The sequence below is a fragment of the Xyrauchen texanus genome, chromosome 25, assembly GCF_025860055.1.
Source record: "Xyrauchen texanus isolate HMW12.3.18 chromosome 25, RBS_HiC_50CHRs, whole genome shotgun sequence".
NCBI classification, from domain to species: domain Eukaryota; kingdom Metazoa; phylum Chordata; class Actinopteri; order Cypriniformes; family Catostomidae; genus Xyrauchen; species Xyrauchen texanus.
In genome coordinates, this window is record NC_068300.1 from 26141229 (window position 1) to 26202147 (window position 60919).

At 39.8% G+C, this 60919-nt stretch overlaps 2 protein-coding genes across 3 annotated transcripts in view; both read left to right on the forward strand.

Moving 5' to 3' along the window:
* Positions 1-2574, forward strand: part of zgc:103759 (U8 snoRNA-decapping enzyme) — a 2824-nt gene extending 250 nt beyond the window's left edge. Inside the window, exons 2-4 of one of the 2 annotated variants that reach the window (XM_052092123.1) lie at positions 129-169; positions 1065-1290; positions 1489-2574. In XM_052092123.1, coding sequence (XP_051948083.1) covers positions 129-169; positions 1065-1290; positions 1489-1683 — 462 coding nt within the window. In that variant the 3' untranslated portion in view covers positions 1684-2574. Of the gene's footprint in view, positions 1-128; positions 170-1064; positions 1310-1488 lie in introns of both variants that reach the window. The other variant, XM_052092124.1, reaches the window with a different exon arrangement.
* Positions 2575-11176: 8602 nt separating this feature from the next.
* Positions 11177-59291, forward strand: arhgap4b (Rho GTPase activating protein 4b). The gene is made up of 25 exons (XM_052091364.1): positions 11177-11487; positions 11830-11966; positions 20635-21142; positions 22598-22769; positions 32529-32691; positions 32828-32890; positions 34737-34910; positions 35049-35177; positions 36240-36461; positions 37951-38052; positions 38185-38370; positions 38525-38609; positions 43937-43964; positions 44402-44498; positions 49059-49119; positions 49220-49297; positions 49834-49962; positions 50269-50374; positions 50479-50709; positions 54178-54233; positions 54481-54652; positions 55338-55427; positions 55520-55687; positions 56306-56387; positions 57222-59291. Exons 3-25 carry the CDS (start codon positions 21076-21078, stop codon positions 57426-57428), a joined length of 2868 nt encoding a protein of 955 aa, XP_051947324.1. The 5' UTR covers positions 11177-11487; positions 11830-11966; positions 20635-21075; the 3' UTR covers positions 57429-59291.
* Positions 59292-60919: the final 1628 nt, after the last annotated feature.

Below are 60919 nucleotides of genomic sequence, written 5' to 3' on the forward strand. Positions count from 1 at the left end.
TTTTAGTTTTATTTGAAGAGTGCAACTACGACAGGTGCACTAGTGAAGCGTGGCAGGAAGTTAAAAATAGACTATGCAAATAAATGCCCTGAACAAATGAATCTGAATCCACGATTACTGTCATTCAGATGCAGATGCGCTTTGATGGGTTGCTGGGTTTCCCAGGGGGGTGAGTCCATTTTTGTGTACGAACGAATCAAAACTTTAAGGGTGAAGAGTGTAATTTTTTTTTTTTTTTTAAAGTTTTGCTAGAATTATGGTGCTAAATAAGATTGGAACGTGAAAAGTGAATTTTTTTTGTGCATCCCAACTAGAGTGAACAGTTGGGATGTATGAGCACTCCCCGAAAAAAATAATAATAACTTGATAGGAACATTATGAATATTTAGGCCTAGGAGTATAACAAATTATTATCTATTATTTCTAAACCTTTATACTGCTTATATGTTGGCTAGAATAAACAATTCAATTAAATGATCAACTACAAAATAAAAAAATGAAGACATGCTGCATGCTGCAATTACATAACTAAGAAAATGTAATGGACATCACTTGGCTCATTCAAGTGTGTGTGAATTTTGCAACAAGGGACAAAAACTTTGAACATGAATCTCAGCCATGTCAATTTAAAACTTTTATTTTAAGTAAACTATAACTAAGACTAATTATCAACTAATATCATACTATAAATAAGACTAATTATTGGGAAAAATGGCATCCTAAATGTAACTCCGTCGGACACGGGACACAGCTTGTAAAATCGGGACTGTTCCTTTTATAGGGACACTGGTCACCCTAATCTCAACCTGCTAGACAAAAATATTGGCTCAACCAATGGCGTGAGGTTTGGGTGGGACTATCTTTTTGATCGACCAATGGAAGACAGTATGTGTTGGCTGAAAACTTATTTGAAAATGATGATTATTCTAGTAGTGTCTCAAGAGGCCCAGAAATGACACTCTTCACCTTTAAATTACACGTTGTTTGTTTATTAAACAGTATTTGTATAGCTGTTGGTATTAAGCTCACATATGTTTTGTTGAGTACTATTGTGTTATCTGTAGATTGGTGAACCCCTCTGAGGAGACTTTGGAGGTGGGGCTAAGTAGAGAGCTTAATGAGGAGGTGGGTGTGGCTGTAACGGTGGGCATGGAAGATCACATCTCCTCCTGCCTTTCCACATCCTGCCCTCAGCTATTCACACACTTCTACATCAAGAAGATGACCGAGTCAGAGCTCAGAGACATAGAGAGAGCAGCTGTTGCTACTGCCAAAGATCATGGTTTAGAGGTAGAACCAGAGCTCAGTTGTAAGAATTTACAATTTACATTTAATTTTTAGCTTTTATCCAAACTGACTTACTAATTAACGGACTGTGAAATCCACATTAAAAAAATCTGGGATTCAAAATCTAATTTATACCTGGAAACAAACTGCTCCCTGAAATCAGTGCTCCCTGCTTTTATTCTCTTTCGTGTCTCTTTCCAGGTGTTGGGTATGGTCAGAGTACCACTCTACTTTCTGAGGAACGGAGGTGGTCTTCCTTATTTCCTGTCTCACTCATTCATCAGTAATTCTCGGGCCCAGCTGCTCTCTGCCCTACAGCACTGTGGACTGCTGTCCCAGGGGGAGCTGGAGAAGGCTGTGAGACAGGCTGAGCAGATGAGACACACACAGCGCTGATCCGCACTGACATTAGTTTACACAGCGGTGCCTTTTCACCCCAGGGCCCTTACAGCTATCACAGTAGCCCAGCCCCCAATGCTAAGAGGAACACACCCATGTCTTTACCTTAAACTCAGCTTAATTTCTAATTCAGCCTTGTACAGTGTGTTGCAAAGTATCACACCTGGTTAATATGGCATCATATGTTTATCGTCATTTCACTAATAACCCCTTACTCCATGTTCACTTAAAGGGATAGTTCACCCAACTCAACCTCATGTTGTTCCAAAGTCGCCAGGCTGTTTGTCTTCTGTGGAGCACAAAAGGGGATGTTAGGCTTAATGTTCAGTCACCATTTGCTTTTATTCTATGTAAAAAAAAATAATAATAAAAAAAAGATGTAATAAAAGTGAATGGCAACTGAGGCTATCAGTCCCTAACATTCTGCCAAACATCTTCTTTTGTACTTTACAGAAGAAAGTCAAGAGGAGTTACAGAAGAAAGTCAAGAGGAGTTCAAAACAGCACAAGGGTCATGAAGGAATTCTAATTTTTAGGTGAACTATTCCTTTAATAGGATCACTGCTGGTCTTTACAGTTTAATTATATTTTCTCACAACATATTTGTCATGTTCTACGGCACTTGGGCATGAATGCAGCAAATAAATATGACTAAAACATTGTCATAATCATAAGCCTTATTAAAATAATTTCAAAATAATTTATATAAAGGGATATAAGTTAATGTGCAAATGTATAATTTATTTTTATGTATGTATGTGGCATACGCGAGATGTCTTATGCCAGTGGCACCATTTATGAAAATTCATTATTTGCAAGAGAACAGTTTATTTTCTTTTTAAGTCTTTTAAGTGCACGCAGGTTATAAAAATAAACAGCAGACAGCTTATGAGGCATTGAATCTGTTTTATTGTGTAAAATCTGTTAAAGAGACAGTGCACCCAAAAATGCACTCATCATTTACTCGCCCTCATTTCATTCCAGATGTGTATGACTTTCTTCTGCCGAACACATTTTTAGAAGATTATTTCAGGCTCTGTAGGTCCATATAATGCAGGTGAATGGTGACCAAGACTTTGAAGGTCCAAAAAGCATACAAAGGCAGCATAAAAGTAATCCATAAGACTCCCTTGGTTAAGTCAATATATTCAGAAGTGATATGATATGTGTGGGTGAGAAACAGATCAATATTTAAGTAATGTTTTACTATAAATTCTCCTCCCTGCCAGTAGGTGGGGATGTTGCATGAAGAATGTGAATTGCCAAAACAAAAGAAGTTAATTTTAATTGTAAAAAAATAAATTTAAAAAATCATTAAATATTGATCTGAGGTCTTAAAATCACATCCAATTTGTAGTACTTAGAATGGCCACAGTGTTGTGCAATCAGGCTGCCTTACTTGAATTTTGCAAGCAAGTATTTTATCTCTGGCTGTAGTTTAAAACTGCATTGAGTCCATAGCATCATCAAATAGCCCTGTCACAAATACATTCCATTGTTTAAGACAGGATGCTCAAACAAGCAGAGTAATGTTTTGATAGTGCAACTGTGTATACACTTTTCAGGGAAATGAATAGCTTGCTGAATAGTTGTGTCAGCTTATTAAACTGGGAAAACAAAGTATAAAACACTGGAAAAAATTACACACCTCACCTTTAAATAACTGTTCAATTGTGTTATTAAGAATATTTTGTTGAACACATTATTTACTGCAATGAGAGTGCAATTCATTTTAACACAACCCTTTTAGCTTTTTATAGAAAACAGTTCCACAGAATTCCTCATTCTCATTACATTTGAGTCAGAAACTTTTGACCTCTATTACTCAAATGTATTTGACAGTTAGGCCGGAGGTCTCCTGACCTGAATATGGTGGTGGAGGAGTGCGATGATGAGTGGGATGTGGCCGGGCCGTGATGACGCACACCTGGCGGTGAGTTGAGAAATCAGCCGGAGAGAGGGGGCGGAGACTGCAGTTCGAGAGAGATGCGCAAAGCTGTGTGTGTGCGCACGTGTGTCTTTGTTTGTTTTGCAGTTTATGTTATGTTTGAGTTCAATTTGTTATTAAAGTTTTACGCTGACTGTTCTGCCATTTCCCGCCTCCTATTTGCCCATCTTAAGGAACTCTTTACACAGGTGCTGAAACCCGGGAAGGAGGAGGGATGCGCTGTCGTGGAGTCCTCGCCGCTGCCATCCGCTGGGAAGCGGAAGTGATGCCACCTTCCACCAGGAGCCGGAGGAGTGGCTGAGGACCAGGCGACAGCGTGTCCGGGGACCGGCGAGCCACTTTGTCTCACTCGCTCTCTTGTTCTGTCTCTCCTGCTTGCTCTTTCTCTCTTCCCTCGTCCTCCCCTCGTCTCTCTCAGTTTACCAGGAGGTGGGGAGGGCCAGCCGGTGGAATGACAGCTGAAAGGGCAATTCAAAAATCAGTAAATCAGGCCTGAGGTCTTTCTGGCCTGAATCTTGTGGTGTAGGAGTGTGACAAGGAGGGGGGCATGGCCGGGCTGTGATGAAGCACGCCTAGCGGAGATGCCAGTTCGAGAGAGAGAGCCTTATGAAGCTGTGTGTGTGCGTATTTGTTCATTTTGCAGATTGTTATGTTTGATTTCAGTTCGTTATTTAAGTTTTACGTTGACTGTTCAGCTGGTTCCCTCCTCCTCCTCGTTACACAGATCATGCAAGAACTTTTTTTTTTTAAACATGACACATCTGTGTAGTCTTGCATTATCACCATCTGCTATCGATCACGATTCAAACTCCATTTGGATAAAAGCATTTGCTAAAAATGTACATTTAGATGATTATGTCTGATCATATTATGTTGCCTGAAAACGGTTTGATGAGCATCACAGTTCTGCACACCATCAGCATCTCTGAACAAGAGCTTTGTTGATGTGTTCAGCAGTACACTGTCGAAGAGAACAGCATTGTTGTCACCACTCAGCATTCATTTGCATCACTGTGCAGTCTCAAGTGTTTGAAGCAAGAGAGATGAAGTAGATCAGAGCTGTGAGGACTGACGGACCAAGTGGAAACTGAACCGTCCCTAGGGAGGACAGTTTAGGGTAGTAAGTGTTGAAATAGGATGAGGAGCAAGTGAAGAGGCAAGTGAAGAACCAATGACAGCGTTAGCATATTGGAGTTAGCGCCCCAATGTTAAAACGTGTATGTTGTTACCTGCCGGAACTTGTTAATCACATCACGTATCACACAAATGTGACAACCTGTTGTGCTTTTAGTGTCTCAATGATCTCAGAGTCACTTACTGGCTTCCCCCAGCCATCCTTCGCTGTGGAATTGCCTTTTCAAGCACACATGGGTGGGGTGATGATTCCTGTATAGGCCATTCGTTTGGCACAAGGGAATTGGAACATGTGCAACAATCCTTGTTCTCACTGCTATTGCGTCTATGACCATTATAAGCCATGATCACCTGACCAATCTCGTTTTCAAATCAAAATATCTGAACATCCTTTCTTTACTTGAACAGCAAAATTGCATAATATATAAGACTTGTTTTCAGAGACAATATTTTGAATTTTGAAGTTTATTTTTCTTACCCCATTGGCAAGTAATTTTTTCTTATTTTATACAGAAACCAGGTTTATGCACTGATCATGTTAGTGAAGTGTTTTTTATCATAATTTATTAATAAATTATCATTTTCCACCTTGTCTCTAGTCCTTTGTCTGAAACGCTCGGTTTTGGTCTAAGTGCATCCTTAAAACTCCAACGTAAATGCCCACTATTATAATTGGCTAACATCGTGCAGCCCCCGAAAATACAGTCTTTTGTTTCAATGGGGAATTAAGTTTTGAATTGAAATTTACAGTATGTTTTTATAGAATGAACTCTAATATTCCTCATGACATGCCCCTTTTAAAGGGTTACTGGTTTCTGTGACCCGGAGAACACGTGGCTGGCCCTGAATCAGGCTAATCTGTCAGGAAGGGGATAAAGACTAGCTGGAGGCGCAAGTGCGAGAGCGAGAGAGAGAGAGAAAGACACATGCGGCCGCGTTGAATAGGTGTCTGTGTTTGTTTATGTTTGTTTAAACGTTGAGTTTTTTAAACTTTATGTTGACTGTTAGGCGGTTCCTGCCTCCTACCTCCTGGGTTACAGTTACGTAACCCAAAAATGTGAATTCATTTATTCACCCTCATGTGGTTCCAACCCCATAGGACTTTCTTACATGGAACACAAAAGATGTTATTCAGATGTTTGTCAATATGTCTTCTGCCTATCTCCATTTGTGAAGAAAATTGTCATATGGTTTTTAAACAACAAGAGGGTGAGTAAATTATTACGTTTCTAGATGAACTATCTCTTTAAAACGAGGATACATTTACATTTTAATATACAGTACTGTGCGGAAGTCTTTGTAACAAATTTTTTTTTATCTTAAGATGATTATTTATAACTTCAGATTTAGTGTGCCAATAGGAAATATACATTTTAGACTCCCAAACATTCCTTTTGCAAATAGAATAGAATGGAAGAACAGGGAGCCCTGCAACAGATGACATGACCCTCACATAGCCCCAAATTGAGACTAAATAGAGATCTGTGGTGAATTCTCCCTAGAAGCTTGGAATATCCTATCTGCCAACAAACAAAAAAACTATATCTACATATAATACAACATTTGTATCATGTAGTATATATATATATATATATATATATATATATATATATATATATATATATATGCACTTGAATTTTTAACCGTTACAGTGTAGTAAAAGTAGACATTAGACATTTTTTTTTTTTATTTTGCAATGTACAGTTGAAGACAAAATGATTAGCCCCCTTTGAAATATTTTGTTATTTTTCAAATAATTCCCAAGTGCTGTTTAATGGAGCAAAGATTTTTTTCAACATAGCATTTCTAAACATAATAGTTTATTTAGGCAACCTAGAATTTTTATAATACAAATAGAAACAAAATTATAACCAAGAATAAAACAAATCTACAGGTCAAAATTATTAGCCCTCTGATGTTAATAGTCAATAGTGTATCCCTTTTGCTTGATAACAGCCTTTAGACTACCTGTTGAAGTTCTCAACAAGTTTTAGGCATTTCTCCTGAGGAGTCGCAGCCCATTCCTCCTTAGCAAATCTCTCAAGCTCCTCCAGATTTGTTGGTCTCCTGGCATGGACTCTTAGTCTTCTATGGGATTCAAGTCTGGGCTTTGTGCAGGCCAGTCAAGGACGTTCACTTTGCTTGTTTGGACGTAGCTCTTCACCAGAAGTGAGGTATGCTTTGGGACGTTATCATGCTGGAAGACGAAATGTTGACCCAAACCAAGTTTTGTTGCAGATTACCTGAGGTTGTCTTTCAAAATCTTCTCGTAGTCTTCCTTTTTCATGATTCCTTTGACCCTGAGGAGATTCCCAGTCCCAGACACACTGAACCATCCCCACAGCATTATATTCCCACCACCATGTTTCACTGTGGGAACGGTATTCTTTGGGTTGAGCGCCTCACTTCTTTCTCCAAACATAGGCAATATTTCTATGGCCAAAGAGCTCTAGTTTTGTCTCATCTGGCCAAAGGACACATTTCCAGTATGCATCATTTTTCTCTAGGTTGTCCTTGGCAAACTTCAGTCTAGCTTGGAGGTGTCTCTTCTTCAGAAGTGTAGTTTGTCTTGGTCTGTAACCTCGCAGTCCATTCCTGTGCAGGGCTCTAGTGACCGTCTTCGTTGAGACATCAATCCCACACTTGGCTAAATCATTCACTAGTGTCTTGGCAGTTGTTCTTGAGTCTTTAGAAACCTCTCTCACCAATACTCTTTCCACGGTTTTTGAAATGGGCTAATAATATTGACCTTATCAGTTTTTTTTTTATTTTTTATAATTATTTTATTCCAGGCTAATTGAAATAAATAAGGCTTTCTCCAGAGTAAAAATATAATAAGCCATTTTGCCACAATTCTGGAGGTATGATTGGTGTCTTTGTCCATGTGGAAGACCCATTTGTGTTTGAGCTTTAGCTTCCTGGCTGATGTCTTGAGATGTTGCTTCAATATATCCACATAATTTTCCTTCCTCTTGATGCCATCTATTTTGTGAAGTGCACCAGTCCCTCCTGCAGCAAACACCCCCACAACATGATGCTGCCACCCCCATGCTTCACAACTGTGATGGAGTTTTTTGGCCTGCAAACATAACAATGGTCATTATGGCCAAACAGTCAATGTCCCCATGTGCATTTGCAAACTGTAGTCTGGCTTTTTTTAAAGCGGTTTTGGAGTAGTGGCTTCTTCCTTGCTGAACAGCCTTCCAGGTTATGTCAATATAGGACTTGTTTCACTGTGGATAAATATGCTTGTCTAACTGTTTCCTGCAGCATCTTCACAAGGTCCTGTGCTGTTGTTCTGGGATTAGTTAGCACTTTTTGCCCCAAACTACATTCATCTCTAGAAGTCAGAATGCATCTCCTTCCTGAGCAGTATGATGGCTGCATGGTCCCATGGTGTTTATACTTGCAGACTATTGATTATACAGATGAACGTAGTACCTTCAGGCATTGAAAATTACTCCCAAGGATGAACTAAACTTGTGGAGGTCCAAATTTGAACCAAACTTGGCTGATTTCTTTTAATTTTCCCATGATGTCAAGCAAAGAGGCACTGAGTTTGAAGGTAGGTCTTAAAATTCATCCACAGGTACACCTCCAATTCAGTACACCTCCTATAATCTAATTGTCTAAAGGCTTGACATAATTTTCTGGAATTTTCCTAGCTGCTTAAAGGCACAGTTTTCTCAGTGAATGTAAACTTCTGACCCACTGGAATTGTGATATAATCAATTAAAAGAGAAAAAATCTGTCTGTAAACAAATGTTGGAAAAATGTCTTGTGTCATGCAGAGTATGTCCTAAACGACTTGCCAAAACTATAGTTCTAATATGAAATCTGTGGAGTGGTTAAATACAGGTGAAACTCGAAAAATTAGAATATCGTGCAAAAGTTCATTAATTTCAGTAATTCAACTTAAAAGGTGAAACTAATATATTATATAGACTCATTACAAGCAAAGTAAGATATTTCAAGCCTTTATTTGATATAATTTTGATGATTATGGCTTACAGCTTATGAAAACCCCAAATTCAGAATCTCAGAAAATTAGAATATTACATGAAATCAATAAAAAAAAAAGATTTTAAATACAGAAATGTCGGCCCTCTGAAAAGTATAATCATGCATATGTACTCAGTACTTGGTTTGGGCCCCTTTTGCATTAATTACTGCCTCAGTGCGGCGTGGCATGGATGCTATCAGCCTGTGGCACTGCTGAGGTGTTATGGAAGACCAAGATGCTTCAATAGCGGCCTTCAGCTCTTCTGCATTGTTTGGTCTCATGTCTCTCATCTTTCTCTTAGCAATGCCCCATAGATTCTCTATGGGGTTCAGGTCAGGCAAGTTTGCTGGCCAATCAAGCACAGTAATACCATGGTCATTGAACCAGGTTTTGGTACTTTTGGCAGTGTGGGCAGGTGCCAAGTCCTGCTGGAAAATGAAGTCAGCATCTCCATAAAGCTTGTCTGCTGAAGGAAGCATGAAGTGCTCTAAAATGTCCCGTAGACGGCTGCGTTGACTCTGGACTTAATAAAGCACAGTGGACCAACACCAGCCGATGACATGGCTCCCCAAACCAACACAGACTGTGGAAACTTCACACTCAACTTCAAGCATCTTGGATTGTGTGCCTCTCCATTCTTCCTCCAGACTCTGGGACCTTGGTTTCCAAATGAGATGCAAAATTTGCTCTTATCAGAAAAGAGGACTTTGGACCACTGAGCAACAGACCAGTTCTTTTTTTCTTTAGCCCAGGTAAGACGCTTGACATTTGAAGCCCATGTCCAGGACCCGTCTGTGTGTGGTGGCTCTTGATGCAGTAACTCCAGCCTCAGTCCACTCCTTGTGAAGCTCCCCACACATTTGAATGGCCTTTTCCTGACAATCCTCTCCAGGCTACGGTCATCCCTGCTGCTTGTGCACCTTTTTCTTCCACACTTTTCCCTTCCATTTAACTTTCTATTAATGTGCTTTGATACAGCACTTTGAGAACATCCAACTTCTTTTGCAATTACCTTTTGAGGCTTTCCCTCCTTGTGGAGGGTGTCAATGATGGTTTTCTGCACAACTGTCAGGTCAGCAGTCTTCCCCATGATTGTGAATTCAACTGAACCAGACTGAGAGACCATTTAAAGGCTCAGGAACCCTTTGCAGGTGTTTAGCTGATTAGAGTGTGACACTTTGAGCCTACAATACTGAACCTTTTCACAATATTCTAATTTTCTGAGATTCTGAATTTGGGGTTTTCATAAGCTGTAAGCCATAATCATCAAAATTATATCAAATAAAGGCTTGAAATATCTTACTTTGCTTGTAATGAGTCTATATAATATATTAGTTTCACCTTTTAAGTTGAATTACTGAAATTAATGAACTTTTGCACGATATTCTAATTTTTCGAGTTTCACCTGTAATTAGTTTTATTGACTTCAACCTAAGTGTATGTAAACTTCTGACTTCAACTGTATTTTTACTGAAAGGCGAAAATATATCATTCACTCTTATAAATTAATTAGCAAATCATAATTATGTTTCCACAGCGAATTTAATGATTCTGGCACATTGAACAACAAACTCCCCCTGACAAAAAAAAAAAAAAAAAAAGGAAACAAAACCCTCAAACATTTTAACAACCCACACACAAGCACATTTGACACACTACCAGCTCGCTTATAGCGTCTGAAGGTGTTGCTGTGATGTATTTTACTGCGAGTAAATTGGCGGTTATGTGGGTATCTTTAGCCTCGTTTCCTGTGAGGTGCGAACTCGTGCCCTTCTAATCGCAAAACAGACTGTTCTGTTGTTTTGCCCTGATCTTATATGTAGAATAACTAAGCATGTATCTAATGGACTATATAAATATGTACACATTCTGTGCGTTATAGATGTAACACATCGTCTTTAGCACACGACGACATGCGCGTGATCAGTTGTGCGCGGTTTTGTAGTTACAGTGCCAGCAAGTGCAAGTGTTTTCGTGTATAAACACATCACGTGCTGCCATTTTTGTGGCTGCTATTTGCGGATTTAATCTATCTCGGATTGGCTATATGGGGTTTACAGCCCATTATCTGCTAGGTCTGTTGTATTGAATAGATTCACTACTGTACATTAGTCCAGTGTGTAAGAGAGAGGAGAGAACGGGGTGGGTGGGCTGAGTCGTGAGCACAATGCAAGGTCATAAGAGAAGCATTTCATTGCCAGAGAGAGAGATTGAGAGAATATTAGGAATGAGAGATGTAGGAGAACGGGAGGGGAAGTCTAGGAGAACAAGCATATTCATATCCATCCCAGTATTTATAGGAAGCCTGCGGGGAGAGGGGTGAAAGGGGTGTGGCTTAGGTTATAACAGTCTTTCTGATTGCCTGAGAGAAGTGGGGAGAGAGAGAGAGAAAGAAAAAGAAACACTCACACAGACTGACTGTTCAGCATGCGTGCGTGTGTGCGCACAAGAGAAGCATGCTGCATTTGTGAGCTTGTGTGTGTGCTTGAGGGAGAGACAGGGCTGTTTTATTTGTAGGCACGTATCAGAGAGAGAGAGAGTCGTCTATGTAGAATGAAGCAGAGGGAAAGAAGTCAAACTGGCTCCATGAAATCTATGTGACTCATACAGTGTTCTCTGCCTGTATCCACAAGAAAGGGAGGGAAAGCAAGGGAGGAGGAAAGGAAGAGAGAGAGCGAGAGAGAGAGAGACAGACAGACAGAACTACGGAGAATGAGGTAAGACTGGGCTTTGTTTATTATTTATTAATGTACATTTGTATTTTCATTAAACTCACAGTATGTCTACGCATAGAGCATCACTGCTGCCCTACCAAACACAGACAGTGGATGCTCTGTTGCTCACTGACATGTTTGTGTGTGTGTATATTGACCGCAAGCATTAGATGCATGCATTTTCTGTTCAATGTGTATGTCTTGGAGTGTGTTTATTTGTGTATGACAGTGAGCATTTATATCATGTACTGTATTTATTCTCCCTGCAAACTTATGCCATGAAAATGTGTGTGTCTGTTTGTGTGAGTGGATATTTTTGGCTGATCCATCCACCACTTCCTGCAGAGGTTACATGCTTTTGCGTACACAACTGATTTGTCATCGGTGCGCATGAGTGCCACCCAGGGGGTGAAAGCCACTAACAACTGCACACCGACTGGCTGCTTCCTCTTTCAGTGTGTCTCAGCATTGATCCTTATCAGGTAGTCCTTCCCACCTCTGTGTTTCAATTCTCCACCTCAGCACATCCCCTTTCACCTCCTCTACCTTGGTTGCATTGTCAACCACTGAGGGGTTCCATGTCCTTCCTCTTTCTCCTTTTTTCTCTTGTGTATCACTATAAAAACATTTTCATTATCAGTATTTATGTCTTTATGTTTTCCAGTGAAAATATCTAAACATCCTTGAAATAAGTCATCAAAATATATTCTTGATTACTTTTTCAGATAGTATATCTTGAATTAAAGGGGCACTCAGTAATTTTTTGGTTGTGTTTCGCTGACCGATATGGCAGTCCTGGATGTATACTGACACTTGTCGGCCTGGATGCAGCATCACACAAAAACAGTTACTGATGCTGTAGAAATAGCATGTTTATCGTTATCCATGTGTAATTATTCTGTGAGCAAAAGTGTCCAAAACAGGGAAGTTACTAAGATAAAGTGAAGAGCATTTTGCTGGTCATGTGATCTGTAATACTGTATGGTTGCCCCCATGTGGCAACCGGCTCCATGTAATATAAAACAGCTTATATTAAGCTACTGATAGGTCTCATTTGAGTGTATGTGATTTTAAAGGAACATTCCAGGTTCAATACAAGTTATGCTACAGCATTTGTGGCATAATATTGATGAGGCACTTAAAACGGAATCAATGGGGACCATCTGTAAATGTTAAATTACTCACTTTCAAAAGTATAGCCACAAGATGTAAATAATATGCATGTTAACATGGTTTTAGTGTGAAAATTATTTTAACCATTTCTGTTTAAAGTAATAGCTAATTTCACAACTTTGTTTCCATGAAGGTGTAAATGTCAAAAAGCCCTAAAATGAGTAAAGAAAAATTATGACTTCAAATAATACATGAGTTTAAAGTGAAGAATTAATGTAAGTCGTTAATACAATTATAAACTTCACATTTCTGTTTTAAACCCTCCAAAGATTGTCCCCATTCACTTCCATTGTAAGTGCCTCATTGTAATAAAGATTTTTGCTTTGTTTATAAAGTGGGAGAGCGAATTATCCAGTCATTTCAAATCCTCCAATTAGAGGGACACACCTGTGTAAATGTGGAAGTTTTTAATTGCTGTTTGTTCAAGTTCTTTTTTATGTCTGATGAAGGCCCTGAGGGTGGCCAAAACATTATGTATTTTTAAACAAATAAAATAGTAGCACTAATTGTGCTTAAAGAGTGTTTTTTTTTTTTTTTTAAGAAAAGGATGGACAAGTGGAAAATAATTTTTGGTGGTAATCAACATTATGCTACAAATGCTGTTGATTGAGCTTAAAGGTGATAATTTTTTCCCATTTAAAAAGTTTTACTTCTAACAAAATTAATTTTCTTTTGAAACCAATGTCTAAAATCATGACCAATCACATGAGTTGAAGACTTCAGTTATATTAGTAACCTTATAAAAGCTGTTTTATTGTACATGGCGAGGGTCCCCTCATGGGGGCTGCTATGTTAGAATCACATGACCAGCCGAATACTACTCGCTTAATCTCAGTAAACATCCTGATATTGGGCACTTTAAATCAGGGATTTAATTAAGCCTGGCTGGCTGTGAATAGTGAATTTCTACAATGGCATCTGTAACTGAAAACTATTGTGTTTAAACGATGAGGCATCCACATCACTAGGTGTCAGTGTAAGTCCAAGACAACGTGAACAAAAATTACTGAGTGCACCTTTAACTTGTATTGAACCCAGAATATTCCTTTAAGCAGATTTCAGTTATGAAAACTCACAGAATAAATGTAACATGTAATAATGGATAAAATAAAATGGTAGGTTTGGTCTTGGCAGTCTAGATCAGCTTATGCTGCTGCTACTGAGGAAATACAAAGAGAAGCTGTGTTAAGTATGTAAGGCATGCTGCTGCACAATTAGACATGCATAAGTCATTCTGCATCAAGGATTTAGGACATGCTGCTGCGGCACAATTGCACATAGCTATTGCACACAAATACAATCCCTATGAAGCAGATCTAGAAGGGTGGTGCTGGGGAGGAGGAGGGTTTCAGAGTGAAAACTTGCATGGCACGCTCAAGTGAGACCAGCTAGCTGCAGACAACTGAATTAAATGTTAGATAATCATAATACCCTAATTGATTGGCTTCACAGAATACATGTCAAGGGCCCTCTGCATGCGCAATGGAGAGTTTCATGACTGAACTTAGAATCGTTTTTCAAAAGTACTATAACAAATTGCACTTAAAATTGCAATAGGTAAGTTGTTTTTTTTTAATCTTGTTTTAAGCTTAAACTTCACATAATTTTGCTGGATTTGTGCTTTAAAACAAGAAATATCTACTTGTCAAAAGGGTAAGAAAAGTAAACATAGTATAGGCATACTCTGAAAACAAGTCTTTATAACTTTACAGTAATTTTGTTCCTTAAGTCAGTGTGTTGATTCTTATGTTTTTCAACTCATAAATGCACCTTTTCTTTCTTTACCTTCAACTGATCTTGCTCTTGTATCAAATCAGTTGGGTAAAGCGTGTGCTTGTATGGCCACAAATCACCTTAGTGATGAATTAATCCTCCCTGGAAAGAGGAATTGAAAATGAGAGTTATGAGTACTTCGAAGCAAAACTGGGGTTAAAATGACTTGTTGGATAAGATCAGAGCAGAGAAAGGAGAGATGTGTTCGCTCTGCCCACAGAGCTCATCACAAAGTCAGACTTCAGGGGAAGTGCAAAAAACACTGGGGGGACTCAAGCTGCTTAATATGGTATTAGAGTGTGTAAGAGAATGTGTGTCTGAGTTTGTTTTTCTGTACACACTCTGAAAAGAAGAGACAGTGCAGTAAAGTGAATCGTGATTGTCAGATAAGCAGCCTCATCTCAGCATGACCTTTATTCAGTTCCACATTTACTGCTCTGAGCTGACACTCAAATCTTTCTCTATCACAAATGCCATATCTTTTACACTTACATCCATTTTACTCAGAGGAAAATATTTTTGATTGGAGGTTGTTCTTTCATTGTTCAGGTGACCTAATGGAGATCTCAATTATGTTTCATTTAAGTATTACATTTATTTTAGATTTGTTTCTTAACATTTTTTTTTTTTAAAAAACGTAAATAAATAAATAAAAATAGACACTAATGAGACAATTGAAGACATGAAGTAAGAGTACTGTAGAGCTATAAAATGAATGTGAATTGCTCAAATGTTTCAGAATTCATTTTTAAATCTGACTTTTGATATTCACTTTTTGAATATTGGTACCTTGAAATTTCTGAGAATATGTTTAGTGATAGCCGTATGTATCCAGGCTATCAGCCAGGATATATCATCCAGGCTGATAAATCGGACAATATGCTAGAAGATTATTAGCCGATTACTGTGCCTGATTGGTCGATTAACAGAAATGTTATTTCCCCCTTGTGTCAGTTGCTAAATCTACCAAAAGCCTTGCCAATGTACAATTTCTGTTTCAAACAGGCTATTTTTTAGTTAATTTCAAGTAAATATTGTGTGAAGAAATGTTTATTTCATTTTGTATGTATAACTTAATTGATACAATTAAATTGTATTAGCCTGTATCTCACAAATATCAGCATCTCGCTCTCTAGTAATATTCATTAACATGAATAACCCACTAGAACTCACCATGAGTTTACTGGGTCTCTTTTCTCAGGAGAAAAATCTGAAAAGCAGAATAGAAGCAGTTTCTATTTGCTTTCCCTTAATCTCATTGCTGTCTATTAGAAATAACTGAGATATTAAAAGATCTAATCTGTGATTTTTCTTTCCTATGGGCAGTCATCAGTGCAAGCCACATCTTAATGAGCTTTTTAGTCTCAAGCAAGTCTCATGGGCAGTCTAGAAATGCACTTTATTGTAGTCAATAACATGAATGTGTATCATTATGGTAGTCAGCCCACTTTATTGGATGGATGGATGGACGTATATATATAGAGAGAGAGAGAGGCAGGCATGTGTTCATGTCACAGGATGCCTTGTATCAGGATTAGGAAAATCAAGAGAGGAGTTCAGGCTGAAATGTTCGAATTGATACATATGCAAGCATTAGAAATATCTGAAAAAAATCAGATTATAAAATGTGGCAGTATATATCACATACGTTTGGTCTAATGATTATTTAGCACATCGCAAATTAGGGGTAGTGTTTTAACAGTACCCTGCATGAGTACAGTTGTGTGCTTAAATGCGCTCCTTGTCTTCCTGGTGCACTTCATACGAAATTGAAGAATGAATGGGTGTGACATCATTTAGAACAATCTGCAGCGAAAGCCATTCACGCATCTACCCAAAGTAAGAAATTCCTCTATTATCATCATTCTTCTGACTGCATTTTGCCTATTAACACACTTTTATACACCCATCTTTGTAGTAGTATCATTGTAATCATAAATTACAAATAGAGATTAAACTGTGCTTATTATAGCTGCGTATAGTGTGTTAAGTCAATAGCTCCATGAATTCAAAAAGGTTATCAAGACAAATTAAAAATGTTCTACTGCATATATATTACTTTACATCATCATCGAGTGGTTACTCATATACTGAAGCATAAAGTCATTGATTACACATTTTACTCTCACATTAGTAAAGGTTTTACTGAGTGTCCTCATATTTAAATGTACTTCTAAATGCCTCCCACAGCGATGTGGCGGGTGTCTGAATGTTCGCAAACAGTATACAGCTGCTCAGCTGTTTAGAACTCCTTTTTACCCCTAAACGGAGAATGAAGAAGAACTTCTCCAGAAGTATATCCTTTAATTGTGGAAAATAGGAACTTTGAATGTAGGTTTTAGATATTTATTTTGTTTGTATAGAGATAATGGCATCTAATGTAAATATATGGCATGTTTTTTCTGGACAGTATTTATAGCAAAAGCGTTACAGCTGTACAATGTCCACCCTATTTCAAAGAACAGAAAAGTACCAAAACATCTCAGTGTATGGACTGTACTTGGCAAAGTGCATGACTTTTTCAAAGAAAATAACTATATAACTTCTGTATACACTGATAGAGAATCTATGAAACATGTAATCTATGAAAGTAGGAGAACATGTCATGAGTGTGGTGATAATATCAAAGGTGAAAACCTGTCACGGATGTGGTTTGAAAGTTGTAATGCATTATCAAAGATCACAACAGTTTCTGTGTAGTTGTGCAGTTGCTAGTGGGAAGCTCACTAATGCAGTTTAATATTGTGTAATTAGTGTTAGACAGTTGGAGTGTTTCCATGGTAAATGTTAGTTGGTGTATAAATTATATGGGTATGTTCATTCAAAATGTGACTTTCAGTTTTGTATTAGCATACTGGCAGAAAACAGTGGTGTCAGCTCTTTGTGTGTGTATGTGGATGTGCCCTGCCACAGCTTTCTTTACTGTGATTATGTTATATAAAGTATAGGCTAGTTAACCCCAAAATGAAAAGTCATAATTCCATTCCATGGAACACAAAAGGAAATTTTAGGCAGAATATCAAAGAGACTGTGACGGTCAAGCTCCAAAAACGATATAAAAGCATAATAAAAGGAGGCCATTCAACTCATGTGCTAAGTCTTCTGAAGGCATACATTAGCTTCATGTGAGGAATAGTCCGAAATTTGTTATTCACTAAAAGTCTTGCTTGACAAATGTAGTCACCATTTGCCTCCATGCTGAATAACGTTTTCTATATTTCACAGAAAAAATAATACAGGTTTATTAGGTCATTATTGTAGCAAGATGTATTTGACTATGTTTAGTGCTTTTGTCTGTGTGGCTGCAGCATCAATGACACTGAAAGAGAACAGCAGAGGTTTCAGCAATGGCTCTAAGTGTGTGTGTGTGAGGAGGCCCTGTGGTCTAGAGATAAGACTAGAGCTCATCCTCATCCCTGCCTCCACTGGGAGCGTAAAACAGGATTGATCCCATGGATCTCAAATTCCCCTGGGTTTCTTTAACTCAATACAGCAGACAGATCAAGTTTAAACATGCACATTCACTCAGTCAGGACACTGGACCCGTCCTCAGACAGGCATTCCACTGCTGGATCAATACATGCCTACTTTTGTGAAGCCTATCTATAAAATAATGAAATCACCACCATTAATGTGCTGATTTGTGAATTCTAAATGCATTATGCAATTAAATGAGGAAAGGAGTGGAAAACCACTACTTTTCTATTCATATCATAGAAGGGTTTATTATTTCAAATGCTTTATCCTTTCTTACAAAATAGACCAAGTGTATCAAAAAACCATTGATATACAGCAGTGCTCGCATATACTATTGCATTACAATTAATCACCATTGTGCACAAATCTGTGTATGTGAATCAATAATAGCATTATCATAATGAAGTCTCTGCTGAGTTCTGATTGGCTTGCTGAGGTTTTGACCTCTAACCACTCTGAAGGAAGAGAGGGGCATGCTGCCACAGTGGCAGTGACAGAGCGCATGATGTGTCTGACATGTGTAAAAATACATGTTTATTTAACCCAAATGTGTAGTACAAATGTATTTATTTAGATTTTTTTCAAGGATTTTCAAAATATTACGATTTTAATCTCATAATGCTACGACTTTATTCTCGTAATATTTATTTTTATTCTCAAAATATTTCAACTTTAATCTCATAATGCTTCAACTTTAATGTCGTAATCTCATTACGAATATTGTCATCATTTTTACTTTATTCTCAAAATATTACGACTTCAATCTCATAATGCTATGACTTTGTAATTGTAACATTGACTTTATTTTCAAAATAATAAAATTTAATTCTCTAAATCTTAGATAAAAAAAAAAAATATCCTGACACTAAACTATACAACTTTTAAAGGTAGAAGAGAACTCTTCCCATATACTCTGCTGTTGGTGTCACAGGCAGTGCATTCATTCAAGCCAAACTATTTTGGTCCAAATGCATCTATCAATTAGCAATATGGCTAATGCTAATGTAGTATTTGGCCCAGTGTTTGTTCCATATTTTTGAGTGGTAAATAGGATAATATTAACAATTCTGGTACTGTGTTGCTTTGCCAAATGATGGCCAGTGTAAAATCTAGGCCCTGAAGCAAAACCTCTTGACAACCTCTGGCATTCTAGCCACTCGCAATGTGATTCAATTTATGTAAAAGTAATCATATATAAACGTATGTACACATAAACGTACATAACTCAACTGTGCCTTCATGAGGACGGCTACATCTGCCTCTTAATTCACAGAATATCACCTTACATTGTGTGATACCCAAAAGTCTTAATGCACCATGCTAGAGCAGCACTTTCCAGTATGACTATAACTGTGTGTGTGTGTGTGTGTGTGTGTGTGTGTTTGTGCTGAGAGCCATGATGATTCAGGTCCCTCCACCCTCTCACAAGACCAACGGCCATCACTGGCGCAATTCACAGGAACTCCAGCACACTTGAGGCAGCCATCCTGTGACAAACAATCAGTCACATACGTCTGTAAGAAAACAGAGCTTCTTATAACCCCCCACCCTCCACGTTTTGACGGTTATCAGCTCTTGCCTAGTTGTTTCTTTTTTTGAAAAGAGTGAGTGAATAATTAATTTAGGATTGACAGGATGTGTTTATTTGAGAATCTTTCTGAATCACACTGCAGAAGACAAACAGGATGTGGGCAGGTGTGCGCAGTTTTGTTAACTGTTTTTTGTCTGTTGGAAGGGCCCAAGATGCATCAGGTTGAATTAAAAACTCTCTCTTCCTCTCCTGTATCTCAGTGTTTCTCTCATCTTACATTTCTATGTTTACTTCCATATTTCATTTATTGTTCGTGTTTGTGTACTCCTTTTATACAGTGGTACTCACAAGTCTGAGTTCACGTAGAAATTCAAAATCTAATTTAAACCTGGAAGTAAACAGAATTATGAGACATGTAAACAGCGATGCATTATGACATTAATAAATAAGTAATGTTAAAAGATACTTATTTCTAGGTAACACACACACATTATATATGTATATATATATTTATTTAGTAGATGTATCATGTTAATAAACATATCTACATTTTGTTTCTGGAAAACTCTGATTACCTGGAAAACTGAAAAGTCAAAATTACTGTTTACGAAAATGAATTGCAGCATAATTTATTCCGTGAGCATTGTCCAACATCAGGGGGATACCAAGACTAAGTAAGAAGTATTTAACTAGTCATGTGATCTGAACTTGGTGGCCCCCATGAGAAAATCCACTCCATATAAAATAAAACAAACTATCTTTAAACTATCTTTCAAAAGTACCATTCATTTCTTCATGTGTTAAACTTTTTTAATGAGGCAAAAATTATTGAGTGCACCTTCAATGCTCTTTGTTTGGCCAGTGTGTGAGATGTAGATGTAAATTGTATATGTAAATGCTATTGACCATGTTAATTTGTACAAAAGGTTAGATTTCCTTGCATCCATTGAAGGACAGAAGATACTCTTGGAAAATGCTCAAATCATGCTGTGAAGTCCATGCCAACTGGAGTGCATGCTACTGTCATTAAAGCAAAAGGGAGACATCAAATAAGATGTTTTCAATTCAATGTTTCACAAACTTATAATCTAATTTGCAAGGGAAAAAATATTATTCAATAAGACAAATGCAAAATGGAAGTATTTTCGCACACAACTTCCCTAACTGTATTTCTCTCTCTCTCCTTTCCATGCAAGGACAATCACGATTAACCACGGTCTCAGGAAACAGACGAAAACTATCAGGCCCATGCAAAGCTCCCATATTCACTGCCCTGAAAATGAAACTGTGAATACACACACTGAGTGCTGAGAGAACTGCTTAAATTGGAGCTCACTACAGTGTCCACACACACATGCACACAGAGACTTCCCTGTTCCGTTTTCACTGAAAGCACAGATTGAAAGACAGCGTTTTTCTTTAGTTGCCATGAACTCCAGACTGTACGTGAAGATTCTCTCTGTAATATAATGGAAATATAACTACTTTTAGCAAAGAACCAAAACAACAGCACCACATTGGAATAGTAATTAAACCGTTTCATTGTGGAGACAACAAAAACCTTTGTGTGATCACTGTGAACCAGACACTTCGGGCCTGACCAAGTCAAAGGGAGAGCTACATGAGCAAGGGAGACCATGATATCACATGGAAAACTGAGAAAGGAAAGGGGGAGTCTGGTGGAGTATGAGACACAAATCAAAGGTAAATGTAATGTAGTTCAATATTATGCTCCCTTTAATCTCTCTCTCATTCAAGCTGTATAGACTAATGTACTAAGTACTTCCCTACATGTAATGGGGCGCTCTGTGGTCTTTTTTTGTTTATGTTGCGCTGGATAATATGGAAACCATTTGGGATATATACTGACACCTAGCATGGATGCTGCATCATGCAAAAAGTCTTTGCTGACTGATGCCATTAGAACAGCTAATGAATCCAGCGATGATTAAATTGCAACAAAAACATTTTCTTAATCAGTATTTTTGTCTCTTTTCCAGTAAATACGTCTAAACATTTTTTAAATAAGATACATTTAATTAAGCAAAAATGCATAGTCAATTTCAGAGACTATATCTTGAATAATTTTTATTTTTCTTACCTCATTGCCAAATTGCTTTCTCTTGTTTTAATATATATCTATATATAGTCAGGAATTCAAGGCACATAAGTTGTAATTAGTGAAAACAAGTGCGAGAGCGTTTACAATCACAGGATTTACAAGGTTAACAGTGAGATCAGTGGTTAAGGTGATATCACACAGAAGAGAAGCTTCACAAACTGAAGAAAAGTTAACAGGGGAAACAGCAGGGTAAGAACTAAACCGATATTGACAAAGATCAAGCGCAAACACAGACAGGTAAATAAACACAGCAAGTCTTTTGTGTGAGACTTGACAGTGAAGTGGCGTGAAAGTGAGTTATTTATGCAGGCAGTGATGAGCGAGTGAATAGAGTGCAAGTGCCATGAATTAGAAATCGGGTGATGAGGAGCGGAGCGCTGAGGGAGGTGGAGAGCCAGAGGGAGGTGTTTTTGATATATATATATATATATATCAAAAAAAAAAAAAAAAATATATATATATATATATATATATATATATATATATATATATATATATATATACCTCCCTCAGCTCTGCTCTTCGTCAAGCAGTTTCTAATTCACCACACCTGCACTCTAGTCTCTCGCTCATCACTACTATTATATATATATCAATATATATCAATATTTTGTTACTAGAATACAAGTCAAAAATTCTGATTAAGAAAATGAATTGCAGCATAATTTATTTCTTGTGCAACATTGTCCAACATCAGGGGGGTACCAAGACAAAGTGATAAGCGTTTAACTAGTCATGCGATCTTTCAAAAGTACTATTAATTTCTTCATGTGTTAATTTTTTTTTTTAATGAAGCAAAAATGACTGAGAGCACCTTTAATGCTTTGTGTTTTCCCGGTGTGTGAGATGAAGGCCTGGCGTGTAATCTGAGGTTGTATTTATAGCCAGTATTAGGAATGATGTCTTCCCTCATCCAATCAGCTCTCATCCCAAGCTAGGGACACTGGTGCAGGGGCCTAGAAAGTCATCATGCCCCTTTTATGCTGAAATCCATCCATCCATACATTCTCATCTCTCTCCCTCTATCTCTTGCTCAGAGGTACGTGGTCAGCTCTCGGAGCAGCTGAAAATCTTGGATGCGCAGCTAGAGGTGAAAACACAGCAGCTGCAGGATCTAAGCGAGTACTTACGCAGACGGGGTGAGATTGAGGCAGAGTACGCCCGCTCTCTGGAGAAACTCAGCGAGAAATTCACCGTCAAGACCAAAAGGTACCCATGGTGCTTTTAGCATTATGAAGTAAAAAGCTCACATGCTCCAGACACATTGAGACGTGGTGCTCATGCAGGAGAGGCAGGTTTGATTCTGACCTGCATTGTGGGCAGATACAGTTTTTCTTGGTTGTTGGCAGATAAGACATTCCACGCTTCTTGGAGAATTTGCCACAGTTCTTCTATCTATTTCGGCTGTCTCAATTGCTTCTGTCTCTTATTGTAATCCCAGACTGACTCAATAGTCAGTGGGGGGCTCTGTGGGGACCATGCCATCTGTTGCAGGGTTCGCTGTTCTTCTATTCTATTTGCAATAGAAATGCTTGGGAGTCTAAAATGTATGTTTCCTATTGACACACAAAAGCTGCATATATAAATAACCATCTTAAGACAAATGTTTTTGTCAAGGATCTTATGTGCCTAAGACTTTTGCACTGTACTGTGTGTGTGTGTGTGTGTGTGTGTATGTATGTGTATGTATTATATATTAATAATAATAATTCCTTACAGTCATAGAGTGCTTTTCTAGGCATTCAAATTGCTTAACATTGTATAGGGGAAACTTCTCAACCACCACCATTGTGCAGCAGCATCCACCTGATGATGCGACAGCAACCATAGTGCACCAGAATGCCCACCACACACTATCTATGGTGGAGAGGAGATGATATACATATGTATGTATGTGTGTGTGTGTGTGTGTGTGTATATATATATATACACACACACACACACTTAAGCGTTCTTTACTAGGACCATATTGTTCCTAATAAAGTACTCAGGTTCAAGTCTGGGCTCTGGCTGGGCCTCTCAAGGACATTCACAGAGTTGTCCCGTAGCCAATCTTTTGTTATCTTGGCTGTGTGCTTAGGGTTGTTTTTCTGTTGGAAGATGAACCTTCACCCCAGTCTGAGGTCCAGAGCTCTGAAGCAGGTTTTCATCAAGGATGTCTCTGTACATTGCTGCGTTCATCTTTCCCTCGATCCTGACTAGTCTTCCAGTTCCTGCCGCTTAAAAACATCCCCACAGCATGATGCTGTCTATATAAGGTATATAAGGTATATAAGAGCATGTAGATCCATCCATAAAACTGCTGAAGGTGTGTTACTCTATAAAATAAACTCCCCACAAAAAAAGAGTGCAGATTCCTGAAACAGTCAAGCGAATGTCCAGTGAGCCGGTCCACTCGGCTACAACGTGAGTACAACAAGATGACTTACTCCATTAACTTTATGAAGGACATCATTTGCTGTGGGCTTGTGAATGTTTTACTGCCATCCTTAGCATCTATTCTCAATTTGGCCGGGAATATCAGTGCAAAAGCGACCTTCCGTTGGTGTAAAAGTTTCTTGAATTTCTTGAATCGATCATGCATAATCGATCACTCTTGTCGAGTTCGCAAAGTCTGGGAACAAGAAAATGCTGTGGTTCTTCCAAGAAAGCCTTCCTTTACTCCTCGCCTTGCATAACACAAGATCTTTATCGAATGATCTTAGAAATTTGGCCAGAATTGATTGGGGCCTGTCTCCCTCCATGGATTGCCGAGCAGAAACCCTGTGAGCTTGCTTGATTTCCAGCTAATGACCTGCTGTGTCAAGCAGATTCGGAAAGAGCCCATCCAGGAATTTCACCATGTCCTGTCCCTCTACTCCCTCAGGAATTCCAACGATACTGACGTTATTCCGCCTGCTATGGTTTTCCATGTCCTCCATCTTCTCCCAGACAAGCTCTAAATCTACCTTGGTTGCTAGTGGATTATAATATCATTCCCTCTCTGATGACTCCATGTAATCGATCCGTTTCCTGACATCCCCCACTCTTGTAACCACATCAGTGAACTTCACCTCCATGGCGGTGATCGATGTATCACAGCAAGATCCACCTTCGTTAGTGTCATGTTCATTGTTGTCCTTTGTTCTTTTGTGTACTTTTATTTTGAAAATTCCTGTTCAGTTCCTAGTTTTGTCACATCCTGTTTTCCCTCCATGTTTTGTATCTGGGTTTTATTGGTTCATTGTTTGATTACCTTGATTCAGTTCTTGTTTGTCATTGGTTTTAGTTAATTATCTTGTTATCCTGTTTCAGAGTTCTGTTTGTTGATTGGCCTTGTTACCCTTGTCCTTGTGTGTTTAAACCCTGTTTGTTCCTTCATTCCCTGGTCGGTCGTTGAATGTTGTTGTACGTGAATGTTATGGTTGTTTCTCCTGCCTGTGGATGTTTTTCATGTTCATGTTGTTTTCCCCTCGTGGATATTTCTTTGTTCCTGTTTGTTTGCCCTCACTTTGATTTATAATAAAGAACCTGCTTTTGGATCCGCACCTCCTCGTCTGCCTTCACTCCTACATTCGTTACAGAACGACCGACCACACTATGGATCCAGCGGTTCAGCAAGCGAACTACCAGCTGCTTTGCCTAAAGCAAGAGGACCGACCGATGGAGGACCACATCCGTGACTTCCTTGAGCTGGCAAACATCTCCGACTTCCCGGACTCGGCCTTGGTGGTTTTCTTCTGTAACCTGAACCCCTCACTGAAGGAGCGGTTGCCACCGTCGACACGCGGCTGGACGCTCTGTGATTTTGTGGCGGAGACGCTGCTGGTATGCGGCTCGCCACTTACTGTGGATGTTGTGGATGAGGATCCTGCCTCCCCTCCCACGGCGGTGACTCTCCAGTCGTCCCTATCTCTCCCTGTCACGCCAGCCCCTACGGTCAGTGTCCAAACCCCCATGCCTGTTGCCGTCATCGAGCCTGCACGGTCCACTTCATCTGCCCGGAGGAGGGTGAGAAGACGGGCTTCTGCCTCCCGGTTCGCGCCTGCCCCGGTCTGCGAGCCAGAGCCCACGCATGTCACGGTGAGCGAGCCAGAGCCCACGCATGTCACGGTGAGCGAGCCAGAGCCCACGCATGTCACGGTGAGCGAGCCAGAGCCCACGCATGTCACGGTGAGCGAGCCAGAGCCCACGCATGTCACTGTGAGCGATCCTGAGTCCTCGTCAGCCACGGTCAGCGAACCCAAGCCAGCGCATGCCTCGGTCACCCAGCCAGTACCTGTCGCCTCAGAAGTCAGTGAGCCAGTGCCGATAGCCTCAAACGTCAATGAGCCAGTGCCTGTAGCCTCAGATATCCGTGAGCCAGTGCCTGTAGCCTCGACCGTCCCTGAGCCAGCGCCTGTAGCCTCGACCGTCCCTGAGCCAGCGCCTGTAGCCTCGACCGTCCCAGAGCCAGCGCCTGTAGCCTCGACCGTCCCAGAGCCAGCGCCTGTAGCCTCGACCGTCCCAGAGCCAGCGCCAGCAGCCATGACCGTCCAAGAGCCAGCGCCTCCCGAGCCTTCCAGGGCTCCCCCTCTCAAGTCTCTCGAGTCTTCTAGGGCTCCTCCTCCCGAGCTTTCCAGAGCTCCGCCTACCGAGTTTCCCGAGCTTTCCAGAGCTCCGCCTTCCGAGTTTCCCGAGCTTTCCAGAGCTTCGCCTTCCGAGTTACCCAAGCTTTCCAGAGCTCCGCCTTCCGAGTTACCCGAGCTTACCAGAGCTCCGCCTTCCGAGCTTTCCAGGGCCCCGCCTACCGAGCATCCTGAGCTTTCCAGAGCTCCGCCTCCCGAGCTTCCCGAGCTTTCCAGGGCTCCCCCTCTCAAGTCTCTCGAGTCTTCTAGGGCTCCTCCTCCCGAGCTTTCCAGAGCTCCGCCTACCGAGTTTCCCGAGCTTTCCAGAGCTCCACCTTCCGAGTTTCCCGAGCTTTCCAGAGCTCCGCCTTCCGAGTTACCCGAGCTTTCCAGAGCTCCGCCTTCCGAGTTACCCGAGCTTTCCAGAGCTCCGCCTTCCGAGTTACCCAAGCTTACCAGAGCTCCGCCATCCGAGCCTCCTAGGGCTCCGCCTCTCAAGTCTCTCGAGTCTTCCAGGGCTCCGTCTCTCAAGTCTCCCGAGCTTTCCAGAGCTCCTCTCGAGCCTCCTGGGGCTCCGCCTCTCAAGCCCCTCGAGCCTTCCAGGGCTCGCCTCTCAAGTCTCTCGAGCCTTCCAGGGCTCCGCCACTGAAGCCTCTCGAGCCTTCCAGGGCTCCGCCTCCCAAGTATCTCGAGCCTTCCAAGGCTCCGCCTCCCAAGTCTCTCGAGTCTTCTAGGGCTCCGCCCCTCAAGCTTCTCAAGCCTACCAGGGCACCGCCCCTCAAGCCTCTCGAGTCTTCTAGGGCTCCGCCCCTAAAGCTTCTCGAGCCTACCAGGGCACCGCCCCTCAAGCCTCTCGAGCCTTCCAGGGCTCCGCCTCCTATGGCTCAGCCTCTTACTGCTCCGCCTCCCGAGCCTTCCACGGCTCTGCCTCCCGAGCCTCCTACGGCTCCGCCTCCTATGGCTCAGCCTCCTACGGCTCCACCTCCCGAGCCTCCTGCGGCTCCGCCTCCCGAGCCTCCTGTGGCTCCGCCCCCCGAGCCTCCTATGGCTCCGCCTCCTGAGCCTCCTACGGCTCCGCCTCCCACGGCTCTGCCTCTCCAGTCTCCTACGGCTCAACCTTCCTCGGCTCCACCTCCAAGCCTTCCATCTCACCGCCTGAAGAACCTCCTACGGCGCCACCTCCCTCGGCTCCGCCTCCTGAGCCCCCACGGTCCTGCCTACGCCTCCTTCGACGCAGCCTCCCAAGTCTTCTAAGGCTCCGCCTCCGAAGTCCTCCTTGGCTCCGCCTCACGCGGCCACCACCCAGGTTCCCCAAACCTACCCACATCCCGTGGTCAACCCCTAGGCCTCCTGAACCTATCCTTGCCCTGTGGCCCGCTCCCAGGCCCCCCTGAGCCCGTCCTTGCTCTGAGGCCAGCTCCCAGACCTCCTGAACCGGTCCTTGCCCCATGGCCATCTCCTAGGCCACCTAGATCGGCCTCTATCCTGTGGCCTCCTCCTTGGCCCCCTGAGCCGGCCCTTGCCTTATGGCCAGCCCCCGGGCCATCTAAACCTGTCCCTGTCCTGAGGCTGCCTCCCAGGCCTCCTGACCCTGTTCCCATCCTGTGGCCGCCTCCCAGGCCTCCTGACCCGGTCTCAGTCCTGTGGCCTCCTCCCAGGCCTCCTGACCCGGCCCCTGTCCTGTGGCCTCCTCCCGGGCCCCCTGACCCAGTCCCTGTCCTGTGGCCTCCTCCCAGGCCTCCTCCCAGGCCTCCTGAACCTGCCCCTGTCCGGTGGCCTCCTCCCAGGGCCCCTGACCCTGTTCCTGACCTGTGGCCTCTTCCCAGGCCCCCTGACCCTGTTCCTGTCCAGTGGCCTCCTCCCCGGTCCCCCAGACCTATCCTTGCCCGGTCGATACCTCCCTGGCCCCCTAACCCTGTCCATTTGTGCCCCCGTGGACTGTCTCATTTCCCCCTTGGACTTCCTGCCTGCCCTCTGTGCCCCCTTGGACTTTCTGTCTGCCCCTTGCACCTCCGTGACCTGCCTGTCTTGCCCTCTGCGCCCCCCTGGACTTCCAGCCTGCCCATTGTGCCCCCCTGGTCTGTCTGTCTGCCCATGGGCCCACTTGGACTGTCTGTTTGCCCCTGGTGCCCTTATGTTGTTTTTGTGGGTTTTTGTCTTTTGTTTTTTGTTTCAGGATCGTCTGGTATCCGATCCTTTTGAGGGGGGATTCTGTCATGTTCATTGTTGTCCTTTGTTCTTTTGTGTACTTTTATTTTGAAAATTCCTAGTTTTGTCACATCCTGTTTTCCCTCCATGTTTTGTATCTGGGTTTTATTGGTTCATTGTTTGATTACTTTGATTCAGTTCTTGTTTGTCATTGGTTTTAGTTAATTATCTTGTTATCCTGTTTCAGAGTTCTGTTTGTTGATTGGCCTTGTTACCCTTGTCCTTGTGTATTTAAACCCTGTTTGTTCCTTCATTCCCTGGTCGATCGTTGAATGTTGTTGTACGTGAATGTTATGGTTGTTTCTCCTGCCTGTGGATGTTTTTCATGTTCATGTTGTTTTCCCCTCGTGGATATTTCTTTGTTCCTGTTTGTTTGCCCTCACTTTGATTTATAATAAAGAACCTGCTTTTGGATCCGCACCTCCTCGTCTGCCTTCACTCCTACATTCGTCACAGTTAGCATTGCCGACATGTTCAGCATCTCTCGCCGCATTTCCCACACCTCCAAGTCTTGTGGCCTGCTCGGGGGCGTCATCTTGAGCACGTAAGTGTCTTTTAATATCTCTAGAGCCCGAGGATTTAGAATTCTTTGACATATTGTCCTCCTAGAACAGTTATGGAACAGAGTGTATCAAATCTCACCAGTTTATGTCATAAAAAGTATTAAAAGTAGCAAAGTGTGCAGAGCTCACGTTCACACATCCTATCCTCGCATGGCGTCACGTGACTTTAGAATTTGGTATTTTGAGAATTGAAAATTGGAGGCCAAAGCAACACACTGAATTCTTCATTATGTTCCTCAAACCATTCCCAAAAAATGTGTGCAGTGTAACAGTGCACATTATCCTGCTGAAAGAGGTCACTGCCGTCAGGGAACCCCATGCCATGAAGGCATGTATCTGGTCTGCAACGATGTTTAGGTTGGTGTCGCGTGTCAAATTGATGTCCACATGAATGGCCAGACACAGGGATTCCCTGCAGAACATTGCCCAGAGCATCACACTCCATCCACCAGCTTGTCCTCTTCTCATAATGCAACCTGGTGCCATCACTCCCACTGGTAAACGGCACACATGTAAAAGGCCATCCGCATGATGTAAAAGGGGACTCATTGGACCAGGTGAACTTCTTCCACTGTTGGTTGAAGGGGGTCATCATGGGCACTCTGTCCAGTCTGCGGCTACACAGCCCCATATGCAGTAGGATGCGATGCACTGTGTGTTGTGACATATCACTCCCGTAACATCATTAACATTTTCTGTGACTTGTGCCACATTAGACCTTCTATTGGTTCGGACTAGACGGGATAGCCTTCGTTGCCCTAGCACATTAATGAGCCTTGGGCATCCAACACACTGTCGCCTGTTGTCCCTTCTCGGACCACTGTTGGTAGATACTCACCACTGCTGTGCGGGAGCACCCCACAAGCCTTGCTTTTTCAGAGATGCTCTGACCCATTTGTCTGGCCATAACAATTTGGCCCTTGTCAATGTCGCTGAGGTCTTTATTCCTGCCCATTTCTCCTGCATTCAACAATTTGAATACAAGAACTGATTATTCACTTTTCCATCTAATCTACCCAGACCTTGACTTGTGGCCTTGTTAGAAGATTATTTATTATTGAACGTTATTTGCTTCACCTGTTAGTGGTCATAATGTTTTGGCTCATGTATGTATTTCAACAGATGAGGTTTAATGAGGAATAAGGTTTATTGTTTTTTACAAGATATGAAGTTGGAGACAATGCATGTGCTAATGGGGCATGTTCACATTTTCATTTGCATGCTTTCACTTTATTTTAGAACAATTTATTAACTAATAAAAATATGATGAAAGATATAGATAAAGCAAATCCCCACAAGTATCAGTAATTGTTTTAATTTCAGCTCTAGAGGACGCTGTTATATTGTAGGATCAATCTGTTCTAACTGTAGATTTCTCCAATGCCGACCACAAAGGAACATATATAATAACAATAATAATAAAAAAAAGGAATTATTGGCAACTATCGGCATTAATTTTTGCAGATAACCGATAGTTCCAAAATGCAACTGTTGGCACAGATTAATCGATAAAACCATTATATCGGTCCACCTCTAATATATACTTTCAAAATATGTTTGAAACACTTGACTGAAATATTTCTCTTGATCTTAAAAATCTTTTGATCTGAAGGCATATGCTTAAATGTTTTAAATTAGTTTTGTAGACAAAAATATAAAAAAAAATTTAAAAAATAAATTGACACATAAAACAGGCAATTAATCATCATAATCGCAATTATTTGTTTGACAATTAATTGTCAGCTCCTAATTTTCATTATTAGGTTCCCACCTTGTGAATTGTTTTGTTAATAATATGTATGAAATTTCAAAATGTGACAACAGCTTGTCTCATTAGTAAAAATGCAATTTCATGACATCATAAACATTTATAGAATGTGAAATGTGTAGTTTTGATTTAAAATTATAAAGCAAAATCAAATAAAAATGACAATATACTATATTGTGTGAATATATATGAAGATGCCCCCCCCTCTCAGTTTGCTTAATATATTTTTTAGTTACATTGTGCTTACATGAGGTCAAATGTCTGACGAGTAAAAACAAAATGTATTATTGATGATGATTATTTTCTCCGACATGATTGTAGAGGGTTGTTAACTAACATTAAATGTATCCACTGCATTTATACACTACTCGACTCACAATTTATCATCATCAGTGTACAAGAGCAAACAGATAATATTACTGCCGAAGTTAGCATCATGATGATTTATGTAAATTAACGTTAGCGTTACTAGGTTAATTGGCATAACGTTACACTGCTTACGGCTTCACTAGCTAGTTATCGTTAGCAGTCTATGGTAATGTTTAAAGATAAAAAGCTGAAACTGACATCACTAGTTTGTACCATGCATTTCAGAATGGTTAGAGCATGAAATAGTTAAAGCTACAGTAGGTATTATTTATTCATTGAAAAAAATGTTTTCTATATAAACATGGTGTCTTGTTAAATGAGGCCCTGTGAGAGATTAGTTAGCACCACAGACTCTAGCTCGGAGTGAAAAATGAGGGTCGGTAGTGTCAATACAGCAAATTTTATCCAATCGCTTTTGGCGAGGCAGGCTTTGGCTCTGTTTGTGAACAGTTGTCGATTAAACCCTGAGGGTGAAGGGCATCATGTATATGGGGAAGAATTGGGGGCGCTGTTTCTCAATTCAATTTATTTCAAAGTTGCCTACTCCAGCTTTGAGAGCACAAAACTGTTTATAAGAGCACAACACTAGCTTCTTTATTTTGATCTCAAAATGCACCAGATGGAAGTATTTAACTTTAAAATATAAAAACATTTCTTACGGGGAGCATGCCCCCCAACCCTGTTAGAGGGTCTGAGGTCCACCCCCCATAGTCTCACAAAATCCCATGGGAAACACTGCAATCCTATGTGAATAAATACAAATATACCCTAAACACACCCAGTAAAGATTGCCGTAGACTACCTGCAAGGTTAGAGAATAGTTGTCCAATTTTCATGTGTGGATGGACTAAGGAATAAGGAATAGTTCATGCAAAATTAATAATTATATAGTTGTCTCTTCCTATAGTATTTGGGCCAGTATTGATTGCAAAATCTGCACCTCTTCTGTGGCTAATATTAATTTCATAATGATCCTTATTCAGTGAAGTCAAGCAGCAGAAGTTAAGTGACAGTGTGCAAATACTATTGGCCCTTTTTGGGGTGAAATAAATATGACTAGTCTTACATGTCGCTGTTTATAACACAGGGCATTCATCCGTTGCTGGGCTGCTTTAAAAAAAAATGGGGGGCATACATTTAGAGTATACCCACTTCTCCCGGCACCCCTAAATCACAGGTGATACCCCAAGAAGTTGGTTGAGAAAATGTCAAGAGTACATGTCTGCAATTTCTAGGCAAAGGGGGACTACTTTGAAGATGCTAAAATATAACACTGTTTTATTTAGTAACTACATAATTCCCATAGTTCATTTTTATGTTATTCCATAGTTTTGATGACTTTACTATTATTCTAAAATGTGAAGGAAAAAAAATTATAATAAAGAATGAGTGTTTCAAAACTTTTTACCGGTAGTGTATATATTACATGCCTCTCTGGATTATTTTAATTCTCTCTGCTTCTGTATCTCTTTAGAAAGGAGCAAATAGACCTGTCGGTGGCTCAGTGCTGGACGGTTCTGCTGACCCAAACCAGACAGGAGAGCCGAGATCACAGCTCAATGAGTGAGCTCTGCAGCAACACCCTCACACAGCGTCTCTCACACTGCATAGAGGACACACACCGCCTGTCAAAGAGGGTACAGAAATCTCTCTCCCTATATAACAAGCTCTCACATCCTTTCTCTTCCTCTATTAAATACCAACATACTCCCACGCAAAATACTTCCAACCCATCTTCCTTATTTCAGACTGACTCTTTTCTCTGTGTTTCAGGGCAAGGAGGTGGGTCTCCAAATGCAGGACGAGCTCTTGAAAATCACCACAGAGCTGCAAACGGTGGGTTGGAGGCTGCTTCGCTGTAAACATGCTACATCTACGCAGAGCAACATGCTCTGCTGAGCTGATATGAAGTCAAATGGCATCAGCTGTGAATTACATCACTTCTCTGCAGTCAGAGACATGATTAATCTTGACTAAATACCACATGATGCACATATTTGCCAATATAATGACGGTTGATGCAAAATAGATAGGATGTGGGTCTGTCTGGTTATCTATCTTCCCTTATATGCCTGTGAATTTTGGTACATCCTGTACCACAAATAGCTCTAATGGCCACCTGCTTTCCAGAGTGCATAAGTGGTGTCAGCTAAGGGAAGTATCACTATTATTATTGCTCACATTTTGGGTTTTGGGATTTTGAGCGTGCGTTCCACCATCTGGGCCCTGTCTTTGTCAGTCACTACTATCCCTAATTATGTGCCTTAAATACTTTGTTACGCATCACATGCTGATCTCGGTGGAAAAAACTATATGTATAATGCACTAAAAACTAATTATCAACACAATCTTTTACAATTATTTGTATGACTCATAAATTACTGTACTGAACTACTCACCCATTGACAAAGAAAGAAAGACGTCTTGATACAAGTTAACCACGTGGTAACAGGCACGCAACACTCTCCACATGTAAATTAGGTTTCATGACGGTTTAGTGTACAATTACAATTACCTTGTCAATCCCAGGGTTCAATTACCCATTTTCAACAGACATCATATTATTTCTGTCCATTATTCCAGGATTTTTTTTTATTTAGTAATCCAGAAATCATTTTATTTACACAGAACAGATACTTTGAAAACTCAAACTGCATCTCCTGTTGAAGTTATGCAGCCGCTCTGCTCCCCCTCGCTCACACACAATGTGTGAAACAGGCAATAATCTTTGGATACTTTGTTGGCTTTATGTTCTTTCTGTTTAGAAATTGGACATATTGAATAGTCCTCTGAGGAGCTGGCTAGCAGAACAAGTTTGTTTACTCATGGCGGCTGCCGTGTCCTCGCATTTCTCATTGCTTTGTGCATCATACGTGTTTGACCAATTACAGGCTGCAGCACCTCCCATTGTCCCTCTTGTCCCAAAAAGTACCTTGCCTGGAGTGGGAGCTAAAAAGTCTATCTAAACAGCTAAAGCCCAAAATATACTTCGATTTTGATGCGAACGCTCAATGTCTGCGTACAGTCGAACACAAGCCTGTCAAAGTATACTCCATTTGATGCTTGCGTGCTATGACTTCTATGAGACTCTAGACAATTTATATTCAGGAGTTCAGACCCATAGAGATGTCTTTTATTTTCCTTCAGACTCAAGTTATACAAATGCAGGCATCTCCTGACCTCCTCACACACAAGCTCTTGACGTGCATATCTACTGTTGTTGATTTACCTTCGTGTTCTGTTATTTACATGCGATTATACCTTCATCTAGCGTTTCATCATGACAGCAATGGCTCAAATGTGAGTATTGCCACCTTGTGGATCCACAAAGTCATGCAAATAATTCCAGGCACATGCGCACTCTGCACCTTCAAAGATGCACGGTTAGAAAAATTGGGCTGCAAGCGTTTAGTGCTTGAGCACACAGCTGATGACGAGATTTGCACCAAGCATCCTGTATGCGAACGATCAGCATGTCTGATCGTAGTATACTTTGGGCTTAAGAGTAACTATAGTTCCTGAAGTGTAAAAATTATGAAAAGTAGTAGTTCTGAGTAATTTAAAATTTACTTTAGTCCCTACGGTGGGATAGGGCCTATATATATGCAACAAAACACCAAATTTTAATTTCATGGGTCTTTAAAGTGATGTTCATGCTAGCTTGGTGTCTAATCCCTGACAGGCTTTGAAAACATATCATCAGTACCACATGGACTGTCTGGCTGCTGAAGGCAAGCTCAAAGAGGCCACACGACTGGAGGAGAAACAGACAGGGAAATCAGCTGATTTTGGACTCAGCCAGTCAGGAGGGCAGAGGCGCAGTTCGGCGAAAAAAATGGAGAGACTGATGGAGAAGGTAGAGATGGTGGTTTGTTAGAATGAAAGCTGGTTACATCCGGAACTTTGCTCTGTGAAGATGGCACAGGAAGAGCAAGATCTCACTTTATCTCTAACCCCACTGTTTCCACTGTGTGTGGGTTTGTTTTCTTTACAGAGACATGGGAAAGTACAGGAAACTCAGCTGAAGTGCACTAAAGCTCGTAACGACTACTTGCTCAACTTAGCAGCAGCTAATGCCTCCATGAACAAGTACTATCTGCAGGACATTTGCACTCTGATTGATGTGAGTCAAACACGCTGCTGTCCCATTGACTTAAATAATCTTCTGTCTAGACCCTTTTTAGTATGTGGTTATTTTTATTTCCCTTTTCATTTTGATTTGACCTGTCATCAAAAAAAATCCACAGTCCTGTTCTTTTTTTATATATTTTTTTTTCTGTATGTAGTGTGTATTCAAAGAATACTAAAGTTCAACATCTTTTATGGCATTTACATCTTAAAGGTACAGTTCACCCAAAAATGAAAATTCTGTAATCATTTACTCCCTGTAGTGCTATTCCAAACCCGTATGATTTTCTTTCTTGTGTCTAACACAAACGAAAACATGAAGCAGACTGTTTACGCTGCTTTTTTCCTTACAATGAAAGTGAGTGGTGATCAGGAGCAGTGAAGTTATGTTTTTTAAAAGCACCATAAAAGTATAATAAAAGTAGTCCTCTTGACTCTTGCGCTATATCTCATGTGTCACGACAGGTTTGATGTCAATGATGGCGAACGTTATTGATTCTCATGTGTCTAATAACTGGTCATGTCTTACCAAATTTAATATACGCATATTGAAATCACAAATTTTCAACTTCTTCACAGCTACGGCGGAGTGAAACATTTTCAGTGAATAATGACTACTGTATAATTTCAGTCTTTTCCTCACACAAAGCTATGGTAGAATATAGATTTTGGAATATAGCACACAAGTCTTATAGACTAATTTTATGGAGCTTCTTTTGTCATTTTTGGAAGTAGACTACATCTGGTCACCATTCACTTTCATTGAATAGAAAAGAGCAGCGTGAACATTCTGCTAAACATCTCCTTTTGTGTTTGATGGAAGGTTTCGAACAACAAGATGGTGAGTAAACAAAAACAAAATCGTACATTTTTGGTTGAATTATTTGTGACTATTTGTAATTCCAACAATGTAGAAGTCAACGCAAGAGCACTACAACATGATTAGTCAGTGAGCACAAATCAGCGCATTCATATTTGCTCAGCAATGACTTTATGTATTTATTTTTTTTATTCTACATGGTACTGTCTTATGGCATCTGGCTGATCTGAAATGCAGTGCACAGATCTGGGGTACCACCTGTCTGTGTCTCGGGTTATACGCGGGTACCTCTCCAACCGAAACCGGATCATCCAGAACATGAAAAATGGCCTCCAGCAGCTTGACACAGCAGTGACTGGACTCAGTCAGGGTCAGGATAGAGATGCCCTGCTCCAGGCCCACAACACTGCATTCTGCCTGCCCTTTCGCTTTCAGTACCATCCGCATGAAGGAGACCAGGTAACACAACAGACTCTTATAGTAGGGCTTTTTGTAGCTCTAGAATGGATGAAATCTCCCAAATATTTAAGGTTTATAAGATTTATCATGGTAATGTAGTATATTATCCAATTAAATATTTTATGAAGTTAAATAGAAATAAAAGATTCATTTATATGCAATAATGTAACACTTTTCAATAACCTCCTGAGACCCCAAGCGTGACTGCTGTGTGCATTTTTCTTTTCCCTTTTTGATTTGTAACTAGTAGCACCTAATAAACTTGTAAAAAAATTTTTTAAGCAAATACATTTCCTCAAAGCTTATGTCCACATATGTGGACAGCGGGACTAAGTTATACAATTTTAAATAATACCTAGCCATAGAAAGTAATGTTTTTAATCAAAATGTTTATGTTTCTATGAGTTTTGGTTATTCATGTTTTTGAGACATTACAGACATTACATCAGAAATAAGCATTAATAATTCTTATTCAAACAATGGCCAGCACCATCCAATCACTGCCAACCATGTTAAAATAAAGTTAGACATTAAAAATTCTGAATCTATGTACTGATAACCATTGTCCCATGTCTGCCAAACATGTTGAGTGGTCCAAACATCAGTGGTCCAGCCTGAAACAGAACTTTTGGTTGAATTTAAGGAGTGAATGCACTTATTTCCATCCTAACTCAATATAACATTTTGACATATTTTCACATTAGTAGGTACGTTGTGTCTAGCAGTGTGGCATTTTGCACAAAATTGCTTAAATAATAAAAAAAAGCTATTTCAGATAAAACTAGATACTCTAATCTTTTGAGTCAAACAGGTTTCAGTGTAAAAACTTAATTAGGTTCCTTACCATATGTAGTTTTGATGATGTTTCTCCCAAAGACAAACTCTGCTGTGATCGGCACCAAGTTGTTTTTTCACATGAGTCCGTTTTTCAAAAGTTTAACCCTTCACTGACAGCCTAGATTCTCCTGAACTGAGATCAGTTGGTTTAAATGAATTTAAATATGCATTGTATACAGCTGAAGCCAAAATACAACGTCCACAAATGTGTACATGGGGTTCCACAAGGGTTATGGTTTTCAAATTTGTTAATGCATTAGTTTTCCCCTGTCTGCATAATTGCAGCATCACACAAATGTTTCTGTTACCGATGCCAATACCCCATCCGCAGGTTTTTTGTCATTCATGATTATTCTGCACCAAAATGTTTACTAAGATAAAGTGAGTAGTATTCGGCTAGACATGTGATCTCATTATGGCAGCCACCATAAGGGTGGACTACCCTTAGTGGCCTTTCACACTTAATGCGTTTTGCACTAGACGGACATCTTTGACTGTTTGCGGCAAGTCTAATTTTTATTAATTTAAAAAGAACTTCAAATGTAATAAACATGTATTGAAACATCACAGATCTTTTCTTTGCGAGTGCAAGAACGCATTTGGACTGAACGGCCCCTTATGTAGAATAATTGGTTTTATATGTGTGTGACAGGTCTGTGAGGTGAGCGCAGAAGGCCAGGTGAGGTATGAGCTTGAGACCAGATTCCAGCAGCTTCAGTCCAGACTGGCCTCTGTTACCCTGGAAACAGAGGAGGTAAAATCCACTGCACGCTCTTTAATCTTTGACCACAAAAATATTTGCGCTCTTTGCATCCCTATTATGCTAGTATAAATATTTCTCAAGTAGATGCTTTTTGATAGTCAAAGATGTCTCTATCCCCTTCAGGTCAGTAAGACACTCAAGACAACGCACACTAACCTTCTGGAGAGCATCTGTGATGATGATTGCAACCCCACCCCTGACACCACTACCACCCCTTTGGTGGACAACACAGGTGACGGTGCAGGGAGCAAACCAACCCTGGCAAAACGCAGAGCCAATCAACAGGACACAGAGACCTTCTACTTTACAGTAAGATCTCTAGCCAAGATTGGAGGATTAACGTCTTGTGTATTAAAACTAAAACATGGAGTGCAACTTGCTAATCACATAGTAGAAAAGTAAAATACCACATTGACTAAATATGACACAGCTAGTCATTTATTTGTTTTATGTTATTTTTCAGAAAGTGAAAGAGCACATAGGTGGCAGCTCTCTGATCTCGAAACTCCAGGCCAAACATGACCTACTTAAAGAGGCCATACAAAAAGGTAATTTACCACAATTAACCAGCTTGAACCAGAAAGAAAGAATGTAAGAAAGAAAAAAAGAAAAAACAACAAAGAATGTGCGTGTGTGAAAGTTGTCTGTAGCAATACCACAATGCCCTTACAAAAGTAAACATACCGTTGTTACCACCAGAATACCATAGTTACTAGTGATAAACAAATTCATATGGGATCTTCTTCAAACAGTGTAATAAGCCATGAATGGAAATTTGAATTCTAATTGTGTGGAAATCTAGCTTTCTGGCGATGGCTGTGGCTGCAGATCCTGTAGTTTACCTAAAACGTTGTTCTTAAACTGTATAACTTTTTCTTATGCAGAAAACAGAAGGAGATTTAATTAAGTTTTAATTAATGACTCAGTCCGTCTTCTTAATATAATGGCAGTTGATAGTGACTCACTTTAGCACCCAAATGTCATTTTCGTTTTGATCAAAAGATGATCAAAACGTCACACACTGACTTCGCTCAATTCAAATATTTCATATTTCAAAGCAGCATGTTTTTATTGTTGCAGGAATGTGAGTAGACAGATATTTGAACATTTTGAAAAGAATATTATTTGTTATTTATTATTTAATTAAAATCAGAAGCCCTGTGCATGACATATCTTCTCCATTGCTGTGTCTGAAATCATTTTACATGCTCATAAATTAGATTAGTATTTCTCACATATGTATGTAAAGTATTATTACTGCAGACATCTGTAATATTTATCGTCAACAAGGGATAAGCTATGTCTGTAAAAATAGCAGATATAGGTGTTTCTACATAATTTACACACTGCTGTCACATGCACCTGACCTATTTGAAAATGTATACTGATAGTGCACTGAATGTGCTGATTAATTATGCCAGCAATATTAAACATGAGCTTAAACTGTATCTGCGATTATTAGAAGAAATTGATTTGGAATATCTGGCTAAATACAACAGAACTTGACATTAACTGACATCACATTATGTAGTTTTATTTGTCCCTCCTGAGTATATGTTCCGAAATGCAGAGTTCAACGCGATTTCCTGCACTCACTCTGCTCTTAAAAAACTAATTAAGTGCTATTCCTTCTAATTTTCCAAACCAAAAAAAATGCTAATTTCTTTCTCTTTTACATCGGTAAACATGCATCAGTCCAAATGCAACAGCCAGCATTATCTGTAGTTGTGAACCACGTCTTACATTTTCTGGCATTTTCTCTTGACCAACATCCACTTCAGACACTCGGAGAACTTAATAAACAGCAATATTTAAATGGCTCAAGGGCTGGAAAATGCTTTTTACCAACATGTCAATTTGCACGGGAGGGGTTTCCAGGACGCCATGCAAGGTTTGGAGGTGTGAACGGCGAGTTCTGCGCACTTTGCTGGTTTTAATACTTTTTATGTTATAAACTGGTGAGATTCGATACACCCTGATCCTTAACTGTTCTAGGTAGACAATATGTCAAAGAATTCAAAATCCTCGGGCTCTGGAAATGTGAGAAGACCCTTACGTGCTCAAGCTGACGCCCCTGAGAAGGCCCCGGACCAGGGAGCCTTTGGCCGGAGAAGTGAGGGAAATTCTGTGAGAATTGTTGAGCTTGTTGGTAATGCTGACAAAGGTCATTGCTGACTTGGAGGATCTTGCTGTAATACGTGGATTGATCACTGCCATGGAGACAAAATTCACTGATGTGGTTACAAGAGTGGGATATGTCGAGAAACTGATCGATTATCTGGAGTCATCAGAGAGGGAATTAGCTGCTAATCCGCTAGCGACCAAGGTGGTCTTGTGTTAGGCGAGGCGAGGTGTAAAGGAATGCTTTCTTGGAAGAACCACAGCATTTTCTTGTTCCCAGACTTTGCAAATTCGACACAGAGAGAAACTTGATCCTTTTAAGGAATGCAAGAAACTCTTACATCAACAGAAGTTCGATTTGAATTGATGTTCATGGCCAAATTGTGAATGGATTCTAAGGATGGCTGTAAAATATTTACATGTCCCCAACAAGCCATGTCCTTCATAAAGTCAATGGACTGAGGAAGTTATTTTGTGGTACTCACGTTTTAGCCAAGTGGACCAACTAACGGAATATTCACTCGACCGTCTAAGGAAACTGAGTGCCTTTTTGTTTCTTTTTGTGCTGGTTCCGCCTAGCAGCTGTTTTGTGGAATAACAATACTTCAGCACAGTTTGTGGATGAGTCTGCACGTTCTTTGCGCTTATGCCTCCTAATGGTTGGAGTTTGTTTTGTGGAGTATTTCTTGCAAGACATTGGAGTGATTAGTTTACTCATGTAACTGCTGAATGGGCCAGCTCACAGAACATTTGTTTGACCGTCCGAGGAAAATGAACGCCTTTTTTTGTGTTTTTGTGCTGGTTCCGCTAGCGGCCAGAGTTTGTTTTGTGGAGGAACACACCTTCGGGACAGTTATGTGGATGAGTCAAACGTTCTTTGTGTTTATTCCACCTATTGGCTGGAGTTTGTTTTGTAGATTATAATTTGTTGTGTAACTCTGTCTCACAGAATTTATATAGAAACACCCGACTTGAGCAATCTGACTGCAAAGTTGTCGCGAGGGCTCTTGTAGGCACACATGGACTGTTTAAGTTTAGAGGGATCAATGTCGTGCACGGGGTTAATGCGCACGTTTTTCTTTTTTCTGTTTGTTGTTTCGTGGTGAAGTTTGGGGTTTGATAGTTGCACTAATGTTGGAATGTGGTCTTTATAATTTTATTTTTGACACACAATATTTATTTTCTTGGATTGATGGATTTTCTTGAGTGGATTGTCTCTCTCCACGTGTTATGTGAATGGGTTGGGGCACCCCATAAAAAGAAGGAAGATGATTTCTCTTCTTAAATGTAAGAAATATGATATAGTGTTTATTCAAGAAATGCATCTTTCACTGCAGGAAACTGAAAAATGTGGTAAGATATGGAGTGGACATGTTTTCTTTAGTGCTGGCTTAACAGCAGGGGAGTCATTACACTGATTAGTAAACATCTACAATTCAAATGTCTCAAGATATTAAAGATATATTAGGAAGAGTCTTTATAGTTTTAGCAGAAATTCAAGGGCAAAGTCTTATTTTGGCTAATATTACGCACCTAATGTTGATGATCAGGGTTTTTTGATAGATTATGAAGGGATGTTGCAAGTCGTGGACACCCATCGTGATATAATATTGGGAGGAGACTTTAATCTTTTGATGGACTCAGTCCTTGATCATAGTGAAGCAAACGTGTGTAAGCCCCCTAGAGCAAAACTGATACTTCACAGGATATGTAAAAATGTTGGTCTTACAGATATTTTGAACCCATCTGGTAGGGACTATACATTTTTTTCATCAGTCCATAAGATTTATTGTAGAATATTGTTTTATATATCCAAGTCCTTCATTTCACCTATTGTTGATTGCTCAATTGGAAACATCTCAGATCACGTCCAGGTGAGTTTAGAGTTGGTGCCACATATGGAGAATAGGAAATCATATAGTTGGCACTTTAATGTATCCCTTTTGCTAAATCCTGAATTCCAACAAATGTTAAAGATTGAAATCAATGTTTATATGGAGACCAACTGGTCCTCAGTGTCCTCTGTGGGCATGGCTTGGGAGGCACTTCTGGTTCTTAAGTGCCTCATTCACCAAAAAATCCAAAGCACGAGTGTTTAATTTGGGCATTTATTTAAATGTTGTCTCAAGCATATGGCTGAACCCAAAATTAGGTATTAATAATTCCCCTTTCTGCTGGTCAGAGTGGATTGTGAGGGGGATTAATACCCTCAGTGACCTATATGAGAGCGGAGTGTTGAGATCCTTTGAAAATTTTTGGATTCCCAGATCTCAGTTTTTTAGGTATTTACAGCTGTGCCACCTGCTATGTACTATTTTGGGGAGTGGTATACAGCCCCTTAAAGCAGCAGGCACTCTGGGAGTGGTGATAGCTGCTTTTGGAAAAGGTCATGAGGCATCTGTGTATTACTCCCTGCTAATTCAGAGTTCGGGGGATGGAGCTTTTACTTCTATCAAGAGATTATGAGAGAAAGATTTAAACTTGGTATTGGAGGAGGGAGTGTGGGCTAAGATTATACAAAACTTAAAGTCTGCATCTAGAAGCAATCTCTTATGCAATTTAAGATTTACATAGATTTTATTGGACCCCCTCTAGATTGTATAGGCTTTGTCTTAAAAACACACCCACCTGCTGGCGATGCCAATCAGAAGATGGAGACACAACCCATACATTTTGGTGGTGTGTTAAGATCCAAGAATTTTGGTTGAAGGATCAGTTTTGTGAGTGAGACGTATTGGGCACTCAGGTTTCATTTTGCCCCAGACTCTGTATTTTGGGCAATGGTGCAGTCATCAATGTAGAGAATAGACACACAAAGAGTTGGGTCCTAACCAGTGTCATGATCGCCAAGGGGATGGAGTTCAGCTGGAGCGCCCCCATTTTAGAAATGGTGCTGGAGATGGGTAGGGTGGCATCTTTTGAAGAACTGTCATCTAGAAGACTGGGGAAATTGGACTCCTTTGTGGGAAAATGGGGCAGATATCTAGTGTTTTTGGAGGGCACTCGGGAGAGGTAGTTGAGAGAGAGAGGTGTAGTTGTTAATATGTGATATTTATTATTATTATTATTGTGTGTGTGTGTGTGTCTATAATAATTTATGACCACTGGGATGTTGTTAAGAGCCAGGGTAGGGTTGGGGAATGGGAGGGGGAGGGGTAATAGTGGGGGTTAAATATTGATTCTGTGTATATATGTTTTTCTTTTCTGTGTTTAATATATTAATCAATAATAAATTGTTAATTAAAATATATGCACAGTATAAATATAACCAGGGCATTTTATAGTAGGTAAAACATGCTGTAATTTTTACCCACATGGGAACGCACAATCCGCAAAAACGATTGAATCGCACAGGACTAAAATGACTGAGAAGCTCTCATAATTATTACATGACCCCACATCCCCATATAAAACTAATCATGTCTGAATAGAGCTCTTGATGTTGTAGTCCAAAAACCTGGAAATCAAATTCGCCATGGTTCTCTCTGTAATTTCCTAATGGGTTTTTTGAACTTATGTGTAAAATAAGGTCTGTTGTAAACATTACTTGACTATACATTGATGTTATTTTCATTAACATAAATTACACAGTCAAATGTGAATTTTTAAAAAGGTTTCGATTCCATAATATTTTAATATTTATTTTACTTTTGTAAGGGTGAAATGCATGTAACAGAGATGAAGTGAGAGAGTATCTGTGATAGCCAATTCTGTAATATCCTCTCCCCATTTTCCCTCTATTTCTCTCCTGCAGCTGAGTCCATTGACAGTGATCCCTCCAGGTATGTCTCCCTTCCCATCTGTCTCTCTGTGACTATGTGTTGTTCACACAGTCATGTGCTGAAAACATTGGCTGCAATCCAGCAAACATCTGCTAGTGTTTCCTGACTGACAGCCTTTGTGTGTTCAGCAGAAATAAAGGCAAATCAATTGAAAAACAGGCAGAATTTAACGATCAGTTTAAATGACTTCAGTGAATGAACAAAACACAGTCAAATTCACAAAGTGTTCAAATTCATAACAAAGCTAAAATACATCAGTTAAAACTTCAGCCTTTTTTGTGTTGTTGTGTTTTGCCCCAAAAATGTGTGCATGCTAAAGAGAATGTTTATGGTTTTGTGAGTGTGTCTGTTTTGTGAGTACTGATATGTTAGCATGTTTGCATGAGTTCATTGATGCCATAGTGTCACAGTGGAGTTGCCGTGTATATATTTCCCAGAATGCAGCCTGGTAGGGCAGTGCGTGTGCGGAAAGCCAGGCCCTGCTCCCAGTACAACCACAAACTCTTCTCTGGAGACATGCTCTCCTTCATCCAGGTATAGCCCTATGGCTGACAGCCCTCTGATATGTTACAGATAGATTTCTGTAATGTTTTTGCTGTGTTCCTCTAACTTTACTCCATACCTTCCATCAAGGACGGATTATAGTCCTGCAATTACAATATATCCTAGTTACCAAATATTTGGGACTTAAGCAACAGCTGTTGACAGGACAGAATATATATATATATTTTTTTTTTTTTCATATTTTTTCATCTGTAGTGGCTTGTTTCTGAGTTTCTTTCAATTTGAGGTTCCTGGCACTGGCCCCATTGGCCTGGTCTATAATCCGTCCTTGCCTTCTATAACGCTGGTGCTACATTCTTATTGTGCTCTTGTGATGTCATCTGTAACTGGTCACTTGTTGCTTCCATGCCGAAATAATATCGTCTTGCTTGCTGGGTCTATTGTTTAATGTAATTTCTAGTGCTGTTGCATTTTAATCGTTCTGACATGGCTTTAAGCATGGCCACCACTTTGTCTGATTATTGCTGTTGTATATGTCTTGTAAAAATGCATCTGGTTTATGGATGTGGCCTTTTAAATGGTTTGTTAAAGATTATTTGTGAAACATGTTTGACCATTGGCCTGTAAATGTATTCAAATGAATGTTAGATAATGAGAACGCATACAGTAGGGAGATAATGTGATCACTTCATTGACATTGTGCTTCCCTTAATGAATGTGGTTAGAGAAAATTCCACAGTTTGCACGATTGCTGAATCTTATTTGAAATGACATGCTTCATTATTTCCGTGTCACGGCAGCTTATTAAATAGCTTTAGACAGACACGCTCACAGTTTGCTAGCTTAATAGTCCATGTGCTAGCCAACAAAAATGTGTGCTCACCTGTGTGTGTGTGGTGTGGGGGGGCAATGGTTTTTAATTGAAATGTTTTTGTTTTGAACATGTTTAATAAGCACATTTTATGTGGTTTGGATGTCCACATTCACCAATCAGCCACAACATTAAAACCACCTGCCTAATATTGTGTAGGTCCCCCTCGTGCTGCCAAAATGGCGCCAACCCCTATCTAAAAAAATAGAATGGTGTGAAAACAAAAAAACATCCAGTGAGCGGCAGTTCTGTGGATGGAAATGCCTTGTTCATGAGAGGTCAACAGAGAATGGCCAGACTGGTCAAAGTCTACAGTAACTCCGATAACCGAAGAATGTTATTCTGAGATGCGGTTTGGAGCTGTTTTGGCAGCACAAATGTGACCTACACAGAAGTAGGCAGGTGGTTTTAATGTTGTGGCTGATTGGTGCACATTTGGCCATGTAGTTTAGGTGTGCATGTGTTATCTCTGTCTATCATAAGCGGAGATCTTTCATAACTGACCAGCTTTATCTGCTGTGCTCCTTTGCAGAAGTCTCTAAATACAACTGTCATCTTTTGAGCAGTTATGCAAGGCCCTTTCTCATCAGTATGATGATCTTTGCTCTCATTCTGAATGTCTCTTGCATGTAGTGGGCTATTAAAACACTACATCCTGTGCTTCATCTTAACCATTGCCAATATTTGAGCTACTCACCTACTTTGTTTATGCTAATATTCTAACAGTAGCATTATGCAATCCTTTTCAGAAATGTTTATTTGCTCTGCTGACATCGTGTTTTGCAAACTCTGATAAAGAGTTGTTTCAAGATGTGGCCCTCTGATTGCACTGGGGAACTCCAGACATCGCAATTTTAATTTTTGCATAGCGCTCATGATATCTACTGTACACAACTGCTATGTTCTGCACAAACTAAGAGGTGTCACTCTTGCTGTCTGTGTTGTCTAATCTGCCTTGCTCTGATCTACACTTATGTTGTTAGCTTAACAGCAATGTTCTTAGGAGACCTGCAGTCTGCCTTGAAGAAAAGACCAGCTGAATTAGCAGATTCAGGTTCCCTGCTGGTGGTTTGCTGGTTTTAACTAGGCACCAATCTGGACAGTCTGGTCTGTTTGGATGGATTTAGAGAGGTTTGAAGTACTTGTCTGCTGGTCAGGCAGGGAGACCACAGCTAGACCAGCTGAATACCAGCTTTGCCAGGCTGAAAGACCAGCAAACCACATTAGGCTGGTTTCAGTAGGGTTGGTTTGAGCTGGCTAGTTCCCCTTGTAAGCACACAAACATCCCCAAGACATCTGAGCAATTCATTTGGAAAATTGCTTTCTAATTATATAAAACATCTGAAAAACATATTTAAAACATCAGATTTATCTAGATTTTTAATCATACTAAATGTCTCCTGAGGCATTAGTTGATTGTTCTTGTAATTTCAGGCAGGGGCTGTTTTACAGATGAATTATGGATGAGCAAAAAAATAAATAAAATCTGCCAGATAAATACAATTTCATATAGACATCTGGGTAACACAAGTGTGTTATCATGGGATGTGCTGGTAGACTAGCACAGCCATGTTGTTCAGCAGAAAAGAATGATCTATGGCAGAAAAGAATGATCTATGGCAGAAAAGAATGATCTATGGCAGAAAAGAATGATCTATGGAAGCTGGTTGACAATGATAGTCTTGCTGTTGGTGAAATGAATAATTCCTAATGTTTGTTCCAAACCCCTATTACTTTCTTTCCTCTGTGGAACACAAAAGGATATGTTTTGCAGAACGTTAGGGACTGACAACTTTAGTCAACATTCACTTTCATTGCATATTTCTTCCATAAATTAAAGGTGATTGGTATTACACTTCCTCCCTTCCACTCTCACATTGTTATTCTAATGTGGTGGAGTGTCTAACTACACCCTGCATTAGCAACGGCTGGTGTATCTCTTCATCTTAAGTGGACAGTAAATCTATGAGATGTGCACTCGTTACACAGCTAATAATTGGATAATACAGTCAGGGCCACAGAACTGCTTTGCCAAATACAGTTTTTATTTTGTCTTGAATGCTTGATCAATGGGTGCAGCAGCCCTGTGACTATAAAAGTGACATTTTTAAGTGGATGGAAATCATATTTAGGCCAAGGAAAATGGTTAGACCCTAGCAATGCTAACATGTGTTGTTTCTGACACCTAAAGACTCCATGAATTCAAAATTGACATGTAATGAAAAAAAACAGACTCTGGCACTTCCTGTCTTAGTGTGTTCCATTCAATTAGGAAATTCCAACTTCCAACAAGTAAATGTGCAGTGGAATGCATCTTGAAGTCAGAATTCCAGGTTGGAAACTCATGTTGAAATTTTGCTGCGATGCAGGTACATGACGTCACGCAAATATGTCAGCACCCAAGGAGATTTAAGAGTTAAACATTCACTTTTGTGAAATAATATCCATCAATGAGCCAAAAATCCCACATTACATCATTAAACAACTTTTAGCAAACGTTTGCAGAGACAGGTGATCAAAACAATTATACGCTTTTGATAATCATTCACCTGTACAACAAATGCTAGAATTGCAGCATCGTTTATCAGTTTGATTATTAGGAGACATATCTGGTAACATTCGCACACCTGCTTAGCAATCGGGGAGCATTGCAGTTTTGTTTGTTTATATGTCAGTGGAATGCCTATTTGGTCAGAGATTGGAAATATCAAGTCGGACTATCCCACATCAGACTTTGAATGGAACACAGCATTAGCCCCAGATAATTTACCATTACCAATTTACCAGAGGTCTGGCTGGCTACGCAAGTTGACAATATTCACATTAAGCAGATATGTATTTAAATGTATAGCCTTTCTCTTTTGGGAAAACAGACTGTGGCAGCGGGGGCGTGGTCAAGCGCCCTTCCGGGAGAGAAAAGCGTTAAAGGCGCTTACCACGCCCCCGCTGCCACACAGACCAAACATTTTTATGACTCATCTTGCACTACAGAGAATTTTGTCCAAGCAAATGCTCTTTTATTTGACAAATGGCGCACTAGATACTTGCGGACTTATCTATGATCTCCACGAGACTGAAGGGTGTCCCGTTTGTCATTTTAGGTTTCAGAAACGTAAATAACTTCCTGCTTCAATAAGAAATACATCAACACAGGAAAGAAACTTTCACATGTCAAGTGATTTCATGAGGTCTTTAAGACACATTTTGTCTAGTTAAATCTAAATTAAAACTGGGACATTGTCCTGATGTGTTGCTTTTCTTTTAACCTCCTTGTTCTCTGCTTTTGTCTTTCTCTCTCTCTCCCTAATCTCTTCAATACTTCCTCTTTCTGACTGCTTTTGCATTTGCTTTCGTTTGCTTTTGTGTCATTCTCTCCTTTTTTCCATGTGTTACACTCCTTCTGGTCATGGCACACAATCTACTCCTCCTTTGTACTTCCCTTCTGTCTCTCTGGCTCTCTCTGTCTGCTTGGCTGGCTGTGACTGCAGAAGGAGAAGGCAGATGTCGAGGACCCAGGTACTGCTCTTTCTCCATCATGCATGCATCTGTGTGCATCTGTGCGCAAAAATGTATTCTGCACTGTTTCTCTATGCACAGTGTTCCTTATACTTCATAAGTATATTTATTTCCCTTCATGATTCCTACATATCTCAACTCCTTTCCAAATATTCAGAGCATAATAATTTTGTCAATTCCCCTACGTCCCCTCTCACCATCAGAGCTCTGGACAACAGATCCCCCTAGTGGTGGAGAGCTGCATTCGCTTCATAAATCTGCACGGTAAAACTGTTAATATCAAAACAATGCCTATTAAAGTTGTCAGTATTAATTGAAGGTCTGAGTATCCAGATATGAATATGAATTATTAAATTTTTTTCAGGTCTGCATCATGAAGGAATTTTCAGAGTGCCTGGGTCACAGACTGAGGTCAATCATATCAGGAATGCCTTTGAAAGAGGTAATATATTATTTAAAAGGATAGTTCTCTCATCTACTCACCTTAATGCCATCCTAGATGTTCAGCAGAAGAAAGAAAGTCATACACATCTGGTATGGCATGAGGGAGAGTAAATGATGGAAGAACTATAATTTTTGGGTGAACTCTCCCTGTAAAATAATTAACACAGTTGTAACAATATACCACAATGTCCTTGTATCAATTCATGTGATAATCAATATAATTATTATCATTATTTATATCATGACCACAAATACTATTATAATTATAAAATATTAAAATGTTTCAACATATATATATATATATATATAATGTTATTCCGTTTATGTTTCATGAATATTTAAATTATATATTGAATATTATTAAATACATATAAAATATATTAAGTATATATATATATATATATATATATATATATATATATATTTATTTATATAAAATCTTTTTATTTATTTATCATAATTAAGTGTAAAATGCCTTTTCAGTCTGTTACTGTTTGTCACTCTTTTTGATCTAATTTTTTTTATGTTTCTCAGGAGAAGACCCGCTGACTGACAGTGAGAGTGACATTGATTCAGTGGCAGGGGTTTTGAAGCTTTATTTCAGAGGTCTAGAGAAACCTCTGTTCCCTGAGGAGAGCTTCAGCCAGCTCATGGAGTGTGTCCGTAAGAAGCCTTTTATTTATTCTTTCTGCTTCTGTGTAATTGTGTGTATGTGTGCAGTGCACGTATGTGCATATATGGCCTTTACTAACAAACAATTGTATGTATGACATTAAATTGGATAAAATATCAAAGCATGCAAATGTCCTAATATTTATTTGGGCCACTATATCTATGTTATTATATAGTCTATGCTATTATCAGTTGCTTCTTGAATCTTTTATTCACTGAAGTTAATATTTTAAAAGGTCTCAATTTAGGTGCGTTTACTACATTCTATTTCCCTTTTGTATCCTGTGAATTTTTTAGAGATTGAGAATATGACCGAGAGAATAGCGCAGATAAAGTCATTGGCCTCATTCTTCCCTAGACCCGTTGTCATAGTGATGCGCTATCTGTTCGCCTTCCTTCATCAGTGAGTCCTGCTTTCTTTACCTTAAAGTCTCTCATAATCATTCCAAACCTGATTACAGTATGCAGTGATAAGACCTCTAACTTATTTTATGTGTATCTGTGCAGTGTCTCTCAATATAGTGATGAGAACATGATGCAGCCGTATAATCTGGCTGTGTGCTTCGGCCCCAGTCTGCTCAGAGGGGTGGAGATGGGTGGTGACGAAGTGACCCTGGCACCTCAGATCAATGACCTTGTCAAGACCATGATCCTTCATCATGAGAACATTTTCCCTGGGCCTTCGGAACTCCCAGGCCCCATTTATGAGAAATGCATGACTCTCGAGCAAGAATACTGGTGAGTTTAAGGCCAGAAACATACTCTATGCAAATATGTTCATAACACAATGCAAGAACAGGTTGCATTCTCAAAGTTGCCAGAAGGGCCACTATAGCAGACATTGCATGATCTGCCTGCAACCAGACCAAGCATTGCCAAGCATTCCTGTCTGCGTTTGCGTACTTGCGTAAAGTATGTTTCTGCCCCAAGTTGCTTCTCAAATGATGTACTATACAGTATGTACATGGCTATCTTTTTTATTAATTTTCAAAAGTAGAATCATCTAAAATGAAACGCTAACCATTTTACTTTACTACATGGAAGCATTTGCTGTTTTCGTGCTTGGTTTTGCAATTACCTAAATATTTATATAAAAAAAAGAATACTCCGCGAGTATTGATGTTGACTACCACTGCTTGAGTCACAAGTTCGAATCCAGGGTGTGCTGAGTGACTCCAGCCAGGTCTCCTAAGCAACCAAATTGGCCCGGTTGTTAGGGAGGGTAGAGTCACATGCGGTAACCTCCTCGTGGTTGTGATTAGTGGTTCTATCTCTCAATGGGGCGTGTGGTAAGTTGTGCGTGGATCACGGAGAGTAGCATGAGCCTCCACATGCTAGGAGTCTCTGCGGTGTCATGCACAGCGAGCCATGTGATAAGATGCGCAGGTTGGCTGTCTCATACATGACTGCGCCAACCCAGAGAATGATGTAGAGGGAACCCCCAATATCACCGCGCAATATGGTATTAGAAACCTCTCAGCCCTTAGGCTATTTGTCCACATGTGTTTTCATAGAATTTTGGCTTTTTTACTACTACACATCATCCTCTATAACTTCAGATTCAGATTAGCCAGGTCAGTTATAACATGTGTTAGCGCCATTAATGAAATGCATTGTTGTTGTTTTTTTCATTAGGCCTAACAAATCAAATTAATTATTAAATAACTAATATCTATGAAGCAACAGTTTTCATTTATTGAGAAAGGCTGACATTCGAGCAATTTATTCTATATGCCAATGTAAAATTCAAGAGCTAACTAAGCTTTAATGCTGCCGTTAATTTTGCATTGTTAGATCGCCTTTTACACATAAAAAAAAACAACAAAAAAAACAATACAAATGCTAATATTAACAATGCTAATCATAATATCTATCTTTTTTCACACTAAACAATGGTGCCAAAAGTGTCTCTTTTCGCTTCCTGGCGGTGATTTTGCGAATGCGCCTCACGTGCAAGAATTTAAAGGTGCTATATGTAATATTTTTACTGTACTAAATCATAAAATTACCATAACATGTCATTAGAGAATTAGGAAACATGCCAAGTTGAAATACTGGCTTCTCCAATAACAGTGCTACATTCTACTTGGAATGTTCCTTTCTGGTCCGGAATTTCTGTTTATGTCTTGGCCTGTGTGATCCCACCAACTGTCCACTCACCAATAGTGTTTCGCCACTGCCGGGTTGCCAGATTTGAACAAGTTTGCAGGCAATAAACAGTGTGTGCTGCAGCTATAGAAGTCAGCAAATGAACTGGATCAGCGATAACAGATTCCATCCGACCTAAAAAGCCTCGTCATCCGTCTAAAAACCACCATGACCAGAGGCGTAGTAAAACAAGGATAAATATTGGAGATGCCTTTGGATGATGGAGACAGCTTAAAGCCCAGAAATCCTATAAAACAGATGCTGAGTTGGCAAATTTGCACGTCAATATTCTGGCAACCCACATGATCTTCGAGTCTGGGGCGGGGTAGACAACTCTCCAATATTTTGAATTTGGACCACAGTAACCATTTCAAACGCTTGTTGTCAATCTTACATATAGCACCTTTAAAGTTTTACCGTGGCAGTGTACTGCATGCGATATAGAGTATAATTTTCATTGAGTACCTACTCTATACTCACGCTGCATACTACAAAATGAAGTAGAATAGTGCAGATGTTTGTGAAATGGGACAGAAGTTTAGGAGTAAGGGGTTGGTCACACTTAATGCATTTTGTGTCTGTGGCAGGGCGGAGGGCGGGGCCGGGTCGTGATCATACACACCTGGTCCCTTATCAGGCTAATTAAGCCTCCGAGAGGGATAAAGGCTGACTGCGTAGGATTGTGCGGGAGAGAGAGATAGTTTACGGACATGTCCGTCATGTGTGTTTGTGTCTTCTGTTTTAAGTTTTATATTAAACAATTATTTATATTGAAAAGCCGGATCTCGCCGCCTCCTTTCCATTTACTTCTTTACAGTGTCCATCTGCATTGTTTTTAGTTGTTTTTAGTCTATGGTGCATTCAAAACAACCTGGAGCTGAACATGGTAAAAACGGTGGAGATGATTGTGGACTCAAGGAGGAACACCCCAACAATGACCCCCCTCACTATTCTAAACAGCACTGTGGAAGCAGTGGAGATGATTATGGACTTTAGGAGGAACACCCCAACATTGACCCCCCTCACCATTATAAACAGCACTGTGGCAGCAGTGAAGTCCTTGAGGCTCCTGGGCACTACCATCTCACAGGACCTGAAATGGGAGACCCACATTGACTCCATTGTGAAAAAGGCCCAGCAGAGTTTGTACTTCCTTCACCAGCTGAGGAAGTTCAACCTGCCACAGGTGCTGCTGATACAATTCTACTCAGCAGTCATTGAGTCTGTCCTCTGCACTTCAATAACTGTCTGGTTTTGTGCAGCTATGAAAGACAAAAGACAGTTGCCCCCTGCCCTCCCTTCAAGAACTGTATACTTCCAGAGTGAGGAAAAAAGCTGGAAAAACCACTCTGGATTCCAATCACCCTGTCCACTACCTTTCTGAACTGTTGCCTTCTGGCTGACGCTTCAGAGCTCTGAGCAGCAGAACAGTCAGGCACTGGACAGTTTTTTCCTTTGAACAGATCCATCTGTTCAAGGGAAAAAGCAACAATTATGTGCAATTCACAGTTTATCCTTTTATATTTATCCAACCTCTTCTGCCATTACTTTCCCTTGCACTGTATAATAACAGATTTGTATTTAGATTTGCTGTGTGTGTGTGTGTGTGTGTGTGTGTGTGTGTGTGTGTGTGTGTGTGTGTGTGTGTGTGTGTGTATAATTTATTTTCTATTCAATTTGTATTTTTGTATTTTTTATTATTATCTCTCTTGTTGCTGTTTTTGTATTGTTGTGCACTGGAAGCTCCTGTCCCCAAGACAAATTCCTTGTATTTGTAAGCATAACTGGCAATAAAGCTGATTCTGTAACAAAGATGGAAGTCTTTGACTGTTGTGCCACGTCTCACTGTTTTTTACCATCTCACGCAGGGGTACCTTGTCAAGTTAAAAAGAGCTTAGTCTTGAGACACCTGTATTCTGTTCTGTTTATTGCACAGCGTCTAGCTTTTTTTTAGTGCATTTGAATGCGTTCGGTGTGAACAGCCTCGAAGGTTTAAAGCTCACTTTTGCAACATGTTAGTGTTGTTTCATTTTATGTAACAACAACCTCTTTCTCCAGTGAACCCATCACAGAAGAGGGTGAGGGCGACACTGAACATCTTCCCAATGAAGATGGTAAGAACATAAAACACACATTATGCAAAGATATTATTTAAATCTTTAAAATGTTAACAATTGTTTATTATCTCAATGTGTCCATGTTTGTTCCATGTTGGGTTTTCGACATCATGCTGTGTTGTTTGTATTCCATGTTGTGTATGCCGTATTTTGGCATATTGGGCATCCTTGTTGTGTGTGCCATGTTATGCGTTGTGGGTTGTTGTTGTGCTTTGTGTTGTGTGTGTGTATGTTGTATGTGCAGAGTGGGAGGCAGTGGCTATGTTTGATTATGTTGCACGCTCTGCAGCCGAGCTGTCATTCAAGCAGGGCGACAACCTCCTACTCCACAGCAAGGTCTCTGCTGATTGGTGGAGAGGGGAAGTAGGCGGAGTGAAAGGCCTGATCCCACATAAGTACATCAGTGTGATCGAGGGGTGAGAGCATATTCACCATAAACTTAAACAAAATGAGGTTTCTTCAAACATTAAATTGACATAAATATTGCAAAAATATTTTCTAACTGTAACAGTTATGATTGTTAATTCTCTGATAACTAATGAATCTGAAATTCATTAATTGTACATTACAATGCCAAAGAACTGACTAATAAGAAGCTCAAGAAATCAGTTTTCAATGTACAATTCTGGATGATATTTGTGTCACTTAGATGCAACATTTAATTTGACATGAACAAAAATGATACTGTGAGGGACAGAAGCAGTTAGTTTAATGTTGTAATATTGTACAACCCATGAGGTTTTTGAACGACTGAAAATTTGTGGAAAGTTCAAACTGTAATGCTGTTCATACATTCTCTCATTTAATTAAATGCAACAGTTTATGTAAGAAATTTGTTTTACAAACAATTCACACAGAAATGTGTTCTGCTTGTGTTTTGTGAACGATGCCTATTGAACGGACTGTAATTCTGTCCCTCGCAGCCTTCTTTTTGTTTGCATCAAATTAAAAAAGATGGCAATTATAGACTAAGGTCTATAGCGGCTTCTTGACTAGAACCAAAGTAACTGTTCATAAATAAATATATTCCTACAATTCATAAATGATCATGGTAGCTTTAGCAACTTATCTTCATCCCATTGTCTTCTCATCCTCTTTCAGGGTGGAGCGTAAGGTCAGAGGGAAGGAGGACAGCAGAGGGGGCAGCACAGGAAATCTAACAGAAGAACAGCAGAGCGAACACAGCACCCGGTACATTTAGTCAGAGCACTGCTAATAATGGACCATGGATATTCTACACAGGCCCACTGACATCTTACTGTATGTTTGCTGACATTCTCCAGTATGAGGGTGAACAGTGACAGCGCATCTCTGCCCGGCCGGCAGAGGACAAGCAGTGGAGGCAGTGGAGGTGGGAGTGGAAGCCCCATACAGAAGCTCACTCTGCAGGTGCCCGAGGGACGACTCATGCTTCCTCCACAGTCATCTGCAGTTGCACGCCAGCTATCAGGGTAGGAGAACAGAAGGTGCTGTTTTCATGATACCAACAGCTGAAACTGAAATGTTTTATTAAACAAGAACATGACCACCACAAACCTCAGTTAGGATTTCAACCTATTTTTTAGATGTCAAAAGCAATGTTTATGCTGCTTTTTATAGTGTTAGAGGCCCGTCCAGTCAAATGCAATGCAAACACTCTGTCAAGGTGAAATAAACTAGAAACCAAACTAGCCACTGCAATTGCCTGCAACCTAAAAATCTATCCCTACATGATGCAAAATGATGGAGGAGTCAGTCCTAACAGAGTGTATGGATGCGCATGTGTGTGTGGGCGGGGGTGGGGGGGGGGGGGGGGTTGTAATGTTTACAAGGACGTTTTTTAGTTTACTACTGGTAAACTGGTAATTACAAGGATATTATGCTATAAATGTGGTTTGAGAACATGTCTAGTGTCCCTATAATTCAAATCACTTTAGTTTGGCTTAGGCCAGCGTAGTGTTCTGGGATCTGTGTATTTCAGTTCAATGTTTGTTTAAAGTAAAAAAAGGACATTTTTATTTATTTTATCTATAACTCTTTACCTTGACATACTCTATGTGCCTATGTCTATCTCTGTCTCTCTTTTGCAGTCATCAAGAGCGCAGACACACTTTAGACAGTCTGAGGCCAATAGGAGGAGCAGCAGACAGACAGACAGTACATATTGATAAGGTCTGATTCTCTTCATTGATATCTCACTTAAAGGGATAGTTTACCCAAAAATGAAAATTCTGTTATCATTTACTCACTTTCATCTCAGATGTGTATGACTTTCATCTGCAGAATGCAAACAAAGATTTTTAGAAGAATATCTCAGATCTGTAGGTCCAAGGGAATGGGTACCAAATTTTGAAGCTCCAATAATAAAAAGTAATCCATATGACGCCAGTGGTCAAATCCATATATTCAGAAGTGATATGAAGGGTATGGGTGAGAAACAGATCAATATTTAAGTCCTTTTATCTATAAATCTCGCCTTTCATATTCACATTCTTCTTATGTTTTTGGTGATTCACATTCTTTGTGCATATCGCCACCTACTGGGCAGAGAGGAGAATTTATATTAAAAACGGACTTAAATATTGATCTGTTTCTCACTCACACCTGTCATATCACTTTTGAAGATATATATTTAACCACTGGAGTAGTATGGATTACTTTTATGATGCTTTTATGTGCATTTTGTAGCTTCAAACTTTTGGTACCCATTCACTTGCATTGTATGGACCTACAGAGCTGAAATAGTCTTCTGAAAATCTTTATTTTTGTTCTGCAGAAGAAAGAAAGACATACACATCTGGGATGGCGTAAAAGATGAGAGAATTCTTTTTTTTTTTTTTTGGTGAACTATCCTTTTAATACTGGGAAATATGTTGCTCTCCAGTTTGAGTTTTGAAAGGAAATCAGATGCTCATTTGCCACAAAATTACAAATAATTTGCATGTAATAGCACTTTTTCCTTCCGTTTCTCTTTTCTTCTCTTCAATTTGTCTCTGTCTCTCATAGGAGGTCAGTCGGCAGATGAACTCTGTCTTTAAGGAGCTGTTGTCTCGTAATTCTCCTCAAGAAGTCTTGGGTTCGAGCCCTCCTCCCTTCTCCTCCCCCACAGCCATTCCTTCAGTATCTTCCACTGCTGCTCGGCCTCCGGTGAAGAAGGGAGGTTTCGGCCTGCTTGGGAGAGGACTCTTCAAACCCCAAGACCAACAGGACTGAGGGAGAGTGGAGGATGATCTCTGAGTGAATACGAGTATGAGTGTTGGGGAAATGCCAAACTCATTACAGATATGAATATATTTTTCCAGACATACAATATGTGGTACTCTTTATGCCTTATTAACTTAAGTGTATTAAAGGATTCAGTTAAATCATAACCAGTCATGCGTCCCGTGATTGTTTATGGTTGATTTTTTTTGTAAGGCCAATTTATTGATCCTGTTATTAGTTGTATTTGTGTTTTAGCTCTGTCATTGTCTAAAGACAACAGTTAATCTGATCCTCAGTCAAGAGTTTCCGACTTCATCTAATTATCAATTGCAGTGATGTCCAGTGTCTGTAGTTTGTTACTGTAGTGTTATGCAGTGTTGCTATGGAGATACATACAGTATATATCTGCTGATGATGTATTCATGGAGTACCAGATGGCAGACCAAAGTGTTTAGAAAGTCCCTCAAACTATGTAGACACTGAATGGCAAGTGTGATGTGGGAATGATGTCTATTATAGACAGAGTCCACATTGTTTATTTTAGAAATCGATATGTCACACAGAATGTAAAAGATGACATTTATGAATCCAAGTGTCCCATTCAGTTGTTGTAGTTGTACTATTTATTAGACCTCAGGTAGATTCCATATTTAATTTGACATAAATGAAAACCAGGCTGAGAGGGACAGAAGTACTATGTATACAATGTGTCATACTGTTGTTGTTCTTTACTTTACCCAAGTACACGTATGCAAATGCAAGCACTCGTCCAAAGCATTGCCATCACGTGGCCCAGTTGAACATGCATAACGTGCGTTCTTGCGCTACTGTGGCGGTAAGAAACCTTAGTACTCAAGGGGAAGTTAGTTACATTCAAATGTCTGTGCCATTAAACTGGATGTGTTATTATTCTTGTGTTATAAATTGCTATCAGTGTTGGGTGTAATCTGATTACTTTTTCAGAAAATAGTGTAATATTATATTTAAAAATCTTGTAATTAGATTACAGTTACTGAATTTTAATTTAATTATTTTTTAAGTTCTTTTTGTTTTGTTTTTTTTTAATTTCTGTTAAATTAAACCCTGATAAGGTCTATTACAGGAGAGATTTTTCTTTAAAGCTTTATTTTTTTATTAGGTTTGAAGTTGAAGCTGATTTTCGCATTTCTTTTCTACACGTGCATAGCTCAAGAACTGAATCTGTATACTTAGACAAAGTATATTGTACTGAATGTACAACATGATAACTATTAAAATTCTCCAGTATTTTTATCAGTAGGGTTATTTAGTATTACAAACCAATGGAAATAACTTTGCTGAGATTTGTTTTCTATTTAATATTAATTAAAAATTAATTTGACCTTTTTGTTTGATTTGTTTTTACAATTGCTATTCTTTAAAAACATTCTATTAAAAAGGAGCCACCACAAATGCATGCAAACACACTGGCATGGATGGTCTTGCGTGGGAACTGGTAGACCGGCCAAAATAAGCACAGTTTTGTAGCCTCCTTTACCCCACTGGCTCTATTTTCTCTTTGCCACATATGAAAACTTGCAAGACAACTGTGAAGACAAGTGCCACCAGACACTCTGAGCAGCTCAGGAAGTGTCAAACTTGGGAGAAAGACAGAGAAACAAGAACTAACTGGAGAAATGATAAAACTGTGAACAAGCATGTGCAGTCACAGGAAGTACAATGGCACTCACTTCCTTTTCACTGCACTAGAGCACATAAATACAACCCTGGTCACTTATCTCCCTCGACTTCCACCCAATCACTGAAAAATGCCCACTTAGTAGTGCGTTTCTGTTAGATTATATCATCTTTGATGTATGGATTACAATATAATCAAAATAAATAATATAGATTCTGAAATACTGTGACTTCTTTTTTTTAAACATTTATTTAATATTCTTCCATATTCATGCATAAAATAGTGCATACTGAAAGAGACATGGTGTGGTTTGTGTAGTGGCAATAAAATATGAACACTTAAGCCACACTTAAAATGTATGAATGTCATTGCCACCAAGTGGCATCTGCTTGAACTTTCTCAGAATGTCCTTGTCTTAGCCATTTTTGCTATTACTTTTAACCAACTGGTCCCAAGGTAATTTTGAGTGGATGTATAAAGTCAGTTCCCCTCATGTTTACACAGGTGTTCTTGTAGAGTTACCACAGGTGTAGTTCATAACATGAACTATGGACATGATCCACTGACGTTTGACCACCAGTAAGTGTCCAAATAATTTTTGTGTTCATCATTCAAATGATTTAATATTTTTGTGAAATGCTTTGCTTGAAAAGGCTACTTTTGCTGTCTTACCCCTTGGTTTTATACAGTACCAAGAAAAAGTATGTAAACCTTATGTAATTACCTGCATTCATATAAAAATTTGAAAAATTATCAAACACAATCTGTTTTGTCTAATAACACACATATTATTGTATTGTTTTAGTACATACTGAATACATTCAAAACATTCACAGTGTAGGTTGGGAAAAAGTAAACCCACTAGGCTAAGACATCAACAAAAGCTAATTAGAGTCAGGAGTTAACAAACCTGGCATCCAATAAATGAACCGAGATTGGAGGTATGAGTTAAAGCTACTTTGATTTGAAAAAAATGTAAAATGTTGCTACTCACAAGAAGCATCTGCTGATTTGGACCATGCCTCGCAAATAAGAAATCTCAGAAGACCTACGATCAAGAATCGTCACTTTGCATAAAGCTGGAAAGGGTTACAAAGTTATCTCAAAGACTTTAGATATTCATGTCCACAGTTAGACAGCTTGTCTATAAATGTAGACAATTTGATACTGAGGCTACTCTCCCTAGAAGTGGCCATCCAGCCAAAGTGACTCAAAGGGCACACCACAAAATGCTCAGTGAGGTAAAAAAAAAAAAAAAGGATCCTGGTGACAGCTAAAGACTTGAAGGAAATATTGGAACTGGTTAATATCTCTGTTCACGAGTCTACTATATGAAAAACAGTAAACAGGAATGGTATCCCACTGTAAAGGAAGTCGCTACATTCAAACAAAAACATTGCTGCACAGCCTAAGTTTGCCAAAGACCACCTTGACATTCCACAGTGTTACATCTAAAATGTTTTGTGAACTAATTTAACTAAGTTTGAATTGTTGATTGCCATTGCTGAGGGGAAAATTAATTCCCCAGCTTATCAAGATATGTTCAGGATAATGCCAGGGTGGCTGTGCACCAGCTAAAGCTCGGTAGAAATTGGATGATGCAGCAGGACAATGACCCTCAACATCGGAGTAAGTCCACTACAGAATGGCTTAAAAAAAATAAAAAAATCCACATTTGGAGTGGCCCAGTTAGAGCCCAGACCTTAACACAACAGAGATTCTGTGGACTGACCTCAAGAGAGCTGTTCACACCAGACATCCTAAGAATATGGCTGAACTGAAGCAGTTCTGTAAGGAAGAATGGTCCAAAATTCCTTCTGAACATTGTGCAGGTCTAATCCGC

Coding starts and splice junctions, on each gene's coding strand:
- arhgap4b (XM_052091364.1), top strand. CDS start 21,076: ATGATATCACATGGAAAACTGAGAAAGGAAAGGGGGAGTCTGGTGGAG. Junction 35,178..36,239: donor ACATTTGCACTCTGATTGAT/GTGAGTCAAACA, acceptor TCTGAAATGCAG/TGCACAGATCTGGGGTACCA. Junction 55,428..55,519: donor CAGAGCGAACACAGCACCCG/GTACATTTAGTC, acceptor GACATTCTCCAG/TATGAGGGTGAACAGTGACA.